The 72,089-nt window shown below is 32.4% G+C and overlaps 4 protein-coding genes and 1 non-coding gene across 5 annotated transcripts; 2 read left to right on the top strand and 3 right to left on the bottom strand.

Annotated features, from left to right (window-relative positions):
* The first annotated feature begins 7,886 nt into the window (after window positions 1-7,886).
* On the top strand, window positions 7,887-7,993 carry LOC112420621 (small nucleolar RNA R71). The gene has a single exon (XR_003010794.1). It is a non-coding gene; the product is annotated as a small nucleolar RNA R71 (small nucleolar RNA).
* Window positions 7,994-13,535: 5,542 nt separating this feature from the next.
* LOC25488809 (cation/H(+) antiporter 15) lies at window positions 13,536-15,842 on the bottom strand. The gene is made up of 2 exons (XM_024778731.1): window positions 14,874-15,842; window positions 13,536-14,774 (listed from the first exon to the last, which is right to left on the bottom strand). Exons 1-2 carry the CDS (start codon window positions 15,840-15,842, stop codon window positions 13,536-13,538), a joined length of 2,208 nt encoding a protein of 735 aa, XP_024634499.1.
* Window positions 15,843-21,038: 5,196 nt separating this feature from the next.
* LOC25488808 (cation/H(+) antiporter 15) lies at window positions 21,039-24,011 on the bottom strand. Its single transcript, XM_013603953.1, has 3 exons — window positions 23,817-24,011; window positions 22,363-23,370; window positions 21,039-22,277 (listed from the first exon to the last, which is right to left on the bottom strand). The coding sequence occupies exons 1-3, from the start codon at window positions 24,009-24,011 to the stop codon at window positions 21,039-21,041; spliced, it is 2,442 nt and encodes an 813-aa protein (XP_013459407.1).
* Window positions 24,012-37,140: 13,129 nt separating this feature from the next.
* Window positions 37,141-47,412, top strand: LOC25488807 (LON peptidase N-terminal domain and RING finger protein 3). The gene is made up of 18 exons (XM_013603951.3): window positions 37,141-37,427; window positions 39,507-39,605; window positions 40,633-40,715; window positions 40,848-40,932; window positions 41,027-41,113; window positions 41,985-42,046; window positions 42,205-42,398; window positions 42,483-42,543; window positions 42,949-43,126; window positions 44,562-44,600; window positions 44,709-44,770; window positions 44,854-44,890; window positions 45,699-45,748; window positions 45,839-45,908; window positions 46,528-46,603; window positions 46,697-46,776; window positions 46,872-46,940; window positions 47,151-47,412. Exons 1-18 carry the CDS (start codon window positions 37,377-37,379, stop codon window positions 47,208-47,210), a joined length of 1,443 nt encoding a protein of 480 aa, XP_013459405.1. The 5' UTR covers window positions 37,141-37,376; the 3' UTR covers window positions 47,211-47,412.
* A 16,724-nt stretch (window positions 47,413-64,136) lies between these two features.
* Window positions 64,137-65,078, bottom strand: LOC25488804 (transcription initiation factor IIB-2). The gene has a single exon (XM_013603948.1). The coding sequence runs from the start codon at window positions 65,076-65,078 to the stop codon at window positions 64,137-64,139; it is 942 nt and encodes a 313-aa protein (XP_013459402.1).
* Window positions 65,079-72,089: the final 7,011 nt, after the last annotated feature.

The following is a 72,089-nucleotide window of genomic DNA, read 5'->3' as shown; positions in this document are numbered from 1 at the left end:
CCTTAATGGGGAAGAGGCTTTGTTCTTATCAAGCGGTTTCTCACTTTCTATCACATCTTTCTTACCTAAAAGCCTAACACTCTCTCCCTTAATACTTTTGGATTTAGCAATGGTCTCTTCTAACTTACTACCCCCACAAGAAATAGCATTGACATGAGCTTTGGGGTTTGTTTTGGTTTGACCGGGAAAGACTCCCGGTGTTTCAGAAGAGGTGGCCACTTGTTGGGCCACTTCGGAGATTTGGCTCTCAAGCATTTTGGTGTGTGTGGCGATAGAATCAACCTTGGTAGTGAGTTTGGAGAGAGAGTCGTTCAGAAATCCTATTTGGTTTTTCAGTTCTTGAAGTTGTTTATTTTGATTCATCATGCAATTTTCCAACAAATTTTCTAAACTTGATTTCAGAGCCACCCTCTGGTTGTTTGTATAGCCGGGTGGTGCTACTTGTCCATAGGAACCTTGAGGGTTTTTGTAAAAGTTTTGATTTGGCCTCGTTCCTTGGTTGTATTGAACATAGTTCATTTGTTCAATACCATTGGCAGCACTACCTAACTGACAATCAACACCTATATGACCAAAAACACCACAAATTTCACAAGAAGGAGATGTAGTAGAAGGTGTGACAGCATTAACATTAAGTTTTTCAAATTTTTGAGTTAAGGCATCAACCTTAGCAGCAAGGTGATCATAATCAGTGTAACACCCCGTTTCCCAAAATCAATTAAATAATAATTGTTCAACATCAGAGTAAAATCCAAACGGGCATGTCACACTACAATTTCAAATTTCTTAAATAGTATATATAAAAATCTATTTTATTAAACATCCTTCAAAATTCATCATTAAACTTGCAGCGAAATAATTCAACTTTAATTAACAACCATCTCCAATAAATATTCATGGCATAGAAGCCTCAACAAGCAAAACCAATCATCAATAGGGCTACAACAACAATATTCAAAATTTGATACATAGGAAAAGAAATTAAGCAATAAAATCCCATCCCACGTATCAGAGCCCTAGACCCTTTGAGCCACCACCAAACTACTCAGGATCACCTGCAAGTTACCCATAGGAAGGGCAACATTTTCAAGCAGAAGGGGTGAGATTCACAACAATAATATAGATATTGAAATTCATCAACTGAATCTAACACCCTAAATATAATCAGATCATCACCATCAAATCATTTCATCATAATATATGTATAAATATATACTCATCAAACAAAATCATCATCATCAAATGGCAATTACAACCAACAACACCGACTCATGCAAATGACATGATCACACCGACTCATGCAACTGACATGACAACACTGCTAAGACAACACCTTAGACTCCTCAATAAGTGCAAATATGCATGTGGTACCATATTCAAGGCCGTAGCCCTCACCGCTGTAGAATGATTAAAGCATTCATCAGAGCATAAGCTCTCACCGCTTTGAACAACAAAGTGTTCCAGGACATGAGTCCTCCCGCTTTGAACGACAAGGCGTTCCAGGACCGAGGCCCTTCCGCTTTTATGCTCATGCAACTGACTCCGCTTGTGTATATCTACATACAACTCGACAATGCATATATGTATATATGACTTATGACTCCACTTGTGTATATCTACATACAACTCAACAGCAGCAACGACAACAACAACTGTGCATAAATAAATATGACTTACTCCACAACTTGATCAACTTAATGATATTAATAATCAACAACAACAGAGACAGCAACATAAACAACTTGCAACATAGCAACGTTAATAATAACAACTCGAATGATATAAACAACAATATACATTTTCCACATAATATATGTAGCTTGAATTAACCAACAACATCAATTATATTAATTAGCTTAGATTCACTGAAAGGCTATACCTTTATAAACAACTCCCATTCTTACCCCAAAAACCAACTCATTAACTCCTTAGACCCTTTATACAAGGTTATTTCTTTCTTAAAAAAATCTCTAGATGGTTAGGATAAAGTCCCTACACTTAGGAAGAAGTTTGGAAGCAATTGGAGTGAAGAAAAATGCATTTTAAAAGCTCCTGGTCAGGCAAAATCGTAGCCCGATTTTTCCCCATCGTAGTCCGATATTTTTCGTGCTAAAACACCCCAAAACCTGGTCAAAATCGTAGCCCGATTTCTGCTCGACAAACAACATCAGATTTTCTAATTTTCACGTTTTCGCGCGAAAAATCCAAACCGTTAACCCGTTTTCGATGCCGTTTTCGCCTACACGCTCCTGACACTTAACTCTATCATAATCTACAGAAAGACTCAAGTTTCAACCACCAAAAAATCGATTTCCCAAACCTCGCATAATCTCTTATTTGCAAAACGTTTAGACACCGAGTTTTCAAGCGAAAATCCCAATTTTCTCACATTCACTCCCCAAATTAGTTTACAGAAGCAAGACTAAGTACTATATGCAACCAGAACCTTATTCTACCATCAGAACATCAATTTCTACACTCAATTCACTCAAGAAAACATAATCCAACATAAACCTCAAAATCCCTAATTCTATCATAAACCTGTTAAATCCAAAATCCGAATTCAATAACTATATTACTGAAACAAATCTCACCCTTACCTTAGATTTGCAGAAAGATTGCACAGTAAAAATGGGTTCCTAGGCTCTTCTCTTTTGTTCTTGATTTTCCTCTCCAAAACTTGTTTTACATACAACTGCTTCTGACCTTTTCTTTTCCTAACTCCCAAAACTATAACTCCCCCTTTATTTCATTAAACTCCTTAATTATTATTAAATCCTAATTAACCCCTCAACCTCCAAAATAATTCTAAATTCCCACTTATTATTATTATTATAAAAATAACTATATAATAAAATATAACACACCATAAAATCCACAATATTATTTTAAAATCATAAAAAGACTCCACATAAATCCAAAATAACTAAATTAACGACTAGGGCGTTACAACTCTCCCCAAATTGCAGAATTTCGTCCTCGAAATCTTACCTCAAGCAAACAACTCTGGATAAGAATTCCGCATCTTACTCTCCAGCTCCCAAGTCAAACTTTCACCAGTCACTCCGTCCCAAACGACTCTCACAAGAGGTATTTCCTTGCCCCTCAAAATCTTCACTTTCCGATCATCAATCCTTACCGGTAAAGTCCCCACCGTAAGGTTGTCTCTAACTTGCACGTCATCTCTCGGAATAACATGCGATGGATCCGCTACATACTTCCGAAGCTGCGACACACGAAACACATCATGCAAGTTCGAAAGATGTGGTGGCAAACCAACTCTATAGGCCACAGTTCCAACCCTCTCTGAAATCTGATATGGACCTATGAACTTTGGATTCAACTTCCTCGACTTCAATGCACGTCCTACACCCGTCATAGGAGTAACTCTCAGAAACACATGATCTCCCTCTTGAAACTCAAGATCCTTTCTACGCTTGTCATGATAACTCTTCTGTCGACTCTGCGATGCTTTCATCTTTTCTCTGATCATCTTGACCTTCTCTGTAGTCTGATGAACCAAATCTGGTCCCAATACAACACTCTCTCCTGACTCAAACCAGCATAAAGGAGTCCTCCACCTCCGACCATACAAAGCTTCGAACGGTGCCATACCAATACTCGAATGATAACTGTTGTTGTACGTGAATTCTATCAACGGTAGGTGACTATCCCAACTCCACCTTGCTCAAGCACACACACTCTCAACAAATCCTCCAATGATTGGATCGTCCTCTCCAACTGACCATCTGTCTGAGGATGATAAGCCGAATTCAACCTCAACTTCGAACCCAAAGCGTCCTGTAAACTCTTCCAGAACCTAGAAGTGAACCTCGGATCCCTATCCAACACAATACTCGAAGGAACTCCATGTAGCTTCACAATGTTTTGAATATAAATCTCAGCCAACTGAGCTACCCGATAACTGATGTTAATAGGAATGAAGTGTGCCGACTTCGTCAACCGGTCGACAACAACCCAAATGGCATCATACCCTCTCGGAGTGTTTGGTAAACTAGTCACAAAATCCATAGAAATGCTATCCCATTTCCACTCCGGTACATCCAACGGTGTCAACAACCCTGCAGGCTTCTGATGCTCAACCTTAGACTTCTGAAAAGTCAAGCATGCATACACAAACTGAGCAACGCCACGTTTCAAACCGGACCACCAAAACAGTTTCTTTAAATCATGGTACATTTTTGTAGCCCCCGGGTGAATACTCAAGCTACTCTTGTAACTTTCTTCTAAAATTAACTTTTCAATTCTTCATTGTCAGGAATACAAATTCTACCTCTGAATCTCAATACACCCTGATCATCAACCTTGAAGTCACTATCCTCTGTTTCATTACCCGCAACCATTAAATCAACAAACTTTACATCCACTTGTTGCGCTTCACGGATACTATTCAAGAAATCACTGTTAATTCTCAGCATCCCCAATTGTATACTCTGAGGTGATAACTCACAAAGAAGGCTCAAGTCTCTAAACTACGCTAGCAACTCAAATTCTTTTACCATCATAGCAGACATGTGCAACGTCTTCCTGCTCAACGCATCAGCAACCACATTAGCTTTACCCGGATGGTAATTCAAGCCAAAATCATAATCCTTCAACAGCTCTAACCATCTTCTCTGCCTCATGTTCAATTCCTTCTGATCAAATAAATATTTCAGACTTTTGTGATCACTGAACACCTCAAATCTGGAACCGTACAAATAATGCCTTCAAATTTTCAAAACAAAACCACTGCAGCCAACTCCAAATCGTGAGTAGGATAATTCATTTCATGAATCCTCAACTGCCTAGAAGCATAAGCTACCACTTTGCCATCTTGCATCAGAACACCACCTAAGCCCAACTTGGACGCATCACAATAAACAACAAAAGGTTCTTCCGGCTTCGATAAATCAAAATAGGAGCAGTCGTTAATCTTCGCTTCAGTTCATTGAAACTACTCTCACACTGAGCATCCCACACAAAAGATTTACCCTTGCAGGTCAACTGAGTCAACGGAAGTGCCAACTTCGAAAATCCTTCAATAAACCTGCGGTAATAACCAGCCAAACCCAAAAAGCTTCTGATTTCAGTTACTGACTTCGGAGTCTCCCATTGTGATACTGCATCAACCTTTGATGGATCAACTGCTATACCATTACCAGAAATAATGTGGCCAAGAAAACTTACTTCACTTAACCAGAACTCGCATTTGGACAACTTGGCATACAACCTCTTTTCTTTCAACACTTGCAACACAATTTTCAGATGTTCTGCATGCTCTTCTTCAGGAGAGAAAAATACACTGACTTACTAAAACAATTAACATCAACATGGTTATACTCCAACCAGTTCTCTACACAACAAACAACAATCAGGACAACAACAAGACAATATTAACTGTCACACGACACTACGTGGCTCGACACAACTCTACTACTTGGCCGGACGGACCGACCTGCTCTGATACCAATTGTAACACCCCGTTTCCCAAAATCAATTAAATAATAATTGTTCAACATCAGAGTAAAACCCAAACGGGCATGTCACACTACAATTTCAAATTTCTTAAATAGTATATATAAAAATCTATTTAATTAAACATCCTTCAAAATTCATCATTAAACTTGCAGCGAAATAATTCAACTTTAATTAACAACCATCTCCAATAAATATTCATGGCATAGAAGCCTCAACAAGCAAAACCAATCATCAATAGGGCTACAACAGCAATATTCAAAATTTGATACATAGGAAAAGAAATTAAGCAATAAAATCTCATCCCACGTATCAGAGCCCTAGACCCTTTGAGCCACCACCAAACTACTCAGGATCACCTGCAAGTTACCCATAGGAATGGCAACATTTTCAAGCAGAAGGGGTGAGATTCACAACAATAATATAGATATTGAAATTCATCAACTGAATCTAACACCCTAAATATAATCAGATCATCACCATCAAATCATTTCATCATAATATATGTATAAATATATACTCATCAAACAACATCATCATCATCAAATGGCAATTACAACCAACAACACCGACTCATGCAACTGACATGACAACACTGCTAAGACAACACCTTAGACTCCTCAATAAATACAAATATGCATGTGGTACCATATTCAGGGCCGTAGCCCTCACCACTGTAGAATGATTAAAGCATTCATCAGAGCATAAGCTCTCACCGCTTTGAACAACAAAGTGTTCCAGGACATGAGTCCTCCCGCTTTGAACGACAAGGCGTTCCAGGACCGAGGCCCTCCCGCTTTTATGCTCATGCAACTGACTCCACTTGTGTATATCTACATACAACTCGACAATGCATATATGTATATATGACTTATGACTCCACTTGTGTATATCTACATACAACTCAACAGCAGCAACGACAACAACAACTGTGCATAAATAAATATGACTTACTCCACAACTTGGTCAACTTAATGATATTAATAATCAACAACAACAGAGACAGCAACATAAACAACTTGCAACATAGCAACGTTAATAATAACAACTCGAATGATATAAACAACAATATACATTTTCCACATAATATATGTAGCTTGAATTAACCAACAACATCAATTATATTAATTAGCTTAGATTCCTTGAAAGGCTATACCTTTATAAACAACTCCCATTCTTACCCCAAAAACCAACTCAATAACTCCTTAGACCCTTTATACAAGGTTATTTCTTTCCTAAAAACATCTCTAGATGGTTAGGATAAAGTCCCTACACTTAGGAAGAAGTTTGGAAGCAATTGGAGTGAAGAAAAATGCATTTTAAAAGCTCCTGGTCAGGCAAAATCGTAGCCCGATTTTTCCCCATCGTAGTCCGATATTTTTCGTGCTGAAACACCCCAAAACCTGGTCACAATCGTAGCCCGATTTCTGTTCGACAGACAACATCAGATTTTCTAATTTTCACGTTTTCGCCTACACGCTCCTGACACTTAACTCTATCATAATCTACAGAAAGACTCAAGTTTCAACCACCCAAAAATCGATTTCCCAAACCTCGCATAATCTCTTATTTGCAAAACGTTTAGACACCGAGTTTTCAAGCGAAAATCCCAATTTTCTCACATTCACTCCCCAAATTAGTTTACAGAAGCAAAACTAAGTACTATATGCAACCAGAACCTAATTCTACCATCATAACATCAATTTCTACACTCAATTCACTCAAGAAAACATAATCCAACATAAACCCCAAAATCCCTAATTCTATCATAAACCTGTTAAATCCAAAATCCGAATTCAATAACTATATTACTGAAACAAATCTCACCCTTACCTTAGATTTGTAGAAAGATTGCATAGTAAAAATGGGTTCCTAGGCTCTTCTCTTTTGTTCTTACTTTTCCTCTCCAAAACTTGTTTTACGTACAACTGCTTCTGACCTTTTCTTTTCCTAACTCCCAAAACTATAACTCCCTCTTTATTTCATTAAACTCCTTTAATTATTATTAAATCCTAATTAACCCCTCAACCTCCAAAATAATTCTAAATTCCCACTTATTATTATTATTATAAAAATAACTATATAATAAAATATAACACACCATAAAATCCACAATATTATTTTAAAATCATAAAAAGACTCCACATAAATCCAAAATAACTAAATTAACGACTAGGGCGTTACAATCAGAGACCTCGTAAATTCCTGCCTCCTTTTTGGAGAGTGTAGAGGCGGTGATGGCTTTTTCGTTGGTCCATTGGCTGTGATTCTGAGCCATGTCTTCAATTAATGCGTAAGCCTCCGTATTGTTCTTGTTCATCAAGGCTCCACCTACAGCTACCTCAACAAACATCTTAGTGGTATATGTTAGGCCATTATAAAAAGTGTGGACTATGAGCCACTTTTCTATACCATGGTGGGGACAAAGTCTAAGCATTTCCTTGAAACGCTCCCACGCATCATATAGAGACTCCCCATCTTTTTGGTTGAACCGCGTAATTTGATATCTTAGTTTAGCGGTTTTAGATGGGGGGAAAGAATCGGGCAAGGAATGCTCGCCTCATTTGATCCCATGAAGTGATGGAACCAACTTCTAGGGAATGGAACCAAGCGCTAGCTCTATCCCTTAAGGAAAAGGGAAAAAGATGAAGTCTTACGGCTTCTTGGTTCTCTTTTATGGTGCCACTAAGTCTTAAGAAGGAAGAAACATGGAGATTTGGATCCTCAGTGGGTGATCCATAAAACTGATTTTGCTGCACCAAATGGAGTAGTGCAGGCTTGATCTCGAAGTTGCTACCCTCAACCGTCGGGTACACGATAATAGCTTGTGGCTCTTCCGTTGAAGGAGTAGCATACTCTTTGAGAGTGCGTTCAGCCATAACAATATTATTTTGTGCCTCTCTCTTTTTCTTATGCAAATATCTTTCAATCTCATGAATAAATTCTCTGAGACTTTTACTTCTTCGCATAAGAAATCGAGAACCCAAGAAGTTAATGGTAACACAAAGAAAGAAAGAAGTAGAAGAAAAGAGGAAGAAGAAAGAGTTCTAATCACAAAGAAATAGTTAATTAAATTAGTTTACTCCCCAGCAGCGGCGCCAAAAACTTGATGGGATAAAACCGCAAGTGCACGGTCTTACCGAAGTAGTATGAAAAGAGTGCGTTCCAACAGGGAGTAGTTTAATTCAATTAACCTTTGATGATGATTAGAGGAGAATCGAGTTGCAAGTTGGGGTTCATCTAAATGACAAGTCCTTCACAAACCAAACTATAAGCTTATAACTTTATGTTAGACCTAATTTCTCAAGACAGTTTCTCTTTTGTTCCTCTAGCAACCAAGCCTATTTCGCTGACTTGATCATTATTAGTTCCCTTGAAGATCGAAACTATATGTCTCAAAGATTGCAAAGACTATTTCGCTGCCTTTGCAATCCTTGTCTAAATTCACTTGTTCGAATATCAAAGCTCCACTTTCGTTTTATGAATTGATATTTGAGATGATGGATAAACATTTATCAAACCCTCCACTTTCGTTTCCACAGTTTGATAATGGTTGATCCATGTTAAAGCGGTGAATTTAGATAAGAAATTAGGGTTACATAAGATTAAGGCTTAGAGCTTGGCTTGATTAGTATTATGTCATTTAGACTTATCCAACAATCCCAAGACAAAGAGAAGTCTACTCACTCATGTTCATCGTAGACATGGAGAAGAAGAGAGAAAGCATAAAAGTAAATGACAAGAAATTAAAGAAAAAGAAAAGAACTTTTATTAGAAAGACAATTGTCACTTATTGAATTCCAAGAAAAGATGAATATTTGTGATGGCTAGCTACTCTATTTATAGCATACATTCGACTTAAAATCTAAGCAATTACATTACTAGAATGTTCCACAAGAAACTGCGGGCTAAAATAGAGTAGCTTAAAATCTAAGCAAAAGCAGCAAAAGTGACTATGGAGGGTGGCACGGCCGTGCCAACCTTCGCACGGGCCGTGCCAAGCTTCTGACTTTAGGGAGATATATTTTCGTCTCCGAATCTTCATATTTTCGTTCCAAATCAGCTCCAAACCCCTTTCTTTTGCTCCAAGACTCAATCCATCAAATATTTGTTCCTGAAATATAACAATATGCTTTTAATGTAAAATGATTCAAAAAGGAAATAATACTAATATAAAATAAACTTAAATCTAATTAAAACTAAACTAAATAGCATATAAAAATGGATAATAAATGACTCGTCAGAAAGTTACTATTCCAATGGAGGACAAAGAAGACAAATTGATTTGGAATCACAACTCCAATGGAGAATTGATGATGTGTGACTCATATGCCTTCAAGAACCAACCTGCAAATACTCATAAATGGGCCAAACTCATCTGGAGCAAAGATATACCACCATCAAAATCCATCCTTACTTGGAGACTAATTCATGATAAGGTTCCAACAGATGAAAAACTCCAGCAAAAGGATGCCAACTCCCATCAATGTGTTCATTATGTGGTACTCATGTTAAAACATCTTTTCATCTTTTCTTTGAATGCTGCTTTGCTTTAAAAATCTGGTGTTGGTTTGCATCTGTCCTTGATTCACCGCTTCATTTTCAATCTATACCTGACATTTGGTCTGTGTGTGATAGAGGGTGGTCCCCTCAATGTAAAGTAGTGATTCAGGCCACCATAGTCAATGTAATCTCCACCATCTGGTATAATAGAAACCAATGCAGGTTTCACAATAGATCACCTCACTGGCAGCTAGCAATCAATAACAATATAACTGCAGTGAACCTATCTGGAAACTACACCAACAAATCTTCTAATTCTTCAGTTAGGGACCTCATCATCTTAAAGAAATTCAATGTTTCTGTTCATCCCCCAAAGCCAACTTGCATTAAGGAGATTATCTGGTCTCCCCCAATTGTAGGGTGGATAAAATGCAACACTGATGGGGCTCCTACGGCAACCTCTTCAGCATGTGGAGGAGTTTTCAGGGACCAAAATGCTAACTTCCTTTCTTGCTTTGCTGAAAACTTGGGAGGTGGGAGTGCATATCAGGCTGAGCTTTCAACTATCATGAGAGCAGTGGAAATAGCTTCCCAGAGAAATTGGAGGAACATATGGATTGAATCTGACTCAGCTTTGGTGGTTATGGCTTTTAACAAAATGTCTATGATACCTTGTAGCTTAAGAAACAGATGGATGAACTGCAGGAAACTACTTTGTGGAATGAATTTTGTTGTAACTCATATTTATAGAGAAGGTAATAGGTGTGCAGATCAGTTGGCTTCAAAAGGTTTAGAGATATAAGGGGTCACAGTTTGGATGAACATGCCTGATTTCATACACAACTTTGTAATTCATGATAGACTTGGGATGCCCAACTTTAGGGTATCCTCTGGTTAGGAGGTTTTGGCCCTATGTCCCCCTCCATTTTTGTGTTTTCTCTCTTTGCTATGTTTATGAAGTTTTGAGGTAGTGGCTCTTTGTTGCTCCTCTTTTTTGGGTAAAAAAAAAAAATATATATTGATTTTTTGAGATTTTAAAAGACTTTATTTCACAATGAGGAATTTCAAATCAAGATTTGAATGGATTTGTAACATAAACTTTAAGATTTTAAAGGATTTTATGAGATTTTAAAGATTTGAAAAGTTGTATAATTCTTAAGAAAAATTCAATATTAGCATAGTGAATGATTTTTTTTATGAAATTTACTGATGATAAAATAATACTAATAATTGTTGGTTAACAACAAAATAACATAACGTTGTCAACAAAAGTTATCTGCTAAAAATCAAATAATTATTATAAATTAGAAAAACAAATTGAGTTTAAAAAATTACACTTATGAAACTGCAATAGTGAAATATAGGGTGAAATGCTCCACATGAACAAGGTACATTCAATCTCGACACGACAGCGATGTTTTTTTTTTTGAGAGAACGACATCGATGGTTTTTAGTATGTAAAGTGGACACCATTCTTTTTTCTTGACTGGATACAAAATAACATTTTTTTAGAGCAATAATATAAAAACTAAAAAAATCTCAAGGTTATGTGTGGGAGGCAGAAAAGTCTCAAGGCTAGGTGTGAGATTGTTAGTAGGTACATTTTACACTAAACAATCTCACAAAATCCATTACTCACAACAATCCATTAAAACCCGTAGTGTTTTGAATACGAGTAGACAATTTTTAAGTTGTGCGAAATCTCAATTGAATACCACTGGATTTCATTGGACTCATTAAAAAATCTTGAAAATCCTAATTGAATACCACGAGAATGTTTTACATTCCTTACAAATCTTGATTGAATACCACGAGACTTTTGTAAAACAAAAAAGTCTTTTAAAATTCTTTGAAATCTCAATCCAATACACCCCCCTTAGTTACACTTGTGATGAGCATTATCCATAATTAATTTTTTAAAAAATAAATAAATTAAATTTTTGAAAATGACAATTATGCACATAAAATTAAGGAGATCATGAGTTTTAATAAGGACGATTATGAATTTTTACTGGACTTCAATTTTTATGCATTGTTAGTAGATTGTTAGTTTTTTGTTTTTTAGTGCCTATATATTGTTAGTTGATAGATATGACCATTATCTTTATAAAAAAAAAAGATATGGACATTATCCGTAATTATTTTTTTTTAAAACAAATAAATTAGTTCTATAGTTATTTGTGGAAATTAGTTACATTTGTGATGAGCATTATCCGTAATTAATTTTTTAAAAAAATAAATAAATTAAATTTTAGAAAATGACAATTATGCACATAAAATTAAGGAGATCATGAGTTTTAATAAGGAAGATTATGAATTTTTGTTGGACTTCAATTTTTATATATTTTTAGTAGAAGTAGAAAAATAAATAAATTAAATTTTGCATAATGATCATTCTGCACATAAAATTAAGGATATATTGAGTTTTAATAAGGACGAATGTGAAATTTTCTTGGGCTTCGAATTTTATGTATTGTTAGTAGATATTACCATTATGCGTAAGTAATTTTTTTAAAAACAAATAAATTAGTTCCATAGTTATCTGTGAAAATTAGTTACACTTGTGATGAGCATTAATTGTAATTAATTTTTTAAACAAATAAATTAAATTTTGTAAAATGACCATTATGCACGTAAAATTAAGGAAATCATGAGTTTTAATAAGGACGATTATGAAATTTTGCCGGACTTTAATTTTTATACTTTGTTAGTAGATGCACATAAAATTAAAGAGATCATGAGTTTTAATAAGAACGAATATGAAATTTTGCTGGACTTCGATTTTTATACATTGTTAGTAGATATATTTATCGTAATTATGTTGTTAAAAATAGTGATTAATTTTTCTAAGGAGAAGGTGAATAAAAGTATAAACATGCATTTTGAATTTGACTCTGAAAGGAATATGAAAATAATTTTTGAGCATTTTTTTTCCAAATTGTTGTGTTATTTGTACTTTTCCTAGAAATTGCTTAGCAGGCACAAAGATTAGTTGTTTGTGACCAGGTAGTAGCAGCGGAATAGTCGTTAAAAGAAAAAACATAGAAAGATATGTTTTTTTTAAGGTACAATGATCAAGTGTCAGGTGAATTAGAGACCCCACCAAAACAACCATTTGAAGAATGAGAAATGATATTTGTACAATTATTTAGTGACAATATTTTGACAAATTTTTCTCAAAAGTATTCTGAAAGTTTAAAGAACATTTTAATTGAGATTATTGCACTTGAAAAGTATATAAGAGTTTATACTCTTTTGCCCATTGGGAGTTGTTTCTAAAACCAATAAGGAGTCGTAAAATTAAGGTACAAAAATTATAATCAAACCTATAAAATATATATACATTTTTCAAATATATATACATTTTTCATGTTTTGAGATGCAAATGTAGCTAATTATACCATTCTAGGAAACTAAAATAGAACAATAAATCTCGAGGTACCTAAACTTAATACAAAATAAAATTCCAAAATTGTCTCAAACTTGCTTGAATGTTTGCAAGCAAGTCTTTTCGTTGAACTCAAATTCCTCAAAACCATTATTCTACATTGTGTCTATACGACAAGTTCCTCAAAACCATCTTTATTAGTGGACACATGGTTAGGTTGATTTCCCGAAACCATTCCTCCGTACCCATATTGTTGCACAACGAGCACAGACGAACCCGAACTAAAATTGTTTGATGCCAACATATCCCCGATAACTCCAAGTTCTGGACAATCACACCATTCCAATAAACTTGAAAAGGCTCGAACATTTCTATGATGCCCTTGTCCAACTATGTATAAATCATAACCAAATTTGTCTAAATCATTGAGGATTGTGGGAATATCTTCACTTGAATGGACATCAACCTCCGAATATGATATAGAATCATTGTTATTCACTGCTTTCAGTCTAAATGAATTTACATATTCTTCGTCTAGATCCTTCTGCTTCTCATTATCCATTACAACAGATAATATGCCTTGTACTTCATAATGACTTATAATATTTACTTCGGCTGCTTCGTCAAACAAGAGCATCCGAACCAATGATAATCGGGTTCCTGGGTGCCCCACCATCCTCCATGCAACAGCTAAGGCTTCATGATCATCAGGACCTCCAATAAAGATCATACAAATTCGAAAGTTCATTTTTGTTATTGACCCAAGATTACGATCAACAAAGATTCCCACAGAGCAAGGTGAAGTTTGCATCACATTCTGGTTTATATCTTTGTATGCAACACTAGTTGTTTCGAGTGCACCTAATGAACTTAAGTGTTTATGGAATGGAAGTATAATCATGCTTGTGCGTTTTTCATTAGCAGAGTTATATATGTCCTCATGAATGGTTGAATAGGATGACACAACATTTAAGGTTTCGACTCTGACAGCATCATATGCCTCTCCAAGTGCTTCAAATGTATTATTAATGCTTTCTTGCTCTACTTGGGATCTTGTAAGATTTTGCGCTCCAGGTTGGTTACTAGGCTTATCCATATGAGCGGCAACAAGTGCACCAGTACGTCCTTTGAGTTCAATAAGGTAAAGTGCGAAAACATGTATAGGGGAAATTCTAGTAGCATTGAAAGATTCAACGAGGCTGATAACCCCTGTAGCCTGGCGAGCATTATGAACACATGTAAGAATCCTAAGCTCTGCATCAAGTCTAAGCTTTTGTATAGTCTTTAGCTTGTTCTGCTCAAATCTCTTTCTCGGCTTATATATGACATTGATTGTGGGAGGCACCACTATAGTCATTAAAAGTACTGCAGCAGTTAAAACAGCATGGGTGGGTGGAGAAAGAATCTGCAATGACACATTATAACAAATCAAAGTTTAAATTGATATAATTTTGACTTATGAGTAATTAAAAATCATATAGAGTAAATAATAATATATCAATACTTTTCTATCCCAAGATGTGTTGAGCATTATCAGTGCAAGGGCACCCTTTGTATTGAGAATCATGCCGAGAGCTAAACTGTCTTGAGTACGCATACCAAAAAAGAAAGTAGCAAACAAAGTGCTTAAAATCTTCGGAACACATAACAAGATTATAATAACAAGTGTTAAGGGCCAAGTTGGATAGATAAATATGGAATTCACAAAGAATCGCATTCCGTTACGACTAAAGAAGAGCGGTGCTAGAAACCCGCCGCAAAAATCATCAGTCAGTGTAGTGACGATATCAGCAAATTTACCGTGAGGTAAAATCAACCCGTACACAAAAGCCCCAACAATGTCTTGTGTTCCAAGAATATCTGTTATGCATGAGCAAACAAAAATCCCCATCACAAGAAAGAGTAATTCTTTATCGTTCCATTCATCTCTTTCAGTCTTGCGATCAATGAACTTTACAATGATCGGACGCACCAGAAAAATGCAAATGAAAACAAATATGACGGTGCTTAACACTGAGTATATTGCCCCTACACCATTAATTGAGAATGGAAGAATAACTGTGTATAAAATCCAAGAATATGTGTCACTGATCATAGATGCTGTTAATGCAGTTTGACCAAGACCAGTATTAAGAAGTTTTAGCTCAGAAAGTGTGTGAGCTACAATTGAAAAACTTGTCACAGTGAGAATTAAAGTCCATTCTATATAAACTTTCATTGTGCATCTTTCAAGTTTAGATCCATCACCATTTCCATAAAATTTTCGATGTAGAATGTATAACGGTGGTCCCATCACCATTGGAAAGATGATCCCGGAAATCGCAATGGTTGCAGCTTTCTTTTTAACATGTAAAATGCCATTCAAGTCCATCTCCAAACCACTGATAAATGTGTAGTATATGACACCAATATGTGATAGAACTTCAACGTTGATTATTGAAGTTGGAGAAAAGAGGGAAACATATGAGGACATCATAAATAATGGTCCTGTTAGTAGGAAACCAACCTACATTTAATAATTTGGAACACCAAAAAATTGTTAAAATTAAAAAATTTGTATGTATTGACAAACATGGAGACATGTAATTTCCAGTTGATTATAAAAAAAACATAGAAACGTGTGGCCATCAATGTGTTTCCTTTCAGACATAGTTCAGGATAGACATGGAGTATCAATTTTACGATTAGTGACTAATTTCTAACAAAATGTTCTTCCAAAATAAATGACAATTTCAATTTTCAATATAATTTTTTGGCCAAATACCTCCCTGGGTCCTTTAAATTTAATGTTTGTTTCATATAAGTCCTTTAAGTTTCTAAGGTTTCAGATAGGTCCTTTAAGTTTCGAGTTTGTTTCGGATAAGTCCTTTAAGTTTCTAAGGTTTCAGATAGGTCCTTTAAGTTTCGAGTTTGTTTCAGATAGGTCCTTTCTATCAAATCAACTTTGGCTAAACGGAGGTTGATAGAAATGAGATATCTGAAACAAACTCGAAACTTAAAAGGACCTATCTGAAACCTTAGAAACCTAAAGGACCTATCTGAAACAAACTCCAAACTTAAAGGACTTATCTGAAACCTTAGAAACTTAAATGATCTATCTGAAACAAACATGAAACTTAAAGTACCCGGGGAGGTATTTGGCCTAATTTTTTTTAGGAACTTTGGTTGTTGGGTTGAGGGTGTGTTTGTAAACAACATTTTAATGATCCATATCTTTATCAGCTAGCATTCCCTGCGTTAATGGTATATTTTATTTGGCTTAATTGCACTTTTCTCTCATATCTTTTGCTAATTGTGCCTTTTTTTTAAGCGATTTTGCACCCTATGTTTTCTTTCTGATTAGATGGACCTTCTTGTGTTTAATTGCACTTTTGTCCCCTATCTTTTTGCCAATTGTGCGATTTTGCACCCCTCTTCTTTTTTTGAGAAATTTTGCACCCCATCTTTTACCCCTTTCCCCTCTTTTAATGATGATTTTGAACAAAACACAATTGGCAAAAGATGGGGTGCAAAATCGCTCAAAAAAAAAGAGGGGGGTGCAAAATCGCACAATTGGCAAAAAAATAGGGAGAAAAGTGTAATTAAGCCATTTTATTTATATATAATATAATCTCTTTTGCCCTTGCAAAAATAAATATTGATTTTTTTTTCTTCATTCTATTCTCTAATTAGTATATTTTTGTCACTCCTAACTCACATCAATATTGTTCACTTTACATTAAAGTTAATGTTGAATACAGTAACACTTGATAAAAGTAATTTAATAAAATAATTACTTTATCTCTTTATTTATCATTTTTTTTTATTTGTATAAAATGGTCAAATGAATAACTCGTTATGGAAAAGAATGAGCAGTAAAACATGATAGAAACTATAAGATAATATGGTAGATTTAGTGCATATTTGGATTGAAAAAGGTGATTTTAGAAACACATAATTAATTTTGAAATATTTGACTGTTCTTGGGTATGAATGATTTTAACTCTAGGGTTCATTGTAATTTGAAGCAAGAATTTGGAACTTTTGTCTCCAAAATTAATTTTTAACCTTAAATCTTGGATTTCATTTGTAGTAATTTTATTATATGTATATATATATATATATATATATATATATATATATATATATATATATATATATATATATATAATCATTGTGTCTATATCAAAAAAATATTGAATCCATTTGTTATATTAATTTCTCAAATAACTAATTATTGAGATCAGCTTGGAGGTATTGCAAAACTTGCTATCAACTCCCAGGTGATCTCTTGGTTAGAGGTTTTTGCCTCATCCTTAATTAAGGTCTTTTATTAAAATAAAAAATAAAATACCTAAATACAATAATTTTAACAAAGTCAAATACACACTGATATCATGTTATTATTACTACGTTGTCAAAAAATATAAAAATTGTTGAGTGAACAAACGTTAATATAGTACAAATAAAATAATTCATAAATTTATGTACTTACAGTGATATATGAAATCATACGACTTTGATGAAGAGGTTTAAAGATGAAGAAGACGATACGAGACAATAATACGATAAAGGCAATTGCAGTCGCAATTTCAGGTAGCTCGCCTTTAAGGACATTTCGAGTTTGCCATAAATGTTTGGGATCAAAAACATTTACCTTATAGCATATACTCGTCTCCTTACCGGTTATCGTTTCTTCCATCTTCTAATATAGTAAAATCAATTTTGTGTTGCAATAGTTGTCCTTTCTATTGATCCATTTTCATTCGTTATGAACAACAAGAAGGTAAACGAGCTTAAACTTTGCATTATTTGCATTTGTATATGTATGTATGATGACAGAAAGAATCCAAATATAGGAAAACACAAATTTTAACCATATTTTTAGTTTGAAAAAAAGGGTTTAAACTATATTTATCTATTTGAGGTAGCATTTATCTTGTTATCATGAAAGAAAGAGTCCAAATATAGAAGAAAACAAATTGTAACCATATTTTTAGTTAGAAAAAAGGGTATAAAACATATTTTTAGTTATGATTAGTTAGGATTTCTTTATATTTTCTATATATCCGCATATTACATTGCGGCAATGATACCTACGATCAATGATAATTTTCTTTTTCTTTTACGGGTAAAATGTTTCACACACCATAAAATTGCCACATTATTGAATAAAAGCGGAAATACGAACACTAAATGCCGGTCTATCCGAATTTCCTTTATGTATTATATCTATTTTAATTTAAGTTGACTATTTTTATTTTATTATATCTATATTGTTGAGAGAATAATTGGTTTAAAAGATTGACCAAAACTGTAGCTAGTTTTTTAGTTCACTACTAGAATTTCTCGTTTTTCCTGCGGATTTTCATGCGGAAAATAATCAGCAGGAATATCTTGGGATTTTGCTGCAGCTAACCCTTGTCTGGCAACGTTTCCTGCGGATTGTTCAGCTGCAGGAACGCCCGCAGGTAAATATTATATTTGCTGCGCAATTTCCTGCGGAATTATTACCGAGTATTATTTCTTCGATTCCTTAGGAAATTCCGCAGGTATTGCAGCGGATTTTCCTGCGATTTTGTTTAATTTTGAAATTTGTAAAATTTTAAATTTCTTAATTTTAGATATCGAATATAGACCTTATAATAGTTGACACAATTAATTTACATGGCTATGTTAAAATATTTTGAGAAATAAAATTAGAACACAAATATTGACAAAAGACTTAAAAAATCGTATGTGGTATAGAACACATTCATATTTATTGTGTATGAGCAAAGTCAATTTAATAATTGTCTCTTTTTTATTTAAAAATGGACAATTATATCCCTAAAAATAATTAAAAAAAGGTAATCAAGTGTCGCTTATAATAGTATACAATTAGATTAGATATATGATGACATAAATTTTTCTAGACTTTATTAAAAATACACCCTTCCAAAGTAGCAGGGTGTGTTAGGCTACTTAGGAAGTGACTTAACTTTACATCTGGTCTTTTATGTTTAATTGGGTTTTGGCCTAGTTCTCCCAATGTTATACTTTTCCCTTTTTCTTTTTTTGCATTTTTCCAGCTTTATCAAAAAAAAAAAAAAAATTTAAGCTTACCTTGCTGTTAGATATTTAAGCTTTGTTATAAGCTGATAAATTCTGATAAATTCTGACTAGGCAACACTGTAAACTAAATTTTCACCTTGTATCTCCATCAAACTTTTTTTAATAGAAACAATTTTTTTTGAAGGAAATAGAAAAAGAATTATATCTATACTATATATATAAAGAAAAATATTTTTTTCAATGATTTTTTTTTAAGGGTAGAGTGAGTGTTAGTTCTTACTTCTTAGTAGTTACCTTGTTGGAGTCGGTCATCGATTTAGTAAGTCATTTGCTTCATGGCTAGTCATTATTTCTCTCTTTTTCTCATCTCTTGGTCTCTGATTTCATGTGAAATTATTTTTTAGTGACGTTTTTAAATTTAAAATGAATTTAATTAACTTGGATATAACTTAAGGGGAGTTTACAAACTTCGTCTTAAGAACTATTAGACTCAAGGGGAGCTTACAAACCTCAGACCCTAAAGTCAACTTGTTAATTAGATTAACAACAATTGACCATTAATACTAGTGTTTGTCATCATCAAAAAGGGAGAGATTGCTGGAACAAAATGTGTTTAACATTATCACCTTAAGTTTTGATGATAACAAGGTATTAAAAAGTCAATTGGATATGCTAATATTTGTTGAAGTGTGCAAGACCATAGACAAAAATTTATAAGTCTTAAATCCAAGTATTGATTCTGAAAGAACAAAAGAGAGAAATCGAATTAACAAAGGAAGCTTATGTTGCAAGACAGGGTCTGAAGACTACCAGAGTCTGAAGACCATCAGAAGCTGACTGCCAGAGTCTTGACGTCATCAAGCGTCTGAAGACCATCAGAGTTTGAAGCACATCAGAGTCTGAAGTCAAGAAGTTGCAGTTAGTTGAATTTTGTTATTCTGAAGACACATCATTGCAGAGGAATAGAAGCCTGGAGCAACAACTATTTCAGAGGAATTAGAAGGCATTAGATTATTATCCACTGAAGAACACAGAAAAAGGACATAATACAATTGTACAACAACTACTCCACTACCTTAGCTACAATTGTACTGCTACAACTGTGTCTACGCTGGTTACTCTCCAAACAAAGAATGAATTTCAAATAATTCCCTCCTTGGACAATAACCAAATCAAGCAACAGATCATTGGTGATGATCATGCTTTAACAACGACTCTTTTGATGTGTTGAAAATCATCAACATATCTTTCACACCTCTATATAAAGGAGTGAAGACTTGAAGATTGTAAGAGACTCACCAACAATTTACAAGTGTCAAAACTCTGCTGAAATTGTTGTACATCAAAGTTCATTTATAATTTCTTATTAACTTTCATATTTTAGAAATTCTGTAGAGACAAATTTTGTGAACGAGTAAAAACAAGGGACCATAATTTTAATTAAACCCAAAGTTTTTTTTTTTTTTAGAAGTTAAACCCAAAATTTTATATTCATTCTTAATGAAGAGAGGACCTTACCGCTCTAAAGAAAATACATTTTTTATTTTTTGAGATACAAATGTAGCCAGGAATACCATTGTAGGCAACTGAAATGGAACATTAAAAATCAAGGTACCAACCATTATTCTTATTGTGTCTATACGACAAGTTCCTCAAAACCATCTTTATTAGTGGACACATGATTAGGTTGATTTCCCGAAACTATTCCTCCGTACCCATATTGTTGCACAACTAACACTGATGAACCCGAACTAAAATTGTTTGATGCCAACATATCCCCGATAACTCCAAGTTCTGGACAATCACACCATTCCAATAAACTTGAAAAGGCTCGAACATTTCTATGATGCCCTTGTCCAACTATGTATAAATCACAACCAAATTTGTCTAAATCATCAAGGATTGTGGGAATATCTTCACCTGAATGGACATCAACCTCTGAATAGGATATAAAATCATTGTTATTCACTGCTTTCAGTCTAAATGAATTTACATATTCTTCGTCTAGATCCTTCTGCTTCTCATTATCCATTACAACAGATAATACTCCTTGTGTTTCATTATGACTTTTAGTGTCTACTTCAGCAGCTACATCTAACAGGAGCATTCGAACCACTGATAATCGAGTTCTTGGGTGCTCCGCCATCCTCCATGCAACAGTTAAGGCTTCATGGTCATCAGGGCCACCAACAAATATCATACAAATTCGAAAGTTCATTTTCGGTAATGTCCCAAGATTACGATCAACAAAGATTCCCACAGAGCAAGGTGCAGTTTGCATCACATTCAGGTTTATATCTTTGTATGCAACACTAGTTGTTTCGAGTGCACCTAATGAACTTAAGTGTTTATGGAATGGAAGTATAATCATGCTTGTGTGTTTTTCATTAGCTGAATTATATATGTCCTCGTGAATGGTTGCATAGGATGACACAACATTTAAGGTTCGGACTCTAACAGCATCGTACGCCTCTCCAAATGCTTCAAATGTATTATTAATGCTTTCTTGCTCTACCTGGGAACTGGTAAGATTTTGTGCTCCAGGTTGCACACTAGGCTTATCCATATGAGCAGCAACAAGTGCACCGGTACGTCCTTTGAGTTCAATAAGGTAAAGTGAAAAAACATGTATAGGGGAAATTCTAGTGGCATTGAAAGACTGAATGAGGTTGATAACCCCTATAGCGTGGCGAGTATTGTGAACACATGTTAGAATCCTAAGTTCTGCATCAAGTCTAAGCTTTTGTATAGTCTTTAGCTTGTTCTGCTCAAATCTCTTCCTGGGCTTATATATCGCATTAATAACGAGAGGAACCACAATAGTCATTAAAAAGACCGCAGCCGATAAAACAGCATGAGTGGGTTCAGAAAAAATCTGCAATGAGAAATTATAACAAATCAAAATTTAAATTGATATAATTTTGAATCTTGAGTAATTAAAAATTAGATAGAGTAAATACATGTCTATCCCAAGCTGTGTTGAGCATTATCAATGCAAGGGCACCCTTAGTATTGAGAATCATGCCTAGAGCAAAACTGTCTTGAGTACGCATGCCAAAAAATAAAGTGGTAAACAAAGTGCTTAAAATCTTTGGAACACATAACAAGATTATAAGCACAAGTGTTAAGGGCCAGTTTCGATGGACGAATATGGCTTTCACAATGAAGCGCATTCCATTGCGACTAAAGAAGAGCGGGGCCAGAAACTCGCCACCAAAGTCATCAGTCATTGACGTGACCATATCAGCAAATTTACCATGAGGCAAAATCAACCCGTACACAAAAGCTCCGACAATATCTTGTGTGCCAAGAATACCTGTTATATATGAGCAAACAAACATCCCCATCAGAAGAAAGAGTAATTGTTTATCATCCCATTCATCTCTTTCAAGCTTGCGATCAATGACCTTTACGATGATAGGACGCACCACAAAAATGCAAATGAAAACAAATACGACGGTACTTAACACTGAGTATATTGCCACAATACTACCAGTAATTGAAAATGGAAGAGTTATTGTGTATAAAACCCAAGAATATGTGTCACTGATCATAGCTGTTGTTAATGCCGTCTGACCAAGACCGGTATTAAGAAGTTTGAGCTCGGAAAGTGTGTGAGCTACAATTGAAAAACTTGTCATAGTGAGAACTAAAGTCCATTGTACATAAACATTCATTGTACTTTCTTCGAGTTTAGGTCCATCACCATTGCCATAAAAGTATCGATGTAGATTGTATAAAATTGGCCCCATTACCATCGGAAAGATGATCCCGGAAATCGCAATGGTTGCATCTTTCTTTTTAACATGTAAAATGCTATTCAAGTCCATCTCCAAACCACTGATAAATGCATAGTATATGACACCAATATGCGATAGAACTTCAATGTTGAGCACCGCAGTTCCGATATAAATGGGAAAATATGGGGCTATCACTAATAGTAATGGTCCAGTTAGTAAGAAACCAACCTACAATTAATAATTTTGAACAGCAAAAAATTATTACAATGACAAATTTTGTACCTATTAACAAACATGAAGACATGCAACAATAAATATAGATTTTTTCTCTTCATTTTATTATATTTTTTTTTTGGTACAAACTTCATTTTATCTTCTAAGTAGTACTATCTGTAACACTCCAGATCAATATTGTTCGCTTATATCATCATGTTAATACTATAGGTGTTTGTTCTGGATCAATATTTTTTCTGAACAATGTTGGATGGATCCAGAACAAACACCTATGGTACTATCTTCTAAGAAAATTTACAAATTAATTTATTTAAAACCAATTTTTATCAACACAAAATCAAATACACACTTATATCATGTTAATACTACTTCTTTGTCAGAAAATAAGTGAAAAAAAGTTAATAGTACGAGCAAACTAACTCAAAAATTTATGTACTTACAGCAACATGTGAAATAATCCGAGGTTGATGAAGAGGTTTTAGGACGGAGAAGATGAGAAGCGACAATAATACCGTAAATGCAATTGAAGTTGCAATTTCCGGTAACTCGCTTTTAAGGACATTTTGAGTTTGCCATAGATGACTGGGATCAAACACATTTACATCATAGCATATAGGTGCATTCTTGCCACTCATGGTTATTTTTTCCTTCTTGTAATATAGAAAAATCAATTTTTTTTGTATTGACACTTTTTCATTCGTTATTAACAACAAGAAGAAGATAAATGAGCTTAAACCCTAGATTATTTGCTTTTGTATATGTTTGTATGTATGATGACAGAAAGAATCTAAATACAGGAGAAAACAAATTGTAACCATATTTTTGGTTTGTAAACAATATTTATCTATTTGAGGTAGCATTTATCTTATTAACATGACATAATGAATCCAAATATAGGAGAAAACAAATTGTAATGATAGTTTTTAGTTAGAAAAAATGGTATGAACCATATTTATCTATTTGAGGTAGCATTTATCTTCTTATTAGTTATGATTAGTTGTGATTTTTTTTACTTTTGTATATGTCGTACAACAATGACACCTACGATTAATGATAAATTTCTTTTTCTGGTAACATGTTTCACACGAGAAAGTGGAGAATTTGGGGTTCCAACTCCTGACCCCTACATAAATTATTCCCGGTAGCTACCAACTGAGCTATATTTGCGGGACTATATTTTAATTTAATTTGACTATTCTTTTTATAAAATCTGCATTGCTCAGAAAAAATTCATTTAGAAGATTGGCAAAAAATGTAGCTAGTTTTTTAGTGCTTTAAATTTTGGATTAAAGAGTAATACAACAAATTTATGTCTCCCTTTTATTAGTAGTATAGAATATATTTTAATTTAATTTATTTATTTATATAATTTTATAATATCTATAATGCTCAAGAAAAATTGGTTTAAAAAAAAGATGGACTAAAATGTGTAGTTAGTCACTTACTTCCTTAGTTTAAGCATTTCTAAGGAAGTAGACAGAAATTTAATTTTTCCATGTTGCACAAATGTTTATCTTCTTTTTGAAAAATTATTATTTTATGGGACACTGAATTTAACTCTTATATAATTAAGACTTGGATACACTATTAGTTTTTTTTTGTTAACCCTCCAGTTTTTAGGGAATGAGACCACGATAATCTAATCTTTCGTTGTAAGGTAAGTATAGCCTGATAAAAAATTATTTGATCTATAAATTAAATTTGGAACGTCCTAAACGATTCATCTTTTGGTGGAGCTCGTTAACCACATAAGTCTAATTGTTATGTGAAAATATAAAGGAGCACTTTTAGAGTTGGTGCCAAACACCAAAGTTCATTCACTAATTATTTCTAGATACCTTTCAAAGCATCTAGAGATCTATTAAATACAAGAAATATAAAAAATGAATTCCCTGTTATTAATATGAAACTACATTCTTAATATTAAATACCTAAAGAACCCCTTCATTTTAGCATCGTCATGATCGATAAAATATGTGCGTCCATGTTGTTTGTAACAACGTCGCAGTTCAAGATTATCCGTTGCTGGTTCTTGTTGTGTTGTTTCCTCTTCGATCGGCTCTATGTCAGTCCAATATTTCACAAATTGTTAAATGCGTCCGATGTCTAACAACACCTCATCTTGACCAAAGCTATCGCCAATTCCCTCCTCGAAATTGACCTTGTCCTTAAGGTCGGGGATTCCATAGATGAATAAAACCTCCCAGGCAGCGTCTTTAGGTTTGGCTATACGACCACTACACAAAAACTTGTTTGCGAGTAAGTCCCTGTTTCTTGCAATTTCGGCCAAAGATATCTATGGGGTGCAGTTAGTAAAGGTCAATTCACAATACTAGCTTGTTGGGAAATCAATTTTGTACTATCGACACAAACTCATGCTCATTTTGAGTTGTAGTTTGTTTATTAATATCATTTGCTATTCAAGTGAAAAGGAGAGCGGTTTGTGGGCGAGTTTTAGCATGGGATGGGGGCAATTGTGAAATTGCCCCATCTTAGATCAATTTTGTTTTATTTCCTGTTACATGTACACCCTGCATTTTATATTTCAATTTATAGCCGTACTTAATTATAATTTGACTCAAATTTACTTGTATATACATTATTTTTTATTTTTTTGTCGGATTGCCTACTGACTGGAATTTAGATTTTTCAAGGTGAATAAGTGGGTGTCTGAGGTTTGAACTTCGACCCTTACATAATAATGCATGTCCCTGCTAACTGAGGGAACTATAAATACATTATTTTTTAATCTCCCATTTAAAAATCTAATAGGTCCAGCTCATTCTCAATAATTTTTTTAACTTGAAAACGTAGACATGTTTAAATCTGGGTAAAAAAAATATGACGTAAATATATATTTACTACATTATTTATAAAGAAATAAATTTAATTTGTATCTAACTTTGTAATATTAATCCCTTCCACAAAACATTTTAATATTAATTAGGGTTATTTTTGGTCCTTATAAATATAACGAATTTTGTTTTTAGTTCTTATAAAAAAGTGACATGTTTTTGTCCCTCTAAATTTTTTTAGCATGTAGCTTTAATTTTAATTTAATGGGGACTAAAATTTTTTGTCCCTATAAATAGAACAAATTTTGTTTTTAGTTCTTATAAAAAGTGACATGTTTTTGTCCTTTTAAAATATTTAGTCCCCATTAAATTAAAATTAAAATTGATATATTATAAATAAATATGGCTATAAATTAAAATATAAAAATGCAGGGTGGACAACTAATAGCAAATTTTGTCAAAAAAAAAAAAAAACTAATAGTCAATAAAACAAAATTGATCTAAGATGGGGCAATTTGACAATTGCCCCATGTTAAAACTCGCCCGGTTTGTGTTTGTGAATTCATTAGACACAAAGAATAGCTTATAAAAGTGTTTCCATACATTATATATTTGGTGCTATTTTTGCTACCATTTTACTACTATTCTTAATATAGAATTAACCATACAATTTCAGTATATGTTTCATGTAGAAATGAGTAAGGTTTGTTATCTTTCATACTGCGAGGATTGAACCATTGGAAAAGGACTCATTCGCTCACCTTACATTTTCATTACTTGTTATATCAATTGTTGAATTTGGTATGGCTAATTTCTCTAATTTTTTTATACTAGTGTTGATTATTCCATTGATCATGTGATTTTCTTTGTGTGCTTCAAGGGTTCTAACAATTCAGGCTATCACTTTTTCCTCTCTTTGTATCAATATTCCTAATTTTGTATAAGGACTTTGGATTCTTTTTATCTATATGTGTTTTTTATTTATGCATTCTTTGAGTTTTGAAGAATATTCATAATGGATCGACCTGGATTGACATCTACCTTCAACAGGGGTGGTATATTACTTGATAAGAAACCAAAAGTAGTAGGTTTATATTGAATTCAACAATGTTTTAATTTTTAGTAAAAAGTTAAATTCATCACTTTTCACTATTTTTCAATCCAATATTTCTATTTTTATCCTCTTAACAAATGCTTCAAAGGCAATCTTTAACATTTTTTTTACAAAAGCAAAATTAACTCATATCATTAATTAGGAAAAGTTTAATACAAAAAGGAGATAATTGATTATTAATAACCAAAAAGTAGCATATAAAATTCAGGAACTCTGTTACGATGAGACAATAGAGAATTCACAGGAGTGCACAATTTCGACTGAAAAAAGACATTGTGCCACCCATTTATGCTAACAAAATTGATTACCTCCAATAGGGTCATTGTCTCTCTTTCTAAGATGGACACTTTCATTCTTTTCCACCTTGTTTGCGTTGTGATAAACCGACCATTCAAATCGCGCGCACAGCACCCCAAAGACACTCTACTATCGGCTTCATGAAATGCAACGTCCATGTTACATTTAAACCAGCCAACCGTGGTCTTTCGCACTTGGAATTGACAACAGTTGTAGTGGCTTGGTCAGATCGATGAAGTTGTTGTTGTTGATTTGCTTCATGCCACTGTTGCCAATTTCCTTACGCAAGCCACCCGATACCATTTGGTGTTTGTCTCTCGTCATTCCACACACGATCATTTCAAGCCGCAGAAATCTGCCATAACATAACATCATGCACCCAGCCATATCAAGAGATTCATTCCTGCAAACATCAAAGATAAAAGCTGAAATGTTATCAAATTCAGGCCTACAAGACCCAAATAAACATTATGGCCCAAACTCATCTACTTTACTAAGTACCTTGAATCCTTTAGTCTCATCAATGCTTCGAACGAATAGCTAGAATCATCCATTTTGTAACACCTCAATGACTTGTAACGTACGGAGTTGAACATTGATGGTCCTCCATTCTCTAACAGCTTTCATCAATCGATCAATGACTCCAAAAGTAAGCCTATAAATGACGCCGTTCATCACAAATACAAGATGCATAATTTCTATTTTTCAATACCTCTCACCTTTGCGCTCTTACTTAAGCATCAAAATGTTTTCAGGCACCCCCTTCACTCGCATCTCAACGGTTGTTGTTTGACAAATATCATCATTTTGATTACTCCATATCAATATCCTTAACTATTTAACATCTCATTTCATGTCCATCATAGGTAGCTTGATTGGTTAGCTAAAAAATGTTGAAGTAGTTTAAAGGAAGATGTCTTGGATTTTATTCCTGAATATTAACATAATTAGTGACAATGATAACATTTGGCCATTAAAAAAACATTTCGTTTCCCATTTTTTTTCTCATAAATAGAGATTGTATAAAGCAAATGCACTAAAATTTAATGGACGATATAATTTTAAAAAGATCTAGTATTATCAAAATTTCTTAACTAAAATGATTTAGTATGATTGAAAGACGGATACTCAGCCAGATTTATTAAACAATCGGTTTATAATTTTGATTCCTGTGGGGTATTAGATTTCGCAACATCAGACAAGTATAGGCTTCTTATCTTGATAATTAATTATGAAAAGGATACCATACAAAATTATGAAAAAGATAGTACAACTGATAAAAAAATGGCTTAAATAAAAAAAGTCCATGTACGTTTGCGCATTTTTGGTTTTAGTCCCTGTATCTTTTCTTGCTGCGAAACAACCCTTATAATTTCTTAACATTTTGGCATTCGTCCTTACCGTCTGATTCCGTGAAAAAATGCATTGCTGGCTAACGGGCTAATATGTGGCACTTGATGAGTTGATAAACTGGTTAGTAGAGGGACTAAAACCTAAAACGCAAATTTACATAGGGAAGAAGAAAAAAAAAACATAATCATCAAAATTTGAAATTTAAAACATATTCTTTCCACCTTCTTCCTCACTATGTTCTTTCTCTCTTCTTCATTTCTGTCATTCCCACTCTCCCATAGCCTATGCCAGAGTACGGCTCAATTACATAGAATATAGTGAGGAAGAAGGTGGAAAGAATACATTTTACATTTCAAATTTTGATTATTATGTTTTTTATTTTCGTCCCTATGTAAATTTGCGTTTTTGGTTTTAGTCCCTCTACTAATAAGTTTGTCAATTCATCAAGTGTCACGTATTGGTTTGTTAACCAGCATTGTTTTTTTTACGGAAACGGACGGTAGGAACGAATGTCAAAAGGTTAAGTAAATGGGGTTGTTTCGAAAAAAAATTATAAAAAGGATAAAGCGCATGCCGTCTAAGATTCGTTTTGACTTTGGAACGGCAACCGTGAGAGATCATGCGACAAATTAAAGTTCACCAATTTTATTTTATTTTTTGAAATATTCACCAAATAGAACCAAGTAACATTCAATAATCTTCGTGAGTTTATCTCAATTGGTAGGGATATTGTATATTATATGCAGGGGTCGGGGTTCGAACTCAGTACACTCCACTTCTATATAATTAAATTGTGTGAGCTCTAGCCTAGTGGCTACTTGACAAAAAAAAAACATTCAATAGTTGATTCTCCTTCTCATTGTATGTTATATTTCATGCTATCATTTGTTTGATAATTATACTTTGCAAAATATATAAAATAAAATTAATTATGAGTGAGTGAGTGAGTCAAAGACTATAGAGGTAAGCTCACTGCTAGTTAGAAAAATAATATATAATTAATGCATGTAAACATATATAATTAAATCATTCACATGCAGTGGAGGTAAGCTTTTGTCTTCGTGCATAAATTCCTCTATAATACCATATGGTCCATGAATTGCAATTTGAAGCATATTTTGCAGCCGAATTATACCACAAACTTCAAATTATAAGGGAGTTTTTGCTTAAATATTAGTATGATGTCAATGTAGCACTTTTATGTATTAATGTTTGGAGACAATTTTGGTACACTATTATGCTATTAACTTTGCCGAAGGAATCTCTCTTTCCAAAATGTAACTATTATAAAAAAAAATAGGATCAAATGATACCATGGTGTCAAAATTAGTTTGACACCAAATCTTATCCATTCATTTCATTTAATCCAAAGGCTTAAAACTATCACCAAATTAATTAACATGCATCAAATACTCTCTATCACCTAATTAAGAAATATATTTATCATCATTAATTCATAATCAAACAATACCTTATTGTTTTTGATAGATTCAAACCCTTTTTATTTTCCCCTAATTTTTTTCTTTTGGCCATAAGCACAAACTCAAACTTTATAATTTTTATAAAATCATGATAAATCTTAATTCAGTTAAACATGAGACACAACGAGTCCTCTAAAAAAAATTAGACCTATGAGTGACAAAATAATCTAATTAGCATGAACAATTCAAGAATCATTTGTCGAGCTTGTTGGTTTTTTTAATACAATTTAATTAATTATTAAAAAAATATGAGTATATGAGATAAAGACAAAGAAATATCATTGATGGTGATGATGACTCAAACAACCATATGTATATGAGTTCAACCATTCATTTTATAAAAAAGTTTAGAAAAGAAGTTTGAGTATGATTATAGAAATCTGGGAAAATTTATAAATTTGGGGAAATAAAAAAGAGGAACAAATAAACTTGGGGAAATAAAAATGGAATGTTTGATTATAAATTAACGATGATAGATATTTTTCTTAATTAGGTGATATAGAGTATTTGGTGTATATTAATTAATTTAGTGATATTTTTAAGCCTTTGGATTAAATAAAATGAATGGATGAGATTTGATGTCAAACTAATTTTGACACCATAGTGTCATTTGATCCTAACCCATAAAATATATATATATATATATATATATATATATATATATATATATATATATATATATATATGTGAAAGGACAATTTTCTTTTTATAAATAAAAAGTTTAATCAAGTTGAATATTTTGGAACTTGCCAAGATTAGAAAAAGTCTCAAGATTCGAAAAACGGAAACCAAAGAAAGTACTCACATATATTGCACTCACATATATTACTATCAACGAGACTAATTCAAATACAAATCCTTAAAAATATTATACGGGTGTCTTTGTTTCTATATTTGTAGATTTCTGATAATAAAATCATAAAAATACATATGTCTATGTTTGTTACAAGTTAACCTAATTTTTGTTCTTGATTATAAAATGTTCTTAGGAATAGAAAAGTTTTTCCAAAAAAAATGGTGGAATAAAGTTTCCATGAAAATGAGAATAAAATTATGTGGAATTACCTATTATAATCTCTATTTGTAAGGTTCCTTGAATATTATAAAGTTAACCAAACAGATTTTTTTAAAATACATTGAAATAAAATTCTCCTAAAAATAAATTTGATAAACTTAAAACAAACACTCGTAACGTTTAATGAAAAAACCTTATAATATATGAACTGAATTCTTACTAAGATCAATTATTTATGTTGACTAAAACCGTACAACACTTATTTTATTGCCGTAGGGATCTTTATTTATGTGTTGTCTGCTGTATGGAATCAACCTATATATTAAGATCCCTTCTTATCGTGTTTAAAGAAATCTAAAATAAGATTCTAGTTACTTGATTAGCTTATGATTTGTCCAACATTTGGATTTCCCACATTACTTCATCTTTTGTTTGCACTCATATGTCTCAAAGCCAAACTTGTTTATTATTAAATATTGGTTTATCATTATTTATATAAATTAATTTGTAACTTTCTAGTTTTAGACTCTTGTTAAGATTGGTTTGATTTTCTAGGAAGAAAATCGAATGAACAAATCGGCCCCGGCTAATAAACTTAGCCAACTAAAGCACTAGGATCTTTGTCCATTCTCAACGCTGATCATATGTTGGTTTTGAAATTCTAGGAGACCTTAAAAGTAATATCATCAAAGAGATCATTGGGTTGAGTCACGGTCATGTCGTTCTCTTTAAGATATTTTACGATACAACTCTAAATTGTACAATGTAGACTATTAACTCTGTCGCAATTAACTATTATGATTTAATACTGCACTATAGAAAACCGTTATAGAATTATACCCTAAAAAAATATGGCTATTATCAACACTCAAATATGGTATGGATGTGACTCAAAACTAAAGGAACAAAGAAAAGAGATGAATAGAAGAATAACTTGTTAACACAAGCCAGATGGATAAGATAAGAAAAAATGATTGATAACTTATACCCTTTTCGATATGTGGAGTGAACAATGTGAACTCTCTATTTGTAGAAAAGTCACAATTAATATACGATAAACTTTAGGAACAAGAAACTCACATATTAGATCTAATACCAAAATATTTTCTACTACATACCATAATATTTTAGATTATGTATTAATATGTCCGAAAACAGAACTTAAGGATGATTAGTTACGATACCCATTTTGCGGTCATTTGGTACAGTGGATATGATACCCCCAATGAGGTTGTCGATGATAGTTATGACAGTGGGCGGTGGTACCTACAAAATAAACACATGCTCTGACTTCCAAGTTTGTGTTTGCTTGAGAGAAGGAAACATATGAAGATGGTAATTTTGAGATTATGTGACTTTTTTTGTTAGGGAATAGATTATGTGATTATGTACCAGGTGTGGCAAAGGTGTCACACTATATACAGGGATTTATGGCTCAAGGATAATTGTTGGATCAAAAGATTGTATGTGAGTTTGTTGAGGGACACCGTTATGTGTTGTGGCAAGCCCGAAGTATTTGGTGTGAGCGCCTTGGGAGGAGTTATGCATGTTTTCTATTCATGAGTTAATGTACCGTTGTTGGGTCGATGGGTCACTTATTGGACCATTATCCCGATGTCCGGTCTGGAACAGTTTCCCTCAAGCCTTTATTGTCTTTATGGTGTAAGAAGCTTGTAACAGGTTTAGCAATCATCGTCCGACCTCTTTCATGTGAAGATGTTTTTCTACTAGTCTTGCGTAACGAGGACGCTTGTCAGATTGCACCTAATTACAAGTTGAAGAGTTCTGAGTAGAAGCTGACATAGTATTGATTATGTCATGTTAAAATGACCATTTTCACAATATTTGACATGTGTCCCATGATTATGTGGATTCCAACAAAATATACATAAACTATTGTACTTCTTAGTGAGTATAAGTTCAAGGAGCAATACTTACATGAAACCTCGAAATAGTATAAATATATTTTTTTAGAAGGAATCAATAATACAAATCTAATTTATAGTTATTCTGACAACTAACGAGAATTCCATTTCAAAACAATATAGTTCATAAATCTTAATTGTTTCAAAAGTAACAATAATATCAAATTCATAAAAACAATACCTACTATTTGATTAGAAAAGAAATTATGTGGAGCATTCTACCCAAAAAATTAATACGTCGAACACAAATTATAAGTATCAAGTATGTAAAGAGATGACATTACCTATAATTTCTATGTCTTGGGAAAACGCATAAAAAGCAAATATCATAAACACAAATCGTAATAATAGAATTTTACTATCTTCACATGTTCAAAGCCTAGATGAATGAAAATTTCTATCATATCATTTTACCATAAACACAACATCGATTATACGAAACAAATAGTATGAATGATACAATCTAAAAATAAAGTTTAATTTATCATGTGAGACTTCATCTATTCAATCAATGACTACTCTTATGTTCAATCACAAATGTGATTTATCTTTCAAAATTTTCTTGATATTATTTTTTAAATTTTGCTACTTCAAGAGCACATTCAAGAGGCATGAATATTTTTTTTTCTTTAATTTTTTGGATAGAATTTATAGTAAGATCAAATAGATCTTATATATTTGAATTGTTATCAAGAACTCCACAAACCTCTATGAACAATAATCAAGTAAAATCATATTTTTACAAGGATAATTTAATATTAAATTTTAGTTCTTCAGGAGCTATATTCCAAATCTTTATAAACAATGATCAAGAAAATTCTTTATCTGAGCGATCATTCAAGGATCCTTATAAAAATAACAAATTAATTCTTCGATAACTACATTACATCCTCAACGTGTAACTCTTCAATACTTTCATTTTAAAATAGATCTTATTTTCAACCATAAGTCTATCAACATCAAGGAAGATCATAATTTTTGTTATCCTTCTAGAATGTTTGATATTAAATATTTAGTTCTTCAAGAACTATATATCTAAAAAAACAAAGATAAAAATCTGATTGATATCCTTCAGGGATGTTTAGTCTTAATTTTTCTTTCTTTTTGAATTAATACTAAGATCACAGAGAACTTATAGATTTCTTGAAAATATGATCTTCTTTGGTGTTATTAGTTCTTCAAGAATTATAACACCAATATTTATAAATAACGTGCTATGAAATTAATCTAAAGTATTATAAGATATTATAAAATATATAAGAATAGAGAGAAAGAACCAAAGAGAGAATATAAGAGTGTATTGACAGTATTGTATTGTTTCACAAGTGTGTTCTTTACATTACAATATAGGTCCTATGTATAAGGCACAAATGAGCAAGTGAATGATCAAACCAATTAAGGACCACTAACCATACATTTACTAACGAAGGTTATAGGAAGGTGGAAGATTATGGACATAGACATCCACTAATATTCATAACGAGAGAAATGCCAAGAACACCCTCTTTCTAGCACTCTCTCTAACGCCCACTATTCTATTGGGTGAAACTCATGTGGGTCTCACCACTTTATGTGAGATCCATTTCCAATGTGTGATACCCACATGAATTTCATCCAATAAAAGAGTGACTGTTAGAGAGAGTGTTAGAAAGAGAGTGTTCATAATACTTCTCTCATAACAAAAATTACATTTATTGTTGAGAATGAGAAGAAGAGTGCATTAACTCAAATATATTGGAAGGCAAAAATTGGAATGACCAACTAGAAACCTTGAATGCGACAAATGAAAATTGAAAAATAGTAGACGCATGAAGTCAAAGCACCAATGACAATAACAATGCAAAATTGAGTAGCCACACAAACCATCCCCTTACTCCCCACGCCCTGCCCCACAAACACAAGGGATATATACTTCCACGTACAAAACACAACTGCATCATCACTACTTTATTCTTACAAACAAAACCTCCCTTCACTACTATAATAATTTTGAAAGAGTAAATAGGCAAATTGATTTTCAAATTATAAGTATCATCAAAACGATCATTTTTTTTTTTTATGTTAACAAACACAATAGCAAAATTGTAAAACGTTGATCAAAAGAGTTGCTAATAGTTAGTTAATGTAGAATGTAACTAACAATTTTGTATTGAGATGACTTAGATTTTGTATACTACTTTGACAAAACAACTTTGTCTAAAGAAATCTTTAAAAAACAAATTTTCAAATGATTAAATATCAAATTCAACTTTTTTATAATCCATAACAAATGAACCGTTTCTTATTATTAACTATTTGATTCAAAAGTCAAAATAATAATAAAAAAAATTTAGTTTATTTTTTTTATTTCATGCAAACTCGATATGCATCAATTAAGGCTTTGTTTCGGAGTTTGGAGTGAAGGGGAAGGGAAGAAAAAGTTTTGGAGAGTTGAAAATATAGGGAAAAATGGTCAAATCTTTCACAATTTTTTAAAAGAGTACATTTTTAGAGAATGATAAATTAATGCTTATGATTAATATATTTTTAATTTTAAGAATATTATAACTATATAGATTAAATTTGAAGAATTCATTAAACCTTTCAAAAAAAAAAACCCAAAACTCTACTCCAACACAATTTTTGAGTTCCCAAAAATGAGGATAATTTTGTATTATCAAGAAAAATGAATTCCCTAAGTAGCAAAAAGTCGCAACCAAAACCTAAGTAGCAAAAAGCCCGTTTGATGGACAATTAATAGAGTAATAATCAATCCCCGTGAGCTTAGTTCAGTTGGTAGGGATATTACATATTATATGTAGGGGCTGGGGTTCGAACCCCAGACACTCCACTTCTCCACAATTTAATTGTGTGAGCTATAGCCACTAGGCTACTTGACCAAAAAAAAAAAAGAGTAATAATCATTGCAGTCTCTGAATGAGGAATCACATTAGTCTATAAATGGATCGAAATTCAAAAATAATATCTGATTGTACATTTCGTTAATCAAAATAGTTTATAATGTTAAAAAGGTCATGTTAACTTGTACCCTGAGGGCACATGTTAAAGAACCTAAAAAAAACAATTTTACGTTGGAAAACATAACATTTTAATTTTTAAGAATTTGAATGCACGAATTTTGATGCGTATATTTTTATAATGACTTTCTTAACATGTGTAATTGAGGGCATAAGTTAGCATTTGCCATAATAATATATATGGTTAAATATGTTTCTAGTCCTTACATTTTGCGCCCCTTTGAAGAATAGTCTCTACATTTCATTAAATATTTTTAAAATCCTCACATTTTATCTCCGTTATCAAAACTAGTCCTTGTTGTTAATTCTTTAACAGAATGCTGATGTAGCAGTTAGTGAGTCCGAAAATGTAAGAACTATTATTCAAAGTCACGCAAAATGTAGGATATGAAAACATATTTAACCCTAAAATAATTGGGACCCACTAACTGCCACATCAACATTCCGTTAGAGAATTAACGGTAAAGACTAATTTTGATAACGAAGATAAAATATGAAGATTTTAAAAATATTTAATGAAATGCAAGACTATTATTCAAAGAAGCGCAAAATGTAAAGATTAAAAACATATTTAAATCTAATATATAAGTATATTGAAAAAGTAATAGAACAATATTAAACAAAATATTGTAACATAACAAATTATTTTGACTAACATTATCAAAATTATTTTAAATTTTTAATATATTGAGAGAGTATTATATAACTACTAGACATATATTCCTTAAATAAAAAAGAAAACTACTAGACATATATTTTAGTGATTAAATTGAGACTATTAGGCTAGCCGAATATTAATTGAAAAGGTTTTGTTCTAGAAAAAAATACGTAGTGGAATTTGGTCCGTGTATGAAATGAAGCATCGAGGGGCGAACACGATGCATCTTCCAACCTTCTTCTCTTCGTTCTAATCATCACTTTAATCTTCAAAATCTTTCACATACTCTCTTCATATTCTTCTCTCTTTCTTTCTTTCTTTTCTTTATTTCCCATTCTACCCTCAATGGCCACTCAATCCCCTTCCGATTCTCTCGACGTCGACGACTACGTTTTGGTCAGTTCTCTTCTTCTCTTCTCCTTTTTTTTTTTTTTTTATTGTTCCGTGGTCGAGAAAATGTGACTCAAAAAAACTAACAGTATTTTTTATTTTTGGACCGGATACCGAGTTTTCAAAAGAAAAAAAAAAGTTTACACGTGTTTGTTTAATGTTTGGATTGGTGATGGAATTTTCGGAAGAGCGATAACTCGCAGCGGTTTTGGTAAAAATTACACTTTAGAGTTTCAACAAAATCACAGTGTCATGGTGATTTTATCAAAACCACAGCCAATTCAAACATATACTTATTTTGTTTGGATGAACAGTTTATTTTCAGGTTATAGCATAATCACTTATCATTGTAAGTGTTTATGTATAAGACATTTTTATCGCAAAGGTTAAATTATTTTCGTATAAGCTAAAAGCTATTTTGTAGAACTTGTGAGAAAATGAGGTGAAAAGAGCTTATGAGTTGTTTTCATAAATTCTCCTAAATAGTTTCACAAAAGTTATAGTACTTAGTAAGTTCAATCAAGTCAATCCAAACATGCCCTTAATATTGTGTTTCAAAACGGATGATTCCGATGCAATTGCGCATTTGTCTCCACAATCGTGGTTGTGGACGTTTTTTTTTTTTTTTTTTTTTTACTAAAACCTTGATTTGGATGCATGATTAGTTTTTTGCTTATTAAATGCATGTTTGGATTGGATTCAATTTCGAGTGACATAAGTGATTCTGGTAGTATATAATTGATTTTGACACGTTTGAGTGGTTTTTCAGAGGATTTTAATATAAGTGATTGTAGAAGTATTTAATTGATTGTAGGAGTTTTTTCAGCCTTAAATTGATTATTTAATACATAAATATGTGTTTAAACGGGAATCACTTAACAAAAGAAATTAATTTTATTATATTAATATATTCAAAGTCAATTTTGGCCACACAACGCGTTTTTAGGATATATGATCATTGGAAAAACTAAATTAACTGTAGTGCTTGTTCTTACTCTGCAGCTGTGCACAGCTTTTTCTTTCAAAGTTGTTTCTTGTGTTTACTTTTTTTTCTCTCTTTTTTGTGTTTGGTTTCAAAGATGAATATGGGAAAAGACAAGTCTCTTGTTACCTCAATATCCCTTTGACTTTTAATTGTTAGGTGTGAAATCCAAGGAGAGAAAATGACAGTCTAAATGTGATTGAATGTTTACTTATTATTTTTAACTTGTTTGTTGTTTTTCTGTATCATGAGCTTTGGTTTTCGGGTATGCTTTGCTGTTAGTTTGTAAAATTATGTAGGTTTCTTACTGTCATTGTAAATGGCTTGGTGTCTGTGCGGACCTCAGTAGCACTGACACTTCTGATAGAAGGCGTGTCTGGTGTCTGACACGACACCAAAACATGTGATTACATTCAGTTAATTCATACTATTTTCAAATTTTTACCAGTGTGGACGTGTTCGTGTGGTGTCAAGTGTCTGTATATGTGCTTCATAGGTGCGGACTCACAATGGAGTGTCAGAATTTATGTTTCCTCCTTCCGAATTGATATATGATTTTTGTAAAATCTGAATGTTTAGTCATTTCACTTACAAATCTTGTATGACTAGATGTGGTGAAAAGTGAAAACCTAATGGTAGTTTTTCGTAATAATAAAAAATTACATTTAAGTTTTTCATAAAGTTTGCTGTTTGAGTAAAAATATCCAAATATAAATAGGTTTGCTTCAATGAAACTTTACTTCAAAACCAAGTGATGTACAAAGTCAAGTTCATTCAGAATCATCTTTTTCGTTTGCTTGCTTTTGTCCTATGCTCACTCAATAAAACGTACTTAAATTTGTGATTCAATAAAATTGGTCCCTCACAATCCTCAATGTCTGGTTACTTTTCTTATAGAACTACCATAGTAACAAAGTGTAGATGGTGAAAGGCTATTCCTTCGCTTTTATTAGTATGAGTCCGTAATTGTGAGCATCAAGTAATATAGATGATATAATTCAGTCATCCTGTCCCATTATGTTTGAAACACTCAAAGGAATGGTGAAAAGTTATAAAACAAATAAGCATTTTCTCTGGGAGTCTAAGATTTGGTTTGGTTGCAGGATAATGGGCCAGAAGGATTGTCATGGGACACATTTCATTATGTTTACGAGCTTGTGCAAAAGGGAAATTTGGCCTTTCGAGACAACAGAATGGAAGAGGTGATGAAAATAGTGTGCTTTATTTTTGGCTATTCTGTTAATTGTTCTTCTGAGTGCAGTCCATTTATATATGAATATGATTATTGCCAGCAACATTTTTTATTCTTTTTTCTCTATGCAAAATGTAATATATTGGGTTTAACAATAGAGTAATCATACATCTGCATCATCAATCTATTACTTAGTTTTTCTGATTAAAATGTTAGTATTAATCCGGAGTAATCATGTATCCTTCCAATACTTCATGGTGAAAACATAAACGAACAGATTATGAGGATGTAAATTTTTCTTTTCATTCTACTAGTTTTTCTTATTAGATTAAGATTCATTAACTTATGAAATGGAAGTGGGAACATATTGATTTATCGTAGCTTTACGTCAAGAATTTGGGAAAAGGGATCTTGTGCGATAACATTATTGTTCCGGGGATGCAGTCAAGTGTAGTGGAATTTTATTACTTATTCCTTTATCCATGCATTTATTTAATCATTCTATGCGAAATACAGGTCTTTATTATCTGTATTTCTCTGTTACGTCTATCCAATATTATACAGAATGTGTTTTTTTTAAAGAAAATGTGTTCTGAGTTTTAACTATAATCATGCTATGATTGCAGTATTTTTTGTTATAATTGGTAACATTTAGAGTTTAATTCACATGTCTTTTCTTGGTCTGTTTGATGGAAGCTAAATGAATTGGTGTTGGCCATAAGCCTTACATATATAGTTATTGACAAACGATTGAGTTGCTGCATCAATCTAACGCATACTTTGCTTCTGAAACATTATGTCATACTTCAGTCTGTTCACTATTTTTTTTTTTGTGGTATTGCAATGTGTTTGCTTAATACATGCTTCATTCTTGAAAAAGACTTCTCAATTTTGGATAAGGGACGGAATTCTCATGCTTTACAAGCCTACTTGTAGAATTTTATACAGAGATATCGAGGAGTTATTTCATATATACAGGGAAATTTGATGCTTATTATTTCTCTTTCCAATGTTGATCTTTGCGATTATTTATTCAGGCAATCAACTTTTACTCAAGAGCCAATAACATCAAATCTAGTGATCCAATTATCCTCGGCAATCGAAGTGCAGCTTATATCAGGTTAGGCATATTCAATATTTTTCTTTTAAATTGGTTATGACAAACTGTTTTTTTTAATCTTGTTCCAAATAGTTTTGCTTCAGATCTATTAAGATTCTTGTTCTCATGCCAATGATAACATTTTCCAATCAGGATTAGCCAATATTTAATGCATAGATCTTCATCATCCTCAGAACATAGGCCATTGAGTGGGCTTGATCCCACAACACTTGCCGAAGTATGTTCTATTGGATCATTTTCATCATGCTGAAATACTATCATATTCTAAATTGATTTGCACATACTAAGTTGATTCTTGACAACTATTGTAGCTGGGTTTGAAGGATGCTGCAAAGCTTGTGGAACTCCAAAGCAGTTCAGTAAAACCATACCTTTTGAAGGCCAATGCTCTTCTTCTGGTAAGGGACTCGTCTCTTTTTCTCTATTTATCTCTTTGGTAGTTTATAGGGTAGCCCCTGATATTTTTGTTTTAGAAAATTTACATTTTTCTTTCTAGGTGGGGTTTGATTTCCATTTAGCTAGGTCATTCAAATGCTTTCTCTTTTGAAGGCTCTCTAGAATTTTAATTCTATGCGTTGTATTAACCCATGTCGCTAGTTGAGGGGAATTCTCCCACCTCGGGTCTGTACCTACTTAATGGGGAACTCTTGAATGTAGGGCAAGTGTGGAGTTGGACATGGCCTGTGCTATGGTGATTCAAGAGAATAATAAGGGGAAGTGGCAAAAATGTTGTTAGATAGCATATTTAACATGTGGTTCATATGTAAATAGTATCTGCTAGGATTTAGGGATATATTCCCTCAAAAAAAAAAAAAGGATTTAGGGATATAGTTACACAGATTAAGGATTTGATTGGATCATCTGTAATTATAAGATGATTCCTTCTGTGATTATAAATGCAACCCCTGTATGGTCATATGGCACAATGTTCACATATCTCATTCTTACAAATGTTTTAGTTTTTGCTGGTGATCCCATGGAAATACTTTTGAAAAGGAAGCACCTTTACAGTGATTCTTGGGTTCTAGTTCTAATAATCAACCAAACAAATGGTTACCACTGTGATTATGAAGAAGCCTCTTCGCATTTGCACATATATTGTGCTTTTGATTTGTTATCTATCATCAATAAAATTGCTTCAGCCTGTTTTTGGCCTTTGTCCATGGGCAGATCCTTATCTTTACTCTTGTTTCTCTAGCCTACTTTTATATCATGATGATGATATCTATATTGAATGTAACTTTATATGATATTGTATTTAAATTGCAGTTAGAGAAATATGACGTGGCTCGGGATGTTATTCTTTCTGGACTTCAAGTTGATCCTTTTAGGTATTGCACATTCACAAGTCTTGTCTTTTTTTTTTTATGTTATAACTCATATTTTACCACTATTGGAAATATAGGTTGAATGTCTGAATGTAGAGCTTTTGCTAGTCATTTAATGTGCTATTTATGACCGCTGTTTCGTTGCATTTGATATCATGTAGTAATTCCCTTCGGGAATGTCTTCAAAGAGTGGAAAGAGTATCATCTAGTTCAACAGGAAGGAGTACACATATACAACCAGAGCGGAATGATGACTTTGATTGCACTCTCTGCCTGAAATTACTGTATGAACCTGTCACAACCCCCTGTGGACATTCATTTTGCCGTTCATGTCTATTTCAGTCAATGGATCGTGGTTAGTGATAGTTAATGTTGATTATATTTTCCATAGGAAAACATATGTTCTGCGTTAGGTTTGATTATTGTTCTCATTTGTTAGGGAACAGATGCCCATTGTGCAGGACAGTTCTGCTCATTAGCCCCAGAACATGTTCAATTAGGTGAGTTGTTTATCTGATGTCACAATGTAATTATAGATAAACAGCCAAATTATAGCCCTGAATCAATTTCTCTGTTTTTCTTGTTATAGTTTATAGTGGGATGGTTATTCACGAATTCGAACTATAATAGGTTGAAAGATCGTGTGCTAAATACACATCAGTGTCAAGTTACGTTATTGTTGTTGCTTAAATTGCTAGAAAAAATATGCATCTTTTCAATATATCTTATTGATTGATTAATGACCTTTAATACCTACAATGGGCATATCTTATGGGCATACGCGACTTGTCTACCTCAACTCAGTTTAATCTCATAGTCAGACGCTGTGATCAAATAAAAAGTTCTATTAGATTCGATTCATTATTTGTTTTTTCCTAATTTATGTTCCTATTAACTGCTGCTAGTGTGACATTGAAGAGCATCATACAAAAGAACTTTTCAGAGGAATATGCTGAAAGGAAGCAAGAGAATGACAGTTTAGTCAACATTGGTGTAGATATGCTCCCTCTTTTTGTCATGGATGTTGTCTTACCCTGTCAAAGATTTCCACTAAATATATTTGAACCTCGTTATAGACTTATGGTGAGTTGGTCAATGGTTCTGATGCTCAATGATTTTTTATTTCATTTTATATATTGAATGTCTTGAATGTGAAAGTTGGTGATTAGTTTTCCTTTTGGTACATATCTTTGACTTCTTTAGTATACTCCATCTGATTCTTTTCTTTTCTAAAACTGTCCATAGCATTTCTCTATCAATCTTCTTGCCAACTATTTAATTTCCACGTGTCAGGAACCCAAGAAATTTTATATCCTAACGCCTTGGTCAATCTCCTCGACATAACATTGAACTGTTATTTTTGTGATGTAACCCTTTTGTTTTGTCTCTGCACAATCACTCCCAAAGGTTCATAGTATGACCATGAGTTTAAATCTCCTTATAATTTGTGTCGTTTTGTATGTCATCTTAAAGATAAGAATTATTGTGCTTCATCTCCATTTATTCAGAATGCTTTTAGACCTCAATATCTCATTGAATAGCTTTGTGATTCATCTCTCACCTCTCTTTCCTTGCCACTTCCACACTCATCGGTATACTATGTGATCCAAGTCCAACTACCTTCCCATTTGTATCCTCGATAATGTTTCTTTTACTTTGGTAGTTTGGGTTTTTTTTGGCCCTCCTCTCTAGTAGTAAGTCTATCCGAATGCAAAGTAATACTTATTTCCTTCATTAAAGATCATACAGTAATGTCATATTCGACATGTATTAAATACTTACATTATGAATATTTTACATATGTATCACATTAAAGTAAATCATATTCATTATTTACTTTATCCTTTTAAAGAGGTTAATATTTGATTTATTTTTCAAAAATGAAAAGTGGGTTTCGGGTAGCAGTAAAATAATATAAGTTTTTACATATGTATCACATTAAAGTAAATCATATTCATTATTTACTTAATCCTTTTAAAGAGGTTAAAATTTGATTTATTTTTCAAAAATGAAAAGTGGGTTTGGGGTAGCAGTAAAATAATATAAGTTTTTCAATCAGCGAGAATGTGATGCAAATGTAGACTATATTGTTTATTCATAGTTTTTCCGTGGTAAGCCGGATAAAAGAAATATTCTGGTTCTTTACCGAGTTTTAGCAGTTGTTACATGGTAAAGGACAATTTGTGTTCTTTATACAAAAATTACTAGACCTGATTGGCTTCTGGAAAAATAATTTGAATGGATCCGATTAAGTTAATGGACCATTTATTTATAGCTCAAAATTGCAACATTTGGAGAGGATCGAGGACTGGTGAATATTGATGTGTATGAATGTTCAACACTTTTGAAATTTACATAATGACAGTCAGTTAATACTAATTTGGCAATTTTTGCTTGTTTAATTAGTCAAATATTCCATTTTGTTAGTGATAAAAGGTATTTTTTCTATTCAAATTGTCTGAAACTCTGAATGTTATCATATTTCTTATTGAATCTTTTTTCTCATGGGAAAAAACAGGTAAGAAGAATAATGGAAGGCAATCATCGGATGGGAATGGTAGATTATTTTACTTATCCTTTTCTTTCCATTTTCTTGTTTAAGTTATATAATTGTACTCACTATATCCATCTCTTACTGTGTGTGATTTGTTTATTGATCTTCTAGGTTATAATAGATGCTTCAACAGGATCATTAGCAGAGTTTGGCTGTGAAGTGGAAATCACAGAGTATGTGCTCGACTTTTATATTGGCTGTGTGATTTGTCTATTGATCTTCTAGGTTATATAATTGCTTGACTTTTATGGTGTAGGTGTGAGCCACTTCCAGATGGTCGTTTTTATATAGAGGTAAAAAAATTAACTGGTTTCTTTGCTTTATTTATGATAATTAGTGTACTGTAGATGAGGTTTGAGAGTTAAAAATTTGTTCTTGCTTTCCATTTTTGAGAAAGGGGAGTATTTTTTTCTTTCCTTCTTTACCAAATAAAGTCTCACATGGAGTCTATTATAACTATACAGATGTTCATTATAAAGCTAAAAATCTGTATTTGTCGTGTTGTTGATTAGTGCACTGTTCTCTAATGGTTTGGAAAAATTCAACCACATTGGTTTATGCAGTTATATTTTGATGAATCAAAAAAGTAATTTATTGAAACTACAATTTTTGCTTGTTATATATATTCCAGATGGTCTTGAGGATTTCTTGACAATTGTTGAGTTGTTCAAGTTAAGAGTCAGTGTTCATGGTTTTTCTCATTTTACTTTTCATCACAGTTGGATTGGTTATTTGGTTTTAATGGTCCAAGGATACTTTCGAAGCTCCTTAGAAATTTCTATCGAAATCGACTCTCTTCTCTTTACTTTTTTTTTTATTTTTTTTATTTTTTTTTATGATATTTCAATATATGAGGGGTAACCTTGGCACAACTGGTAAAAGTTGTTGTCATGTGACTGAAAGGTCACGGGTTCAAGTCCTGGAAACAGCCTCTTGTGTAAAAAACAGGGTAAGGCTGCGTACAATACACCAATAATGGTGGGACCCCTTCCCGGACCCTGCGTATGCGGGAGCTTTAGTGCACCGGGTTGCCCTTTTATGATATTTCAATATATAACAAATTTTGATTATTCCTTCAAAACAAATTATGGTTATGTGCAGATTGAAGGTCGTAGGAGATTTCGCAACCTCCGTTCTTGGGATCAAGATGGGTGAGTTGTCTCTGGGTGTTATATTCAATAAAATCACTGCAATTTTGTTGTGTGTGGAACTTTGTCTTTATATCTTAATGTTTCATGCAGATATCGTGTTGCAGAAGTTGAATGGATACAAGATATTATGCCGCCAGAAGGGACAAAAGAAAGAGAGGATGTAAGTTCACTTTAATTCTGGCATACATTTCTTTGTAAGCCGTATAGTCTGCATAGGAGGTAGATTGTGATCGGCTCAAGTAAAGAACAGTACATCTATCCTTATATATAACAACCTTTTTTGAGATTTTTTTTTACCCCCCCAGTATAATCCCCATTTTAAATTACTAGATACATTTACTATTTTTTCCAAATAAACCCCTATTAATACCAATAACTATTTTGGAAAATGAGAAGTCAAAGTTGAACACATTTGTACAGAAGATATTTTAGGAACATTTGTATACAAATTGGACATATGCTCGTAAATTAAAATATTTTGATTGACCATGGTTTAACTGCAAAAGATGGCTATTTATTCCTTAGACCAATATGCAAGATGTACTCTTGCCAAAATTTGAAACCGGGAAGCTTGAAAAATTAGATGGTTGAATGTTTCCCAAAATTGGAAAATTAGATAGTTGAATGTTCCCAAAATTGAAAATCCTCAATGCTTTATTATTTAATTCTTAGATTTTCCTATAAGTCGGATGACCCTTTATGTTGAATTCATTATTATTCTAACAAATTTTGATCTTTCTAACTTACAAAAGTAATGACTTATTTGTACATTATTATAGTTACAGGAATTGACGCAGAATGCAGCAGAAAGTGCTCGAACATGGATAGGAAGAGCTAAAGAAGCAGCAAGACAAGGTAAACACTAAACCATTGTTCACCTAGATTTGTTTATACATCATGTCGACAATACCGCTGCAGTACTAAATTATATAAATATATCACATGCAGATCAAAGAAGATTAGAGAAACTCGTGAATGTTGAAGGAATGATACCCTCATTAAGAGACCCCGAGCGCTTTAGTTTTTGGGTAATTATTACACTGTGACTTGAAAGTTTTTACTTTGTTCGCAAAAACAACAGCATTTTCTGTATAGCTATGTACTAATGTTATCTTTTTTACAGCTGGCTACCCTCTCGAATCGTAGGCCTTCAGAAAGATTGGATGTCCTACGCATTAGAGATACTACAGAGGTATTTAGTCATTTTTACGAAAGTTGAACTTAAGTCGCATTATAAATTGCATTAAGTCTTCGTCTTTGTATTTAATAAAAGTAGTATATTTTGTGACAGATTTAATTAAATAAACGTAGTAGGGACCAAAAATTATTACAGCTGTTTTGGGAAAAGAGTTGAACTGTTTTTGAAAAATGATAATATGACTTATTCACACGTTTCTTGTAGAGAATTAGACGAGGCCTGATATTTCTTCGAGCAGAGGAACAAGGATGCAGAATTCAGTAAAAACGAGCTGAGGAACGTTACCATTATTACTATTGGAATTTGAATATTTATTGTAAATTCATTTACAAGCCATTCAAATATTCTTTGCCTTCATAAATGGTTGTTCATGAGGCAATTTTTGTTGTAACATAGTGTTGAACCCAATTGTTCTAATATACATGGATATCCACATTACCTTTTATTACAATCTGATTTATACAAATGTTGGTTGATTTAAAGTTTTCAATTATTATGAGGACGCTAGGTTTCACATCATATTTTTATTAATCATCAATAACCTTTCTCTATAATATGCTTTGCCTCCTTGGTAGTCTTTGAAACATCTACCCTTTGAAGGATCAAAACATTTTCACTTTAATTCTGGCACACGTTTCTTTGTAAGCCGTACATAGCCACCTTTTTTTGAGATTTTTCTTTTACCCCTCAATATAATCCCTATTTTGAGAGTTAAATATGTTTTTAGTCTCTAAATATATTGAATTTTTGTTTTAGTCCCTCTAAAAAAATTCTTCAACTTTTAGTTCCTATAAAATTTTTAGTCACCGCTTTTGATCTCTATTTTTAAAATGATTAATGAATTTTTTAATGAAATTGTGCATAAATGTGTAGAATAATTATACATAAACATGCAAACATCTAAATAATTAAGCAATATAAGTCATTTACATGTAAACATTGTATTTTCCTAAAAAAAATAATGTAAACATTGTATTATTTCTTGCCAAAAAAATTAAAATTTAAACAAACCCTTAAACTAAACAATTTCTAATTTAAGAGGAAAAATCTAACATATAAACATAAAATGTTAATGGTGTTTGATTATAAAAACTTACTTGTTATTGAAGTGTTGTTTGATTTGAACTTTAAGAAATTAGGGATTTGGTTGATTTGAGATTTTAGATGTGAAAGAGGAAATGAGAAAATGAGTTGTTGTCTGATTTTTAAAAGGACACGTAACATAACTTAACTTATGCTCCTTCAGTATGACTTAAGTCACGTAGGTTGTATTTCAGCGTGACTTAAGTCACGTTGCTTTTAACATCTGTGTAACTTAAATCATGCTGAGGTATTTTTTAAAGTTCAGTTGGGAGTGAGGGAGAAGAGCAATTTTTGAAAAGAAATTTGCTTGTTTTTTCCTTTAGTTATTAATTTATGCCCGACCCATTATTGGTGGACGAACTTATGGAAACAAATAATAAGAAAAAGGAAACTGAAGATAAAAATATTATGAGTAAATTACACTCCCCTCCCCTCAAAGATGCTTGAATTACACTCCCCTCCCATCTTATGTTAAAATATACCCTCCCCTCCCCTCTTATTCAAAACATATTAGAAAATATTTCTCTCCCCTCCCTCGAGAGAAACTTGAATTACATTCCCCTCTCCATTTAAGTTAAAATCTACGCTTTAATCCCTCAATATATATATATTTTTTATTTCTAATAATCTAGAAAAAAAATAATCTAACACACTTCAAAGAAAAATAGCATTGCGGGTTCATTTTAATACATATCTTTCTCTATTTTTTGTTCACAATTTCATTAACATATAGTTTTAAATCCTATTATAAAATATGAACCAACCCAAAATAAAATTAAAATATGTGAAAAATTACTAAAGTCGCTTAAGTATGGTTATTTAAAAGTGAATTTTATACTCTAAATTATAAAATTAATAAAAAAATATTTAAATTTAATTGTCATTGACATTTAGATTATAAATAAATGAATTTATATTTTTAAATGGTGATTCAAAATTAATATATATTATAAAAATATTTATTTATGTTAAAATAGATTAAAATGTAGTCCATCATATTTAATTATAAACGGAGGAGGATGTAATTTGTAACACCCACTTTCGTTTAATCGTTGATTTAATTGAGTTTAGGCAATTATATTATAATTATATAGTATATGCATGATTTTGGTATGTTTTGATGATTTGATTGATGACGTGATAAGTTATGAGTTTTGGAGGATTTGATTATGATATGAGATTTATTTTATTGTTAAATAGAATAAAGATTTGAAAATAATATAAAATATTTAGTTGAGGGCTGTTTTGATATTTTAGATAGTATTGGGGGAGGAAGTGAGATAAGGTAAGTAATTAGGAAGAGATATAAATAGGAGAGGACCTAATAATTTAGAAACTCATTGTACGTGAAAACTTTTGGAAAAGGGAGAAAAAGCTTAGAGAGGAGCAAGAGACCAAGAGGGCTGCGATTTTCTTCATAACCAGGTAAGGGTGGGACTAATAACTCAGTAACATTAATCTCTGTAATTCTGATGATTAGTTGACAAAGTTAGGATTGATTTAGAGAAGTTTTGGAATTAGGTCAAAACCCTAAAATTTGAGAATAAACGGTAAAACTTGTTTAGATTGATGATAGAACCGTCCTTTAACCTTAGAATATGTTTAGGAAGAATTCTGGAATCAAAACCAAGCTTAGAACCATGCGAATCGACGGATTTTGGTGTTTTTAGGAAGCCTGGCCGTAGCGACATTCATCGCTCGCCACGGCGAGCTATGATCCTCGCCTCGCGAGTGATGAAGTTCATCGCTCGCCACGTGAGCCTTTTCCCTTCGCCTCGCGAGTTGTTTGGTGCAACTCGCCATGGCGAGCAAACCCCTCCTCGCCTCGCGAGCTTAGGCAGAGTGCATGTCATATTTTGTATTTTCGACTTTTTAGTTGGACCTTGAGTGCCTTTAAGTGCCTAAACATACCTAGAGATGATTAGGAATGATTTTAGGACAGGATTGAACCCAGAACAACATCAGTTTGGGAGATTAGTGTTACTCGCCATGGCGAGTAAGTACTCTCGCCTCGCGAGTACAACCAGAATGTAGTTGCTTGAGTGTTTGTGCGATCTGTGTCGCATGTGTTGATCAAGAGTGAACCCCTAATTGGTATTGAGACCTAGTGATGACGTTTAATGCAGCCTGTAGAGTTGTTTAAGATTATATTGATATTAATTGAGCATGAACTAATGTATTGTATATTCTCGCAAGATATGAAGGTTTGATAATAATGCAATTTATGTGCTATTGATATAATGATATCATCTTGATGTGTGACTTGTTTATGCTGCTTCCGTTATTTAACTAAGTGCATATGTATATGATAAGGTTTAGCTCCAAATTATTGGATGCATGTTGATTACGATGATTACGTGTTTTGTTCATAAGTGTCCATGCATAGCATATCATTGAGCTTAGTCCTCACCACGAATATTAGGAGCTTTGTCCTCCGCACGTTTTATAGGAGCTTTGTCCTCCGCACGATTAAAGTATATTAATACTTATGATGACGATTGGTACCACATGCATATAAGGAGTCTAAGAGCATTGTCACATTGTCATGATTAAGATGCCTTGTTGATGATGATTGATTATGTGATTACGTGATATGTGTTTATTGATTATGATATGTTATTCCTAATGATTGGATATATGATTACGTGATAACTGTTTAGCAATTATGCAAAGTTAGTAATGGAATGAATATGATGTTAATTTATGATTCTCAATTACATTGATTAATGTTATTGTATTATGAAATCTCACCCCTTCTGCTTGAAAATGTTGCCCTTCGTATGGGTAACTTGCAGGTGATCGTGCTTAGTGTGCAGTTGCTTCTGTGAGTGGCCTTGCCTCACTGTGTCGTCTAGGTCGCTCTGATACGTAACGGGATGGGGTTAATGCTATAACATGCTTCATTCTTTTACGTGAACTGCCATGATAATTTATGCTTTGATAAACTCTTTTGAGATACTTGTTGGGGCCTACGTGCCAAACTGATTTATGATTTCTGAACTAATACTCCGCTGCTATGTTAAGATATTATGTGGAAGTTAAATTATTATTTAACTGTTTTTGGATTACGTTTCTATGTGATATCCCGTTTATGGTTTTTACTCTGATAAATGTTTAAGAAATTTGTATATTGGGAAAACGGGGTGTTACATAATTCAAGTATCTTATAAGGGAGGGGGTATAAATTTTAATTTTCAAGGGAGGGAAGTGTATATTTTAACATAAGAGGGGAGGGAAGTGTAATTCAAGCATCTTTGAGGGGAGTGAAGTGTAATTTACTCAAATATTATTGAGAGAGACAAGATACAGTTGAGAGGTGGACGAAATAAGAATGAAACATTTATGGGTGGTGAACGCACAATTAACGATGGTTTAAGAAAGGAAAATGCATTAATGTCTACGCAAGGGAAGGATATTCTCAAATACTCCCTCCGATCCTATTTATTAAAAAAAGTTGACTTCTAGTGTGTTTGTTTCAAGAATTAAATTTACATTCCTCGAAATAACATTCAATGAAACATTATTCCTAGGAATCTTAATCCTATATAATGTTAGTTAATTAATTTAGTTTCCCATAAATGTTTTTAAATATATTTAATTTATAATTTAAAACAAAAAATAAAAGAGTTAAATTAGTGTGATAGTGGTTGGTTACCTCTTATTCCCATGGGAATAAAATATTCCACTACTTTAACATGGGAATAACAAATGGAAAAGTCATGTGTAAATTTTATTCCTAGGAATTAAATATGCCTAGGCATAATTTATGATAACTTGAAACAAACATGGGAACCAAGGATTCCCAATGTCACATTCATCGGAATAAATTTGCAATCCATGAAACAAAAATCCCCATAAGATTCATTGTGTAGTTAATGTATCTTGTGTAAAATATAGACCAAATATATCATTTATGCAATGAACTAAAAAAGTCAAATGTTTCTTATAAATAGGACCGGTGGGAGTAAAATTCTGATCGGCAGTCAAATGCAGATGAAATTGGAGATTGCCAGTTAAATCGGCAATTAACCGTCGATGGGGTCATTTTAGTAATTTACAGGTGTTTTTCAGCGAACTATTAAGTGTCAACAACAATTTTCGATGCCCAACCCGTATGTGATATGCCCGACCCATTATTATATAAAGTAAGGCTCAGTTTTCTTACAAGACACTCAGAGTCTGTTCCCATTCACGGCGGTTCTGTTTCTTCTTGGGTGGAAGTCTCTGCTCTAAGCGCGTTCTTCTTCTTCTAATGTAAGAGTTTACTTTTTCTTACCTTTACTTTCTTTGATTCACTGAAAATGAAATTCTAGAATTAAATTCTAAAAAAACTGAAGTACGTACTGAAATTGTTTCCAATCTGTTAGTATATTAATGGCTTAATTGGACATTTGGTCCCCTAAATAATTATGAGTTTACATTTTGGTCCTATAAATTGTAAAACTCACATTTTGGTCCCCTTGATTTTGCTTCGTCAGTCAAATTGATCCCCTCAGTTAGTTTTTTAATATTTAAAATTTTTGATATGATATTAGCCGTTTGATTGCATGTCCATTATACCTATAGTGAGCCATCGGCACCTAATTTTTCCAGCACTATCATCTTCTCTCTTCTTCTCCCTCACTCTTGTTCATCATCAAATATTCATACATTCATCACAATTCACAACAACCCATAAAAAAGAAGAATTTAAACCCAAAAAATTAATAAAACTTGGAAACACACATATCTATTTTTTATTTTTTTTCAGATTCTGGAAATACACCACAACAACAATCAGTTCCCATTTCTCCCCATCAATTTGTGCTTTCTTCAAATCAATACCAAATCTATTTCACAAAACCAATCCAGCAAAACAAAACACAACACAGTAAAGAAAATTCCAGTGCGGCGCGGTGGTGGGGTCGTTTTCTGGTGCGGTGGTCGCCGAGAAAATTCACCCGTTCGTGGTTTTTCTTTGTGGGTTTTGTAGAGAATATGAAGGAGAGTATGTTTATGGTGGTGGTTTGTCATGAAACAATTTGTGGCGGTCTGGATCTAATAATGAAAGTGACGGTTTGGAGACTAAAATATGTCTCCGATCCAAAATTAAATTTCAGAATGAGATAGAGAAAGAAGAGAGTATGTAGATTATGTATTTTGTTTGACAAAAGATGGCCGGAAACACCACGGTGGGTGACTGGAAAATTCGGTTGAAAATGATATGAATATGATGAAGAAAAGTGAGGAAGAAGATGAAGAAAGGGAGAAATAATTAAGTGTTGTTGACTCACCGTAAGATAAAATACATCTGCGTAATCCAATGACCCTCCTTTTAAAAAAAAATTAAACGGTTTAAATTAGAATAATTAATAGGATCTATGGTGGACCATTTTTTAAGTCGGTCCACCATAGACATTTGGAGGTTAAAGTTAACAGTGAGGACCTTTTTGACTGACGGAGCAAAACCAAGAGGACCAAAATGTGAGTTTTACAATTTATGAGACCAAAATGTAAACGCATAATTATTTAGAGGACCAAATGTCAAATTAAGCCTATATTATTTTACTATTTTAAATCGATATATAAACAAAAACATTCCCTTTAATTTTATACTCAGTTTATGAAGCATGGATGATACTGACATGTCGACACCGCTAGTAATTTGAGAAAATCACATGATTCAGTGCAGTTATATGTGTCTGTGTCACGTGTCCGACACCGGGACACAGGAAACCTCTAATCCATGGGTGTCCATACTTCATAGTAAAGGTGTGAGAAAATAGTTAAACCACCCCCTTTCTCATAGGAACCAAAAGGTTAATACCAACGGGAGTTAGATGGCTAATAATAGCAAGGGAGGTTTGTGTCATGTGAGAAAAAAATAAAGGGGTGTGAGTGGCATATACATGAGGTTTACCGGAGATCAGTGTATTCTTCCCTTATTTAAAAAAAGATTTGTTTTTAAACTACAAGATTAAGATCTGATGTTTTTTTTTAATTAAGATTTGATTTTGTTTTGTTTTGTTGCTGAACCAGATTAGCAGGGTAATCCTATTATACTTAGCAAGATTTGATTATTATTTTTTATTTAGTAAGCTTCTCGGTATTAATGCAGCAAGTCTAAAGCTTTGTTTGCGTAGTAGGAAGGTATGTTTTCTTTCTTCACTCAATGGCAGCAGACTTTCTTTGTTTGAATGCAAATCTCTTAAGCAGTTTTTGTCTTAAGGAAATTATATCTTTGTTTTATTCTACATGGGAACTATGCTTTTTATTTACCCTTAAAGTGGTAAAATTTGAAAGATTTGCTAGTACTAAGCATGAGTTAAATTTCACTAAACTGGTGATGAATAATGCTCAAGCCTTGGAGAGGATTACTTTCTCGTGTTGTCCTAAGTTGTTGGGCCAGAAGAAATGGGAAAATGTTAAAAGAAAATATCTCTTCATTCAAATCGACGTTTAGTTCAGTAGTTATATAATTTTTATCTTAGGTTACATAAGTTTCTTAAGAGAGTCAGGAATGCAGAATGCTGATGGTACTTATCTGTTATAGCATCAGTGATTTTGAATGGAAAAAATGTACAAAGCTGAGTTTAATTTTACTAAAACAAATTGTTACTTTACACTAGTAACTTTTCAATTTTATCTACTCTTATGTTAGTATCTTATTTTGCGTAAGGAAAACAAGTTTTTCCTTCGGTGCATCAACTTTATTAATTTGCGTAGTTAGTATTGTTCTGGATTGGACAACGCCCAATCTGGGTTTAGACTTGGATCATCTAAGAAACATACACTGGGCAGACCATACCGACGGACATGACCCAACTCCCACTGTATTATGGCCTAATTCATCAATCTTGATTGTCTAGTCCGGATCCAATACTATAACTCCTTCCAGATCATTACGAGTGTCCTCAAGGGATATCTGTTCAAGGGAAGGTCTAACGGTATAAAACCATACTTATTCCCTATAAAATACTACTGTACAATGTTGGATCATGTATGCCACATTTTACTGATAATTTGCCTCTCACTCTCTAACTTAGTTAGCGTCAGAGCACGTGCAAGTCCAGTGGAGAAGGACTCACGATGTACCTACAACTGAAACCTCCATCTTTGCAACCTCTACCAGTAGTCAGAGCATCAAACTCAGGCCTAGAAGGATCCTTGACAACTTCACTGGCGAATGGAACCACAAACTCTCCTTAACCTCGACTGAGGGAGGAAACAACTGTTCCAATACACCTTAAATCCACTCCCAAAAACTCTTCTTCAATACAATATTTTTTTTTTTTGCACACATCAAAGACCTCCCAACATCTTAATGCCCCTACTTAAATCACAAGCTTGCGTTACTAAGCTCAGTTTCTTCAATACAATATTTGGATTCTTCAAGTGAGAAAGATTTGTTTATACGCCCAATATATACATTGACAAAACTAATGAATGCAATTACCCAATTTTTACTATCATATACTAGACTATTACCAACGATAAGGCATAGTGTGGTGTCCAAACCATTTTGCTATTGTGCTTCATGTGTATCTAATTTGCTTTGTTAATATATATAGTTTTCTTGATATTTTAGTCACACCAATAACGAAAGTTTAGGTCCGTCCTGTTTGTGGACTTTTTTTTTTAGCGATTGTGGATATTATTTCAACTAAATTCAAATAGAATATAAAATATAAATGAGATTAATTAGAATAGATTGACAGTGTAAAACAACTTTACACCATCAACTAGTTAAACTCATTCAATTAGACATGTCATTTAAGTGCTAAAAATGGATCATTTGGTTAATATTTTTATTTATACTTCCTTTTATTCTTCCCTAGCTATTTTTCCATTTTGTGAAGAATTGTTGTTGTAATAATTGCATTGATCATCAATTAAGGAGAGGTTATTATAAATCGTTGCCAATCAATCATAATAATAAATTATTAAGTGTGATTAACGTAGTTATTATTACTGCAACAAGTCAACAACTAATCAAGATTGATCCCAACCCTTCTTGGGAGCTTAGACTCGAGGCACATATGATTTTCAATAATCACTGATAAGCTAATAGGTCATGAACTATATAACAATATATTTGCCAGCCAAATAATTAGCTAGAATCTCAAGAGTAAAACCAACAACTTCGAAATATTCATAATTCTTGCGTAGTTCAAAAGAACCCGGTGCTGATGAACGACACTGTTCGGCAATCAACGCCTGACCAGACATGTAGAACTTAATGTCATTGATATTTCCAGAGGTGACTGAATCTTTGGCTTTGGTAAGAGCAAATAACACATCATCATAGTTCTCGGAACATATTGTATAACGTTGTCTCAAATAAACGTCGCTAGCGTTCTTTATGAGATCGTTAAAAAGGTTGATGGTATGTAAAGCACTGACATTAGCCAAATTAATAACATCTAAAGAAAGTTTAACAAGACCTTCTCCTCCTTTTGCTACTCCTGGAATTGAGTTTAAAATGATGGCACATTTTTTAGGGTTTAAGAAGTGTTTTGAACAAATGTCACGTACTTGGACTATTCTCTCTGAACAAAAGGATGGAGCAAAATATAGTGCAAGCACTATGAGAGATGGTTTAACAAAGGAATTATGAAACATGACCATGATATTTCTTGCTAATGTTTTTGTTCTTAATGGGAATTATGTATGGAAGATGTAACAATTTATACACCAATATTCTTCTTCTTGTACTTTTACATTTAGAATGTGATTTGATTACACCAGATATTTTTTATTTATCGGTAGATTTGGTACTTATGCTTTTTCCAAATCTGCGTATTAAAAGAAATTAAATTGCACATTAAAGATTTATGATTTTCTAGCTATTATATTAAAAGTATAGGCTTAATTAATCGGTTGGTCCTTAACATTTTTTTTTATTAAAGTTGGTCCCTTAACTTAGTTATTTGTCTTAAAATGATCTCATAACTATAAAAGTTGCAAATCGATCCATTATCTAAGTTGTCGCTAATCATATTAGTGTGTCGGCCTGCGGAATGCACATGTGACAGACTACTATTTTTCAATCTCAAAAAAAAAGAAAAATTGCCTTTTTTTTTTTTTTTGGTGTCCGGGGTTCAAACCACGACTTTGCATTTATTATGCCTTTTTATTTATCGAAGAACATCAATTAGCCAATATTTTTTAAAATTTTTCCATTTTTCCTTGTGTCACAATGACAAATCTGTGTCATATATTTTCTATGATTATTAGTGATAAATATATTCTATATTTGTCTACAAAAAATATTTGTCTTTTTTATGTATAAATCACAAATATGTGTTCCTTGTTGTTTATTTTCTTCTAGATTTACTAATGGCAAAATATTTTTCCCATTTGTTTTATGCATCAATTAATAATATTTTAATAGTGTTATCTATGATAAATATTTGACCCAAATTTTTTATGTTTTTTTTTTTTGTGGTGGCCGGGGTTTGAACCTTGTACTTAACCCAAATTTTTTATGTACCAATGATAAAAGTTTGTCATATTTTTTTAATATTAATAATGACAAATATATGTTATGTGTTTATTATTGACAAATATTTGTCTTATTTTTTCATATAATTATAAATGTTTGTGTATCAGATTCAGTTACAAATATTTCCCAAAACTTTTAATATTTGTCGAGTGTTTTCTTAATATTTATCAATTAATTTACAGAGATAGATTATATGACATTGTCTTAGCATTTATCTTTTTTAGGAAAACATTTTCTTTGTTTGTTTGATTCTCTTTTCTTTCTGATAAAATTAACTTAGAATACATACGAATGAGCCTAAATTACTCTTTTAATCCATTAATTGTTTATTTGATATCACTTTATTCCCATAAGTAATATAAAGTATGTTTGAGTCTTTTAATTTTATATGACCAAAAGAGAAATTTAGCCTAAGAAATAAGTTAGACTTGCCTAACTTTAGGTTCAATTCTTTTTCACTACCAAAAAGGTTTAATTCTTTTTGAAAATGGGTTGAGGTATTTTTTTTTTCTTTATTTGTATTTCTCATCTCTATCTCTATCTCAATATTTCCATTATACAAATGTTAAAGTACACTTGACACTTTTTAAGGTTGGGTATCATTAATACATTAATACACATTTATTAAAAAAAAAATTAATACATCAATAAACATAAGCATCATTAATACATGTGTACACTTCCTTTAAAAAAAAAAATACATGTGTACGCTTCATCATCCAAAAACAACATGACTATTGGCTATTTCTTGATTATTGGCTACATCAACTCATATTAAATTTCTTAGTAAAGATGTCCCGTGAACATAACTCGGTTGGTAGGACAATGCATTATTATATGTAGGGGTCGGAGTTCGAACCTCGGACACCCCACTTATTCATCTTATAAGGTGAATTCTAGCCACTAGCTACCTGACAAAAAAAATAATTTCTTAGTATTATAAGTAATAAATGAGGTATAATGCATATTCGGGTCAACTATTATATTTATTCCCTTATGATTTGTTTTTTAAAATTTGTTTTGTGACTTTGAATATGTCTAAGAAAAAGTCTATATACATTTTTTTTTTTGAAGGAATATATACATTATCTTAAATGTCAATTTTTTTCCTTTCGGTTAATGTAATACAATTTTTTCCATTTCAAACAACTAAACAATTTTTTTTTTACCAGGTTGTTTCATCCATAAATTAAGGGGATATTTATTGTGATCACTTACTTTTGCCTTTACATCACTAAATTTTCACACCTCTTCGAAATGCATTGCAATTTTTCAAAAGCCTCCTCTAAATTACTATTTTATTTTGATCTTGCTTTTTAATTTTTTTATTTATCTTATTCTCATTCTCATTCTCATTCTCATTTTCATATTGTTGGTGTTGTTTCACTTCAGTTGGCTCACTGTGTATAATGTGACAACACTATTAGAAAAAGCAAAATTAGGAAAGAAAAATAGTGACGGAAGAAATAAAACCCCTCACAAATTTCTTAACCGCAAAATTTAGTGATGAAATTAGAGAGGAATTTCACGTTTTCCTTCTCTTTCTTTCAATTTATTTTATAATTTTCCTTCGAATATAATCAAAAAATATCATATATATGTATGAATCAATACATACCACATGTGTTTTCTCAGTTTAGGGGCAAAGTGCTCAAATATATATATTCACTCATATATATACTATTTTGAATCAAATTGTAATCATAATTAATAAATTCCATGCATCAAATTAAGAGAGATAGCTGCAATTTAAGAGGGTTCATATTAAAAAAATAAAATAATGGATAATGTGTGCAAATTTGATAACTTACAGTAGGAAGAGGATGACAATTTGGGTTCTTTTTGCAATCATTCACTTTCCAAGCATAAGCTCCTTGAGCATCCAATGATCCTCCTCCACCAACCATTAACTTGTTAACATGTTTGAAATTGATCCAATTATCACTGGAAAATGATTTTGGATCAATTGGAGCCTTCAAAAGTCCTTCAAGTCTAAAATTTATCGAAGAATTGCAAGGACCAGTGAAGTTGACATCTTTAAGCTTGTATGTCCCATTTGGAATTAAAACAGTAGATTTTCCTTTCCATTTGCATGCATTACTCCCTGCTTTTAAAAATGCCTTCATAAGAAAATAACAAAATTAATTATAGTTAGTTCATCAAAATCAAAAAGAAACTTCACGTAAATGTAATTCAATTGTAGTTCATGAAATATGAGTGATTAAATGCATACATAGTGAGTGAATTCAATTTTAGTGGAATATTAATTTTTAACCCTTCCATCAAACTTTTCAAAATTGCAATCCTAAGAAAAGGAAATTATAAACTAAAAGAAAAAATTGAGAAGGAGTGACCATTGAAAATTTCTTCACTATTCTCGGTGTTGCCATTGGAACTTGCATTATAAGTCATCACGTTGAACATTTTATTTTGAGCTTCAGCTTCTAAAATATAAACTAGCAAGATCAAGAGAAACAAAACATTTCCACCCATTTTTCAGATTATTTATCCAACACTATGCTAGTTTAGTTTTGAGTTTGTGATACTTTGTTTACTACCTTAACATAGTTATATAGAGTTTTGAGTGTAGAATTAAGTTCACGACCTTCTTCTTCATACAACTAACAAATCAAGAGATTAATTGCCCAAGATTTACTTTCTTTCTAAAGGTGATAATATTACAAGATATTAATAACTTTTATATTTTTGGAAACAATACAAGTTTCCATATGTATCAATAAAATTAAAATGCTTTCTATAATTGAATGTGAAAGCTAGGAAAATGTAATACTATGAATAATTATTAAATTACCATGCTTAGTCTTTTATTGATGATGCTAATTTATTCTCCATTTTATTAAAGATAATATTGCTTATTGCCTTAGTTTATCTTTTGTGTTGATTAGCTTTAGCTTAGAAACTTGTTAAAGCACCCTAGCAAATCATGTCTCATAGTGTCATGTGATTCTTTGATGTCTTGTGTGTCATATCTCATAGTGTCATGTGAATCCTTGATGTCTCTTGTGTCGTCATGAATTGCTTGATTTGATTCATGATTCATTGATTCATATCTAGCATTTCTTTGTGTCACTCCTTTTGAATCAAGTCAAACCTTGTCTCAATGTGTCTTGTATTCCCTTGTTGTCTTGAGTGCTGTCCTGTTTTGCAAACTTCATCTTTGTGTTAGTATCAATTCATAAACCTCTCTAACCTTGGTTGAATCAATTCAAATTTTCATGACTAGCTGCTCAGTGAACAGATTCAAAATAATTTTGAATCTGTTCAATAACCTCTCTGACTTTGAAGAACCGATTTTGAAGAAGAAAGAGAGGCTGCTATCAATTTTGAAGAACCGTTCTACTGCTACAGAGGAGCCCTTCACCAAAGTGGTGTCTAAAACCACCAAAAAGAATTTGAAGACGGGTTTTCATGTTCATAACATCCGCTCTAAGGAACTCACTTGGGCTGTCCTGATGGTAATGGCTTGGGACCTGGAAGTGTGCTCCTCCTTGTAGTCTCATGTTCTCTCCAGCGTCAATTTAAGTGGGCTAATTTAGCTTATTAAAAAAAAAAAAAACATCCGCTCTAAGGGTAGGTTACCAGATTGACTCATGAACTTGCTTTGAGTTTGTTTTCATTTCTTGCTCTTTTTATTTTCCTTTTGGTTTTCTTGTTTTTTATATTTTATTTTTTACTCTTTGTTGGGTGTGGTGTTTTGCCCCTAACTTTTTGCTTAACTTTTAAGCTTGAGAAGGTTTAGGTCTATGCCCCCCTTCTCTTTTTGTTCTTGTTTCCTTTCTTTTATATATTTCTATTAGCCTAAAAAAAAAACTCTCTCTCTCTCTCTCAAGTTTTCATTAATCCTTCTCGCGTTGTTATAATCCATATGCTATTATAATCCATCTGCTCTTATTTCATTCACTGCGGTCTAGATCTTTACTTAAGAGGCTATTATAATCCATCTGCGTTGTTTTTATTTTTCATATGACCCGTTTGGGTAGACCTCCATTTTATGGATAAACTGGTTAGGTTTATGTCCCTCAGTTTCTTATTATGTGTTTTTTTCTTTTTAATAATATATAATATATTTATGAGCATTTGGCAGAAGTTTAGAGTTGGGTACCAACTTAGTTGGAAGCCACTCTGTTTTTTTGTCATTTGCTCTTGCCTTATAAAAAAAAGTGATATTTATATCTTTATCATGTGAATATCTGTTATAAGAGTATTAATGGATATTAAGGTATTTACAAATATTTTTAAATATCAACAAGTAATATGATATTTTTTTATACAAAAATGCATTATTATAAAATAATTTAAATGTTTGTAAAAAAAATTAAATTATGTAGAATTTATTCTTTAAATTTGATTTGTAATAATTGTAGCATGGTCATTTTACCATTGTGTTATGTGAGATTTGAACAATGTCTCTTGAAGTTACAAAGTCAAGCTTTTACCTCTGAACTCACACCTCTTAGATCTATTTCTTCTATTTTGATCAGACAAAATTAAATCACACATTTTCACTTTATCAACAAATTAGTAATAAAAAATTCATTAATTTGGAAATCCAATTATACTTTATTTCATGATGGGGAGATTTATATTTAAGTAATACAACAGTTGTATATTTTACTAATTTAATAATGGATATGGATTTTTGCGAGTTGGTGTCCTTAAAATATGTTTATTATATTCTATATATGTTAATAATTTTTTAAATCCAATTAATTTTATTTGCATATGTAACTATTAATTTACGAGTACTTAACATATAATTTATTTTATTCTAGTTGTGTATATCCATTAATTTTATTGCATGTGTAACTATTAATTTACGAGTACTTAATATTACCGGCACTGTTTTGTTTCTAGGGTTGCAAAGGTTCTTCAGATCCTTTTCCTCCGCATACCCCATTTTATATAGTTGTGTATCCAAAAAAAAAAAAATTTTTTTTTAACGAAGCGATTTTTATTATGATAAGCAACCCCAAAATTGATTATTCTTTTTCATAAATTCTCCACGAAATAATCTCTAAAGCATTGAATATCAAAATCATTTTTTTAATCTATAAAAGACGAGTAATATATTTGATTTACTTTTACTAAAAATAAGTTTATAATGTACATGTATTTTTTTCTCAGACTTGGTCTATTTGATGCAATAAAACTATATTTTTATGAGTTTTTTTTAGATAATCCAGTGAAAAATGACAAATGTTTATGCACATGTCCACTCCCATATTAACATTTATGTTTTGTTTTTACAAAACTAATTTTCCTATCTAGCATAAACATTTACACAAATAATCAATTTCTAATTTTATTTTGACATAATCTATCGTTAAATTCCTATATTTTCTCTGTATAAATCTAAGCATTTATAATTTTTTCATTCATGAAAACTAACCACTTACATTATTCTCACTTTCCCTCAAAAAAAAAAATATTCTCACTTTTTTTGCTTGTTTTATTCATGCTTTAATATATTTTATTATTTCAATAAAAAAAATTAATACACTTTTATTTTGCCTTATTTTTTCCCGACACTCTTTAAGCATTTATTTATTAGGGTTTTTTCATAACTTGACAATTCCCCTCTCAAAATAATATTTCTTATGTTTATGTTTTTTTTTATCTCATTATGCTTTATTTTTTGTATTGGTATTTTTTTTCTACTGATTTATTTTTTTGTATGTTTGATTTTATTTTACTATTCTTTGTGGCATATAAGAAAAATAGACGATGTTGAACATTTTAAATCCCAATCCCCCCCCCGTTTAGGATTATTTCTTTTAAACGGAAGTAACTATTATTACTATTTTATTTATTATTAGTATTGTTATTGTTGTAGTTATTATTATTATTAAAAGTAATATTTATGTCGTTATCACATATATCTGTTATACGAGTATTATTGGATTTTAAGGTACTTACAAATATTTTTAAATATTAACGAGTAATATGATTTTTTTTTATACAAAAACGCATTATTATAAAATAATTTAAATGTTTGTCAATTTTTTTTTTAATTATGTAGAATTTCTTTAAATTTTATTTTTAATAATTGGAGCACTAATGATCATTTTGCCATTGTTTTATGTGAGATTTGGACTATGTCTCTTACAGTTACAAAGTCAAGCTTTTACCTATGAACTCAAACCTCTTAGACCTTTTTTTTTTTTTGAGAGCAAACCTCTTAGACCTATTGCTTCTATTTTGATCAGACAAAATTAAATCCCACATTTTCACTTTGGCAACAAATTGCTAATAAAAAAATTCATCAATTGGGAAATCCAAGTATATTTAATTTCATGATGAGAAGATTTATATTTTTGTAATATGACAATTTTATATTTTACTAATTTAATAATGAGTACAGATTTTTGTGAGCCGGGTACATAAAATATGATTTATTTTATTATATTTGTGTGTATCCATTAAAATATTCGTTTCGTGTTGGTCCATAGTGAACTTTATTTGTTGATACGGTGCTTACATAATTTAGATCATCCTTAATTATATGTCTACCCTGGGCAACGCCGGATAAGTACACAAGTGTCTATATATTTTTTAAGTGTCCATACCAACTGAGCTAAGCTCATGACCGGTACTGTTTTGTTTCAAGGGTTGCAAAGGTTCTTGAGATCCTCTTCCTCCGCATACCAGGTTGGTATTATCTTTGAAACATGGGGATAGAGATCCTTGTACGAGTTCTTAATGGTTCCTTCTGCGACTCCGGTAGCAACTGATATATCTTTCAGAGGTTTTTTATCATCAGAAAGCTGAGTAATGATGTATATAACTGCTGCAGCAATTGTTATGGGACTTCTCCTTATATCAAATTCCTCTGATTTCTTAACAGATTCCTGAGCAGCTTTAACAGCTTGATGATTCATACCAAGATTAGAACAAAATCGTCTCATAAAGTCCCCAGCATGAATTGTTCCCATTTCTACAGATTGACCACCATTCTCCAAACCAAGTTGTTTCACTATGTATTCTTTTGCACGGCCAATTTCCTTCTTTGTGGCTCCATTGGCAACCGAGCAAATTTCCTTTACAGTGCGTGGCTTGTCTTCTTGTCGACAAGCAATGTAGAGGCAAGCAGCCAATAATGCGTCTTGATTTCTTCCCCTACTAGACTTCTGATCTTGAACCCGCTTATATATCTCATTAGCTCGGTCCTTAATGATCGGAACCAGTCCCAACCTCTCAGCCATAGTATCAATAGTTTTGAACGCAAGGATCAATCCACGATCGGGATTAGAACCATGTTTCTGCCAACGATTAACAGCCGATGAGAGAAAATCAACGGACTCTCCATTCGGCTTAGCAATGACGGTGGAGAGACCACCATCGTTGAGGAGAGGGTTATTGGGACCACCGACACGAACGGCATCATTATTGCCGGATTCGTTAGCAAAGGTTCGCCATTCGGAGGTTTCATCAATGGAGTGTGATTCCAAGACGAGACCACACTCCGAACAGATTGCATCACCAGCGGAGCGGTCAAACACCACCTCCGTCGCTCGCTTGCAGTCACTGCAAAATGCGTCGGACATGGTTCCGAGTTTCTCTCTCTAGGGTTTCAAGATTTTTGCTGAAAGAACAAGAGAATGAACTATGTTATTTATTGCTCTCAAGTCTTGGTAGTGACTATTAATTAAAATAATATTTAGTCTTTCTCAAGAGATAAGATAGAAAAAACAATAAAAAAATATCCTTTTTATTTTTGGTCAAATTGAAAAATAATTGCTATGTAGTAACTATTAAATATATTAACTAATATTGCAGTCAAAAATATTTTAATAATAATAATATTTACCTATTATAAATGTGAATATAACTTATACATATTATTTAATAAAAATAGTAAGAAATTTAAGAAACGTTTATTAATTTATTTTTTATTATCTTAAATTCGGTCAATGGTCATACAAACTTTTATTAATTTATTTTTTCTTGCTATCTTTTTCTTTTTCAAGAAACGTTTTCTAGCTATGTAACCAAAAAATATGTTTTCTACCAATCTTGTTAGCAATTGTGTGTATTATTTTAAGAAAAGGGTTGATCGAAACTCTATTCTCACATTAATAATTTTGTTCCTATATAAATAATATCAATTAATTTATTATTTTGTTTGAGATGAGTGAACTCAATAGTTATATATCTTTTATGTCTTACACTTAAATATATTTTTGAGTAAAAAGCTTAAAAATGTTTGGTCATATTGTCTTAAAGGGAACATCATAAAAAAATAATCTTAAAGGGTTGTACAAAATACGGCCATGTCTTACTACTCATCTCAACAATAATGCATTGGGCCAGGTCTGACCCAATCAAGAGAAAAAATATTATAGGATACGACAAGGACATAATTAAAACATGGACCAAGTTCAGGTCACCCTCGGGTTACTAGTCTCGTCCTAATATAATTTGAGGATTGATCCTCTTGGATCAATTTTGTTGGGTTGAGATATGTTCTATAGAGCGATTGAGTTCGTCTTCGTCCGCTGTGGTTATTCATGAGTCCTTCTCCACTGAAGGAGGGTGGTGTACTAATAACCGAAAAATATGTTGGTTATCAACTTATCATGTTGCAATAAGCCCCCATAATAGACTAGTAATTAAGTGATTGTAATTCCTTAATCATCTAATCAGTGCCTATTTTAAGATTTTATAGTTTTTGTTGTGTTTTGTGTTAATTAATCATTTAGAACTAGTGATGCTTGATTATGATGTTTGAACATGTAGGTTAAGGATGAAGCTTGTATTGACAACCGTCGTTTTGTCATTTTGATGATGTTTAAATTGTAAGCTTTTAGGTCCTATCATATTGTTTGTCTCTTTATAATTTAGACTTAGAAAATGTTAAAAACACCTTAGTGATCTGTGGCATAATGTCTCTATTCCGTGTGTATCAAAACATCACTCACATGCTTTCAAAATTCTGGTTCTGTACAGGTGAATCAATTCACAGTTATCTGAATCGTTCGACTCAATACATATTGAATTGATTCACTCCTGCATCATGTCATTCAAATTTGAAATGTATCATAAAACTGTCTGACTTGCATTGAATCGATTCATTTTGATCTGAATCGTATCAATCTTTATACTGCGAAATTTTAATAGACTCAATTTTTGTCTAAATCGCATCAATCTTCATTGTTCTTATGAATTGTATTTCAGTTGTCTGAATCGATTCATAATTTTAGTGAATCGATTCAAACAGTTGTTTTTGGATGAAAAATTGAACTTACACTCATTCGCTATATATACTCACTCTCTCATAACTCCCTATTTATTGAATCATTTGCATCTATTCTCTATAGGTCTTAAAAACTCATTGTTCATAAATTCTTCAAGATTAAACACTTTTTCTTAGAATCACTTTGTACATTGAGTCACATTGATTTGCTAGGGTGCTTACAAGGATTTTAAGTTGGTTCTCTCAAGGAAATTGGTTGGCCTTAATCAAGGTTCTAAAGTGAAGTGAATAATCTCATTCCACCTCCAAAGGTCTTGGAGGTCTTTTTAATCGTTCTTGCAATCGAAGGAGATTCGTTCACCGGACATAGCATCGAAGACTTGAGTGAAGAGTTCGAAGGGGTGCACGGGTAATCAAGGATTTGAAGATTCAAGGAGCACCGAATTCAAAGGTTATTTGAAGTTTGGGGGAGTGTTTATATAGGGGTTGAACATTTAATTTGAAGGAACTCTTGTAAACACATTTGTATTCAACATTATTACTATTAGTGGATGACCTTGGTGAAGGTGTACTTCATCAAGAAGAGTAGACGTAGCTCTAGCGAGGACGAGAAAGAGTGAACTACCATAAAAATATCGGTGTTATCTCTCTTCCTTACCATCTTTACTTTTGATTATTGCATATGTTAATTCAATAATTGTTAGGATAGAAGTTTGTAATAATCTAAGTTGTTTTTCGTTAAAAGTTAACCTAATTCGTTGAATTAGGTTTTAATAATTAGCTTCGATCAATTGGGTTCAATTTCTATTCAATTCCATATGTATTGTGTTTTTGATTGATAGCTTGGTTTATTTTCATATAGGTTTGGTTTTGAAATTGACTAAGTTTTGCAAATTGTTCAAGACACATTAAGTTTTGATTGTAATAAGATTTGTATTGTGAACTTCTCAATTCTATATTGAATCTTATTAGCACATAGTTTTATCTTTTTGCTTATTGTTGTGACTGTTCACACGTGTTTCCAGTAGTCAATTTAATTCAATTCATTTTTCACTAAAACTTCAAAAAACTTTTTCAAAGCGCTATTCACCCCCCGCTAGCTTATAAAATTATTGGCCATATAGACCAATAATTGGTATCATAGAGCTTGGTCTCTTCTTCAACGACTAACTACCGCAATAGTTGATCCATATGGCAAATAAGGAGCCCAAGGGGGCGTATAATAGAGCACCTATTTTCGACGCAGAAAATTACGACTATTGGAAAGAGTGCATGAGCGTTCATATCCAATCGGTGGACATGGATGTTTGGGACGCCGTTGTCCATTGGCAGTTTCAATCGCAAATCGTCGGCGATGAAGAAGACGGTGTAGTCCTAGATAAGCCTAAAGCCTATTGGAATGACGATGACAAAAAGAAGGTACAATATGATTTGAAGGCACGAAATATTCTCATTTCCTCTCTTGGAGTTAATGAGTATCATTCCGCCTCTCATTGTAAGACCGCTAAAGCTATGTGGGATGCATTTGAAACCCTTTATGAAGGAACCGATGATGTTAAACAATAAAAAATTAATACTCATCTGCAACAATATGAGCTTTTTTCCATGGAGGATGGTGAATCCATCTCCTCCATGCAAATGAGATTCACTCATATTGACAACAAGTTGCAAAACCGTGGTAAGGACATTTCAAACCAAGATTGCACTAATAAAATTTTGAGATGTATGCCAAGGGAATGGCAGCCCTAAGTTACCACTATCAAAGAAATTCAGCATGAGATCAACTGTTTCAAGTCAAGTGAGGAAGACTCTAAGAAGAACGAAAGAAATTTCATTGCTATAAACACCACCTCATCCGTCTCTACCTCTTCGGTTCAAAATGATGATGAATCCCATAAAGAATCAATAAATGAAGAGGAGATGAGCTTGTTGATGGGATAAAACCGCAACTGCACGATTCTACCGATGTAGTAATAAAAGAGTATTGTTCCGACAGGGAGTTATGGATTCAATTAACTTTCAATAATGATTAGAAAAGAGTTTTAGTTGAAAAGTTTGGATTTTGTTTTAAAAGAGAAATAACAATAATAATAAAAAGGTGCCTTGGGTGACAAATCCTTCACAAACCAATCCTTTAAACCTAGAACCTTATGTTAGACCTAATTTATAAAGACAAGTGTCTCTTTAGCCTATCACACCTCCTTTCGGTCTCAGTGAGTGTGTTCCTCTAGCAACCACGTCTATTTTCATGGTTGATTGCTATTAGAATCCTTGAAGTTCGAAACTTTATATGTCTCAAGGTTTGCTAGACTCTTTTCATGTTTCGCAATCCTTGTCTAAATTCACTTGTTCCAATATCAAAAATCCACTTTCGTTTTATGAATTGATATTTGAGATGATGAATTAACAATTACTAACCCTCCACTTTCGCTTCTACTGTTTGATAATTGTTAATTCATGTTAAAACGGTGAATTTCGATTAGAAATTAGGGTTACATAAAATTAGGTTTAAGGCTTGGTTTGATTAGGATTATGTCATTAGACTTATCCAACAATTCCAAGACAAGGAGAGTCTACTCGCTAACGTTCATTGTAGACATAGAAGAGAAGAATAAGAAGAAGAAGAAGAAGAAGAACATAAAATAAAGGTGAAATTTTATTCAAAGAAACAATTGTCACTTCCAAGAACAAAAGATGAATTGTTGCGATAGCTAGCTACTTTATTTATAGTTTACAATGACTTAAAACCTAAGCAATACATCACTATAATGTTCCACAAGAAACCATGAGCTTTTAGGTCAGAAGTAAACTTAATAGTGTTGGAACAAAATGTGTTTCACAATGAACCTTAATGAGTTTTGATGATAACAAGGTATTAAAAATTGTCAATTGGTTATTGCTAATAATTGTTCAAGTGTACAGGACCAAAGGCTAGTCAAGTTATTTCAATAGGTCTTGGAAGAACAATGGAAAGAAAAAGAGATTCTAAGCATCTGAAGAAAACTGCGTCTGAAGCTTATAGTGCTTCTGAAGCTGAAGTGCTTCTGAAGTGATGACGTCATCAGAAGCAGAAGGTCATCAGAAGCAAGGTTTTCATCAGAAGCGAAATCATCACCAGAAGCTACATTTAATCCATATATTCAAACTGAAGATCCAAAGTAGCTGTTTCTCATTTCAACCTTATCTAAGAAGAACGAAGAATTGAAAGGGAGGTATCAACGGTCATTTGGATAGCGCTGAGCATTTGTCCTTCGTTAACAGAGTTGACAAAGTACAAGTGTACAACCACTACCTCCACTACTCTGTTTTGTCCACGCTACAAGACAAGACAACAGCTATGCCTGCAGAATTTGTGCCTTCAAGATGGGAATGAATTTGAAGCTAATTCTTCAAAGGACTACACCCAAATCAGGCAAAGGATTACTGGTGTGTCATACCCCAAATTTTGACCACTTTTTCTATTTTTACCAAATTTTATTCGTATTTTTAAAACCAGAATTTTCGTTATTTCAGACGAAATTCCGACAGGGAGGTATTTTAAAATACCTCATATTTGGTTCCGAATCGGGCCCTCTTCTCTCAATTTCCATTTGTTATTTATTTAACTTTAAATTTGTTTTTCTAATCTTTTTTTTTATTATTATTTTTTTTTTATTATTTTATCTCATTTCATTTTTTTTCTTCTTCTATTTCCTTTTATTATTATTTATTTTAATATCCATAAAATTAAAAGTTTTGTCCGCATCTCCACCAGCTCACAAACAGCTCACACACAGCTCATTAACAGGCTGTCGTGTTCCTCTCCAAGCAACAGAAATTCAGCTCTATAAATATAACCACCTGCACACAGACAAAGGGGGGACCGAAGTTCACAAAGAAACAAACAACAACTTTCATTCCATTCCATTTGTTCTTGCAATCCAAATTTACAAAAAGAGCTAAATAAAATCCAGTTAACAGAGAACAATTTTCCAGCACCAACTCAACCCGTACAAATCGTAAACAACCACAAACCAACACAATCAAATTCGCACAAACCTCAAACCGTTACCATCTTTCAAGCTCAAAAAACAGATCCGGACTTTTTGTAGGTTTGTTTTAAAAAAAAGATTTTCGAAAGTTTGAACTTAGATCTAGAAGTTTGGGTTGTTTGTTTGTGAAAACTAAGTAGATCTTTGGAAAGAGGAGAAAAAAGGATGTTTAAAAACGTAAATAATTTTTGATTTGGCGGAGTTTGAAAACTCCGGCGCGGTGGTGCCACCATCGGCCACCGCGCCGAAACCGCCTCCGGCCACCACTCTTCTCATCGGAGAAGATGAAGAAATTCTAGAGAGAAGGCAGAGCTTCTCTCTCTAGAAATAAGAGAAGAGAGAGGAAAAACAATGAAAAATGACAATTTTGTGACCCACAACCCTTATATACGTGTTCACTGGTTCAACCCATGGACCGACCCGTAGAAACCGACCCGGTTCAGTTTTCTTAAGCCCAATTCTCTTTTCTAATTCCTGCACCCCCTTTTATTTCTTGCTTACCCCCCAGCATCTCATTTTTTTTAATTTCTTTTTCATGCATTTTAATTTTCTCTCTATTAATCCAGAGTGCTCTGGTCCTATATTAATTGTTAATATTATTTCTTTTAATTTAAATTAATCCAGAGTGCTCTGGTCCTTCTTAATTAAATTAATCCAGAGTGCTCTGGTCCTTGTTAATTAAATTAATCCAGAGTGCTCTGGTCCTAAATTAATTGTTAATATTATATTTTTGTTCTCCAGAGTGTTCTGGTCCTATATACATATATATATTAAATGCTATTTATATTATTGAACTAACGCACTTTTATTTTATTGCTTTTTTAGTTTAATTTCATTATTAAAAAACAGCAAAAAGCATTCAAATATCAAAAAAAATTACAAAAAAACATTTTCATAACAAACCTTGATTCTCAAATCAAGTGATCGTTATTTTTATTTTCTTTCTTAATCAAATTTCAAATCAATTCTAATTTTATTTCAAGTCTATTTCTTTCAATATAAAAAACACAAATCAATTCTCATTTGCCACTTGGCTTTTTATTTCAAAACCTTTTTTCAAAACTAATAAAAAAAAACACAAAACAAATCAAACGTCAATTTCTACCCCGAACTACGAGGTTTTGATCCCTCACGGATATGTAGGCAGAGGACCTTGTCCTTCCAAATCAATTAAAAAACAATTTTCTTTTTTTCTTTTCAACTTTCAACTAAAAACAAATTTCTTTTTTCTTATCAACTAAAAACAATTTTCTTTTTTTTTCTTTTCAACTAAAATCAATTTTCTTTTTTGTTTTAACTCATCATCCAATTTTATTTTCATCTCTTCAAAT

The sequence above is a fragment of the Medicago truncatula genome, chromosome 3 (genome assembly GCF_003473485.1).
Source record: "Medicago truncatula cultivar Jemalong A17 chromosome 3, MtrunA17r5.0-ANR, whole genome shotgun sequence".
In the NCBI taxonomy this organism is placed as follows: Eukaryota; Viridiplantae; Streptophyta; class Magnoliopsida; order Fabales; family Fabaceae; genus Medicago; species Medicago truncatula.
The sequence above is the reverse complement of the archived record's forward strand: the minus strand, read 5'-3'. Positions and strand labels throughout refer to the sequence as shown.

Bases quoted from the DNA above. Each gene is read 5' to 3' on its own strand.
- LOC25488809 (XM_024778731.1), bottom strand. From the start codon at position 15,842: ATGTCCTCATATGTTTCCCTCTTTTCTCCAACTTCAATAATCAACGTT. The intron at 14,775-14,873 runs GTATTGATATAT...GTGTCATTGCAG, and splicing joins ACACATCTTGGGATAGAAAA to ATTCTTTCTCCACCCACCCA.
- LOC25488808 (XM_013603953.1), bottom strand. From the start codon at position 24,011: ATGAGTGGCAAGAATGCACCTATATGCTATGATGTAAATGTGTTTGAT. The intron at 23,371-23,816 runs GTAAGTACATAA...TATTAATTGTAG, and splicing joins GGATTATTTCACATGTTGCT to GTTGGTTTCTTACTAACTGG. The intron at 22,278-22,362 runs GTATTTACTCTA...TTCTCATTGCAG, and splicing joins ACACAGCTTGGGATAGACAT to ATTTTTTCTGAACCCACTCA.
- LOC25488807 (XM_013603951.3), top strand. From the start codon at position 37,377: ATGGCCACTCAATCCCCTTCCGATTCTCTCGACGTCGACGACTACGTT. The intron at 41,114-41,984 runs GTAAGGGACTCG...TTTAAATTGCAG, and splicing joins AGGCCAATGCTCTTCTTCTG to TTAGAGAAATATGACGTGGC. The intron at 45,749-45,838 runs GTGAGTTGTCTC...TGTTTCATGCAG, and splicing joins CGTTCTTGGGATCAAGATGG to ATATCGTGTTGCAGAAGTTG.
- LOC25488804 (XM_013603948.1), bottom strand. From the start codon at position 65,078: ATGTCCGACGCATTTTGCAGTGACTGCAAGCGAGCGACGGAGGTGGTG.